Source organism: Erythrolamprus reginae, chromosome Z (genome assembly GCF_031021105.1).
Source record: "Erythrolamprus reginae isolate rEryReg1 chromosome Z, rEryReg1.hap1, whole genome shotgun sequence".
Classification (NCBI taxonomy): Eukaryota; Metazoa; Chordata; class Lepidosauria; order Squamata; family Dipsadidae; genus Erythrolamprus; species Erythrolamprus reginae.
The window spans coordinates 100,367,095-100,425,375 of NC_091963.1; the positions used below are offsets into that span (position 1 = coordinate 100,367,095).

At 40.3% G+C, this 58,281-nt stretch overlaps 2 protein-coding genes across 4 annotated transcripts; both read left to right on the forward strand.

Annotated features, from left to right (window-relative positions):
* Positions 1–294: 294 nt before the first annotated feature.
* ACBD4 (acyl-CoA binding domain containing 4) lies at positions 295–32,266 on the forward strand. Of its 2 annotated transcripts, none has more exons than XM_070729133.1 (11): positions 295–424; positions 4,829–4,916; positions 6,941–7,061; positions 9,121–9,205; positions 11,113–11,233; positions 14,718–14,810; positions 20,050–20,150; positions 24,981–25,056; positions 27,788–28,005; positions 30,184–30,237; positions 31,586–32,266. In XM_070729133.1, the coding sequence occupies exons 2-11, from the start codon at positions 4,835–4,837 to the stop codon at positions 31,694–31,696; spliced, it is 1,062 nt and encodes a 353-aa protein (XP_070585234.1). In that variant the 5' UTR covers positions 295–424; positions 4,829–4,834; the 3' UTR covers positions 31,697–32,266. The 2 variants fall into 2 exon arrangements, with proteins under 2 accessions (XP_070585234.1, XP_070585235.1); XM_070729134.1 differs by having other exon boundaries at positions 330–549.
* Positions 32,267–43,892: 11,626 nt separating this feature from the next.
* On the forward strand, positions 43,893–49,531 carry HEXIM1 (HEXIM P-TEFb complex subunit 1). 2 transcript variants are annotated; one of them, XM_070726482.1, is made up of 3 exons: positions 43,893–43,911; positions 45,831–45,909; positions 46,121–49,531. In XM_070726482.1, the coding sequence occupies exon 3, from the start codon at positions 46,271–46,273 to the stop codon at positions 47,345–47,347; it is 1,077 nt and encodes a 358-aa protein (XP_070582583.1). In that variant the 5' UTR covers positions 43,893–43,911; positions 45,831–45,909; positions 46,121–46,270; the 3' UTR covers positions 47,348–49,531. The 2 variants fall into 2 exon arrangements, with proteins under 2 accessions (XP_070582583.1, XP_070582582.1); XM_070726481.1 differs by lacking the exon at positions 43,893–43,911 and adding an exon at positions 45,159–45,253.
* Positions 49,532–58,281: the final 8,750 nt, after the last annotated feature.

Below are 58,281 nucleotides of genomic sequence, written 5' to 3' on the forward strand. Positions count from 1 at the left end.
ATTGTGATAGGATACAAATATGCAATCAGAAAACAATCAATATTAATATATTTATAACTAATTAATATATTAAACGGAGGAAAAGAAGCTCTTTTCTGGGAGGCGCCGCTGGCAGGTACATTTTACAAGTAAAGTTACGGAGGTGCGAAGCAAAACACACGGCGAGGCACAAGATAATAAAGAGAGATCTGTAGCATCAAGACGGGAGAATCTGCTTCTGTTGATTGGCCGAAGTGAGAGGCGTAACCTTTTCGGCTGTGCAGTGATTCGCTGAAGCTCGCTTCACCGTGATACGGAGGATTATGGGCGGGACTCAGAAGGTCAAAATTGAAACAGCTGCTGTTGCAATGAAAAAGAAGTTGACAAACGCGATGTGCGGTCCCAGAGGGAAGTGAGCACAGCACTTTGTGCAGCCGAGTACGAGGTAGGGCTGGTGAAGGGATAGCCGTGTCATAATTGTTGAAAGATGAAAAGGGGATCATCGTTGAGCAGCGGATTTAGGATCACCTGACGGACATTAGATGCTGGAGATATACTGTAGTCCTTGCGGTAAGCCGATGTCCATCCGGCAATAATCTTTGCGGCAGGCCAAGAAAGACGGAAGCAAAGACCCGGGCTTTCACGTTGACCACAAACAAAGAAATCGTGAAACGCAGTTACAAAAACGGGGCTGCGGACCTTCCGATGCGCAAAAATCAGGAGAGGGCGGTGGAAATTTGTGGTCAGGATTCACATAGGAATGCTTAGGTTTTAAAATGCAGAGGCATCATCTGAAATCATCCCGGAAATAGTAAACGTTGCTGAATAAATTCGCATTTAGTGAGGAAGGAGAAGGGGAAATCAGATCCTTGTTTTGGAATGCTTGGGGAGGCAACACTTTTGGTTGTTGTTGTTGTTGTTGTTGTTGTTGTTATTATTATTATTATTATTATTATTTATTAGATTTGTATGCCGCCTCTCTCCACAGACTCGGGGCAGCTCACAACAGTGATAAAACAATATACAATACCAAATCTAATATTAAAAGTCTAAAATAACAATTTAACATTAAAAGCCTAAAAACAGATATTCACCTGAGTTAGGTAAAAAGCATTTCAGTCAGCATTGTATCAGGAAGCTGGGAATGTCTTACAAGAGTAAGATGGAAGAGATGCCAAAGTTAATACCTGGAGCATGGGTTGCATCAATAAGGCAAACAAGGGGCATCAGCTCTGAAAACAGAAATCATGTTGTGACTGCAGTGCTTGGCATAGCATGTGATTGAATATAATACTCCATTGGCATTGTCTGAGTGATCTAGCTGAGGAAATGGCATCAATAGAGTAGATAATTCCTAATGTAAACATCAGGATTACCTGCAGAAAAATGTATGGCAGACAACAGCTCTTTAGCAATGTGATTATATATCACATTCAGTAAAAGACAGGCTGTGTCCCATTGCCAGTGGCTGGGGGATATGAAACAAGCTATCACACACCTGCCCCTTTTATTTGTTTTTCAGCTAGTATTTGGTGGATCAATTAGAGAAACATAATCTGGGACATGAAAGGGTTTTGATCTGATCTGGGAAGTTCTTATCTTTCTAAATGCTGGCTTCCAGTATTTGGAGCCTCCACCCTATATTCTATCCTAGATTTCTCATGTCAAAGCTTAATATTTGTCACATTGCATTGTATGTAATGGGATAAAAGGATTATGGCAGAAGCTCACAGAGAGCCATTTACATGCAATTCCTCTAAAGCAGTGTTTCCCAATCTTGGTGACTTGAAGACATCTGAACTTCAACTCCTAGACTTCCCCAGTTCAGCAAATGCTGGCTGGGAAATTCTGGGAGTAAACGTTTAGACACCTTCAAGTTGCCAAGATTGGGAAACACTGCTCTAAAGCAATGTGTTTTAAACATTGACAACAATAGGAAATGTAGATTTCAACTGGCTGGGGAATTTTGGTAGTTTACGTCCACACATCTCAATGTTGCCCAGTTTTGAGAAAAGCTAAAATATTGTGAAACCAGCGATGTTTATCTTCATTCTTTCAGTCTTTGAAAACTTAGGCCAAGTAAGAAACAGCCTATCAGTGTTTCAGCCAATAGAAGAGTGCATAAGTTTTATTCTTCAATGTTACACATGCTCAGGACCAGTACTACCGTGTTTCCCCGAAAATAAGACAGCGTCTTATATTAATTTTTGCTCCCAAAGATGTGCTATGTCTTATTTTCAGGGGATGTCTTATTTTTTTCTAATGAATTGTATCCTGTATCCTGCTGCAGAAAAAATGCATCCAAACATGCAGCTGCATGTTGGATGTGTTTTAAATCTGATTGATGCAGCGTTTTGGGATGCAATTTATGGAAAACAGTGTTATTCTTGACGAATGTATCTTTTTCTATTATGTACGCTGAGAGCATATGCACCAAGACAAATTCCTTGTGTGTCCAATCACACTTGGCCAATAAAATTCTATTCTATTCTATTCTATATGTTCTGTTTGGAATGCTGAGAAACGAAACGTCTCCTACGTCTTACTTTCGGGGGATGCCTTATATTAGGCAATTCTACGAAATCTCTCCTATGTCTTACTTTCAGGGGTGACTTATTTTCGGGGAAACAGGGTACCTAGATTAATAGAATAGATAAAAAGTAGGAAAAACTGGCTATCCTCATCCACCAACATTTTTTTTTTTGCAAAACAATCTGAACTCTGGATACTACAGATCATTCTCAACTTTTAACAGTTTATTTATTACATAGATTTCTTTGCTGCCCTTCTCCGTAGCCTCAGAGTGGCTTACAAAGTGAGAAACAATACAAAAATACATATGAGAAACCCATTAATTAATTAAAACTAATCTAAATTTTGACCGAAACCCAAGTTATTACAAACAATCATTCCCATTCATTTCACTTACACTCATATATGTATGGCCGGAGGAGAATACCAGTGCTCCACATCCCCAAGCCTGCCGCAGAGATTAGTTTTCAAAGTTACAATGATGACATTACTTTTTTCACAAATATAACTGTTACAGCATTCCCATGTCATGTGATCAAAATTCAGACAATTGGCAACTGATTCATATCAGTTATATCAGCTATAGTGTCCCAGAGTCATTTGATCACCTTTTTCGACCTTCTGATAAGCAAAGTCAAGGGGAAGCCAGATTCACTTAACAACCATGTTAACTGGAGTAATTCACTTAACAACTGTGCCAAGAAAGGTCATAAAATGGGGTAAAATTCACTTAACGATTGTCCCAATTTAGCAACAGAAATTTTGGGGTCCATTTTGATCATAAACCAAAGACTATCTGTAAAACAAAGCTACCTGGCTGCAAAAACCTAATTGTTTTTGCTTTTGAATTTCAACTGAAAGTTATTAGGATGCTGGTATGACACTAGTTTTCCATCACTGCCTGCCTAGACATGCTTCCCAAAAGCTTTATTTGTAGATTGCAATATAAAGTTATGAAACTGATTAGATAAGAGTTGACTGGGAAAATAAGCTCTAAATTCAGGTGTGGCAAAGAAAGAAAAGTGAAGCTAAGATCTCATCAGCTGATTCTCAAGCCCTGCATATCATGAAACTGGAGTTTTGCTCACCTAAGCCAGAAAAACATGAGCTTGGTTGCTTTTGAGAGTGCTCAATCAGAGAAGGTGATTGGGGAAGATTATTAAGAGGATCTCTCCCTACCTAAGATCTAGAATGTTTCACAGTAAGATATGCATTTTGGAACTTTAGAACACCATCTTCCAGCTATGGCAAAGGGGCGTTTGCACAGGTTTGCTTGATGCACCAGTTGTGCCCCTATTTGGACAGGGAGTCTCTTCTCACAATCGCTCATGCCCTCATCACCTCAAGGTTCAATTACTACAATGCACTCTATATTCCAGAGGGCCGGGGCTGCCACAGAGAAGGCTCTTCCCCTGGGTCCCGCCAGACAGGACGCGGAGAAGGTCGACTCTGTGGGACCTAATCAGCTGCTGGGATTCGTGAGGCAGAATACGGTCCCATAGGTATTCTGGTCCGATGCCATGTAGGGCTTTAAAGGTCATTACCAACACTTTGAATTGTGACCGGAAACTAATCTGCAACAAATGCAGGTCGCGGAGTGTTGATAAGATATGGGCATATCTGGGAAAGCCCATAATTGCTCTTGCGGCCGCGTTCTGCATGATCTGAAGTTTCCGAACACTCTTCAGAGGTAGCCCCATGTAGAGAGCGTTGTAGTAGTCGAACCTCGAGGTGATGAGGGGACGAGTGACTGTGAGCAAAGACTCCCTGTCCAAATAGGGTCGCAACTGATGCATCAGGCGAACCTGTGCAAACGCCCTCCTTGCCACAGCCGAAAGATGGTGTTCTAAAGTTAGCTGTGGATCGAGGAGGACGCCCAAGCTGCGGACCCTCTCCGAGGGGATCAACAATTCCCCCCCAGGGTAATCGACGGACAAATGGAATTGTCCTTGGGAGGCAGAACCCTCAGCCACTCCGTCTTGTCAGGGTTGAGTTTGAGCTGAGTTTGAGCTACGGACTGACTTCTCCAACTATCTTATAAATACTTTTTGTAAACACATTTTTCTGTATAAATAACAATTTAAATTAACAGCTAAATATAATAAACAGGATTTTTGGGCAAGCACAATTATCTAACAAGTTTTTGCTATGACTCATAAATAACTGAGCAGGAGAAAAACCCTTGGAAGAAAAATCCTTCTTTCTACCACTCTTTTCTACCACTCATCTTCTTTTTACCACTTCACTCATCTCTATACCCTTTTCTCCTGGAGTTTGCACTCTCCAAATTTCAACCTCTTTTTAAAAATTTGGCTAGGTACCAATGGGGTTGAAGACAGAAGAAGCGAATTGCCAGGCACAGTTTGAAGCAGCTGTCCAGGTCATCCAAGGCTTGCCCAGGAATGGTAAGAATCCCTTTGGGGAACCTCTCAGGTTACTTAGCTCACCTATAAGGGTTGACACCCAATACAACAGTCATCAGGCTTCTCTGAACAACCATACAGAATAAGAAACTAGATTTCTAATTTCAGGAAAAACAAAGTTAAACCTGCTTTTTAAAACTCGGTTTGAGCAGTATGTCTTGATGCAGAATTCTGCAGGGTTTTTTTTCCTATTCTTTAAATATAGCACTGAACTTGGCAGAGGCCTGGTAGAAGAATTTAAACTATAATGACTAGTGGTTAATATTCAATAGGAGAAATTGCAAAGCAATTTCTGATTTAGCTTAAATGACTAGACTGAAAACCACTGGATATATATATGACGGTCTTGGCATACTCGGGTTTCTTCCCATGTAGGATTTAGAAATTTCTGGCGACATTTCGACGAGGTCCCACTCGTCATCTTCAGGCTGGTGCTTCTGTCCTTATTCTTGAAGGACAGAAGCACCAGCCTGAAGATGACGAGTGGGACCTCGTCGAAACGTCGACAGAAATTTCTAAATCCTACACGGGAAGACACCCGAATATACCAAGACCGTCATACCTGTACCCGTGAAAATCTACAGTGTGTGTGTATATATATGTGTGTGTGTGTTTTCGTAGATTTTCACAGGTACAGGTATGACGGTCTTGGCATATTTGGGTTTCTTCCTGTGTAGGATTCAGAGATTTCTGGTGATGTTTCAACGAGGTCCCACTCGTTATCTTCAGGTTGGTGCTTCTGTCCTTGTTCTAGGGCGAACACAGCGAGACCTGAGCTGCCTTCCCTCTATAATTATTGGTGGGTGGGTGGGGTTTGATGGCTCAGCTCTCAGCCCTCAGCTCCCCTGGATGGAATTCAAAGTAGGCTGGCAAAAATGAAGGGAATCCCTTCATTTTTGCCAGTGTTGCTTTGAATCCCAGCAAGGGGAGCCTCAGGGGAATCCTCGCGCTTCAGCTGACAACGGAAGTCTGGAGGTGGGGATTCACAGCGACGCAAGGCAGAAGGGGTGACTTTTGGGATGGGGTTGCATGCATTATTTGCTTTTACATTGATTCCTATGGGGAAAATTGCTTCGTCTTACGAACTTTTCATCTTACAAACCTGGTCACGGAACAAATTAAGTTCATAAGATGAGCTATCACTGTACTAAGCAAGAGAGAAAAAGCAGCAGAGGAAGTAAACAATTGCATTAAAATGTAATTGGAAAATAAAACAATCTGTGTAAACTGGGTGATGAAATTAGATAAAGGAGGTAGCATGAGATAGAGTAATAGATATGAAATGAAGTAGTATTAATGATATTTAGTAGTTGATACATGTTTACTAAGTTATATTGATGTATGTGAGGTATGGTTTTTTTTTAGTGGGGAGAAAAAATAACCAGAAAAAATTCTTGTAATTAGAATTATCCACTTGGGGAAGGATTTAGAGGGGGTAAGAGGAAGTAGGAAGAAGGAGAGAAAGAGAGAGAGTAGAGATGTAGAGAAGGAAGGAGGAGGAGATGGCAGTAAGAAAGGGGAGATAAGGTGTAAGAAAGTAGGTACAAGAGGTGGAATAGCCACCTGAGATAGAAAGAGGGGAGTGGAGAGAGGGAAGATTGAGATGCATTGAATAATAAAATTAAAATTGGAATGTAACTTAGGTTATTGTTCTATTGTTTTAAGTGCTAATATATGTATACTGAAGGTATATGTGATGTATGTTTATGTATGTTGTTGATGTGGAGGAAAAAATAAAAAAACTTACTAGTAAAAAAAAAATTGTTCATCTATTACAAAAATCTCACCAGATTGTTACTTTTTCCTTGGGAATGGGCAGGTATAGACCTAATGAGTTTGACCTCAGATGTTTCCTCCCCCAGATAGACTCTACGTTGAAATTACTCCTTACTCCCCCTTAGAAGCACCCCTTCCCTTCAGCCACAATAGGAAACCTTAAAAATGAAATCCTGCCATCAAATACCTTTTTCTATGTAGGATCCTGAACATATTCTCAATTTCTTCAGTTTCCTATCGTCTCTCGTATGAAGAAATGCTACGTTTTTATGGTTACTACAAGCAAGCAACAGTGGGTCAATGCCAGATCCCAAGGCCAGGATTTTGGAATCCTATTGGCAGATATAAATGGTAAGAAAGCCAGTGACAAATTCTCCCAGTTCCAAATGAAACATTGCTTTTTCTGAACCCAGTCTCTGATGCTCTTTCAATGCTACAGCAGACACAACATCTGCGAAATAATAAACACACATAAGCTTACCTAAATAATATTGTTCGATTGCACTGGATAGTGGTCCAGTAAAAAACTACTACTTTTCTTCTATAAAGTCCTAATAAAAAAGTTGATTGCTGTCTGTATCAGCATATAAGCTAATTGCAGCAAAGTGCTTTTTCCTGTTTCATCCTCTGTAAAGAAATTAAAATTATGACAACAAGAAACGGGGTTTTCTTTGCAGCTGTCCAATTTGCAACAGCATTATCTACAGAACAGGACAAAATAGATGGGGATGACATTAACCCCAAAAGTCTCACCCTTTTGATATTGGCACATATATTTCCAAAGTGCAGCTTTCAGCTTGCTTATTTTGACACTGCCTCCTTCCCGAAGACCACTGATTTTGACTACAGAGTAGAAGAGCTACAAGGCCTTTTTTTAAGTTCCTCTTATAAATTTTATAATTTTGGTTGTTTTTATCATTGTGACACTATATTTTTAACTGAATTGGATCCAGGCTTAATTATTCTTTGCGTAGATCCATTATTACTCTAAATCAGTGCTTCTCAAATAGTGGGGCGCACCCAATGAAGGGCTACCAAAATTTTTACTACCACACTGTGGGTGTGGCTTATGCATTTTCTTTCAACATCTTTCAGTGCAAATTGGGTGCTCTGGGGTGGAGCTCCATTTTCGCTACCCCACTGGGTTCCCTCCCCCCCCATCCAGGCAGTAGCCCACCCCTGGGCGCACCCCCCTGGGGGGAGTATGGAACAATGCCAGGGGGATGCGTGACCCCGGGGAATGTGCTTTTTTTTGCTGCAAGGAATAGGATGCACATCCTACCTGTCACTTGTACCAGTACCTCTGTCACATCCCTTGGCGTTGTGTCCAGGACAGCCTGTTCTAAAAAAAAGAAAAGTATCATGTGTTCAATCAAACTTCTCAAACTTGCGAGTTTTCTTTTAGAATGGGCTGTCCTGGGCACAACCCTGAGGAGCTCTACGGAGGTATTGGTGCAAGTCTCAGGTAGGATGTGCGTCTCGTGGTGGGGTGCAATTTTGGGGTGGCAGGTCAGGTGCTGTGGGCCATGAGATGCATGTCGGTGGAGAGTTGGGGGGACGCAAAATGTTCACTTCTTCCTAGGGGGTGTAACAGAAAATAATTGAGAAGCACTGATTTAAATCATATCAATGTCAATGGAGTTAGGACTACTTGCAGAGCCAATCCTTTTTAAAAATGTTATATTCATTTCAAATAGTGACCTCTGCTTGAAATGTTCAAACTGGACTGTAAATACAGTGCTCCCTCGATTTTCGCAGGTTCGAACTTCGCGAATAGCCTATACCACGGTTTTAAAAAAAATATTAATTAAAAAATATTTCACTGGTTTTTTTTCTATAGCACATTTTTTCCCACCCAGTGACATCATACATGATCACCAAACTTTTGTCTGCCGTTGCTGATTTTTTTATTGCAAAAAAAATAATTATTGTTAATAAATAATTATGTTTATAAATATCAGGATCACTAAGTGTCTTATTCAATTGTGAGTGCCAGTAATAATGGTGAGTAAATGGGAATGGTAATTTAGGGGTTTAAAGTGTTAAGGGAAGGCTTGTGATACTGTTCATAGCCAAAAATGGTGTATTTACTTCCGCATCTCTACTTCGCGGCAATTCAACTTTCCCGGGCGGTCTCGGAACGCATCCCCTGCGAAAATCGAGGGAACACTGTACTCATATTTTAAAATATTACTGAAATTGAAATAAAGAGAATATGATTCATAGCATAGACAAACTAATGACCAGTCATCCTTAAGTGATTATCAGTAGAGCTCACACATTAAAAATCCTTAAGAAAGAACCATTATGAGAGATTCTGAATTTTAAAATAGTTCAAACTATGGCAGTGTTGCTGTTTTTTTTAATGAAGCTCTTCCCCAAGATAACAGATATTTTGGGATTTTGGCAGGGATGCCTGGAAAAACTTAGGAAAGATGACCAAAGAGCAAGCCATGTCTGCTTATATTATGGAAATGAAGAAGATAGCCCAGAAGGTAAATGATGCAAAATATTAATGTTGGTTAGTTCACGCTTTGGGTGAGTTGGTTGTGGGAACTCCGTATAGTGAGGCGTGTCACTAAATGGAGTGCTAAAAGATGTAAAGGAGAGAAAAGAAAGAAACAACATTAATTTATGTTTAAGGACTTAAAATTCATACAACTAAATTTATATGATTTAATTTCTTTGGTGATGCTCTAACTATATACTAACTACAAACATGCTAACAAGCATTCTGCCACACGAATCCCAGCGATCAGTTAGGTCCCACAGAGTTGGCCTTCTCCGGGTCCCGTCGACTAAACAATGCCGTTTGGCAGGACCCAGGAGAAGAGCCTTCTCTGTGGCGGCCCCGGCCCTCTGGAACCAACTCCCCCCAGAGATTAGAATAGCCCCCACCCTCCTTGCCTTTCATAAGCTCCTTAAAACCCACCTCTGTCATCAGGCATGGGGGAATTGAGATATTCCCTTCCCCTAGGCTTATAAAAAATTTATGCATGGTATGTCTGTATGTATGATTGGTCTCTTAAATTGGAGTTTCTTTTTAAAATTAACTTAAATATTAGATTTGTTTATATTGTTTTATTACTGTTGTTAGCCGCCCCGAGTCTGCGGAGAGGGGCGGCATACAATTTTGATTAATAAATAATAAATGAAATAAATAAATAATAAATAATTATTGTATCATAATAGCTATTATCCTATTTTCCCAAAGCCTATACTGCAAATAATCCCTAGCATGTTTTTTTATGTGTGCATCTAATATAAGCCCTACTCCAAATAAGCGCTACTTAAGAGTCTGTGCAGCCGCCTGCCCACCATTCCATCTGTTCGCTCGTGGAGGCAAGGGAGGGAGAGGGAGAGCTGCCCCATGCACAGCACAAGGGCCTTCACAGCCAGACTCTCCATGCACGACATCTGCCTCGTGGTGGCAGCACTGACAGCTATGTGCAGCAAGAGCATAGATGGCTGCCAGCCCACTTCTTCTACTTGCTTGTGTCCGCAGTGGAGTAGGAGGCCGAGTGGTATGTTGGTGCTGCGGCCGTAAGGCAAGGCAGATATTGAGGAATGGTTGGCCTGGCTGCGGGTGCCCTGAAGTAAGCCAGTCTATCACCCGTGGGATAGATCCACCTGGCCCCCAACTCACAGCAGCAACACTTGCCCCCAACTCACAGCAGCAACACTGATGCGCTACATGACCTCCTGCCTTGCCACGAGCAAGCAGAAGTAGTGGGCCTCCCATACATGGGGGAAAAAATACCCCCCCCCCAAAAATAAGCCCTAGTACTTATTCCTTCTCCCAAAAATAAGACCCGGTCTTATTCTCAGGGAAGCACAGGTGCATACTGATGTTTACATGCTTAATTGGAAAGTATTAGCAAAATCCAATTTTGGAGGTTTGTATTGCAGGCAGATTTATGTCATAATTGGACCATTTTCACTACTCTACCTTCCACTCTGCTTCAAGCTTCTGATCTTCATATTTATAGTAAAAGATGGGGAACAACTGCAATATATACTGTATACAGTATACACTCCTTCATGCGTGTCATTCTAACTTCGCATTCAAGACATTCTACTTAGAAAAATCCATTGCTTCTTTCCCCCCGCTTCAAAGATAAGTCGTCTTCTGGCCAATTTAGTGAAATATAAGTAATTCTAAAAAATATTTAAATGGAAAGCAAGCAGGGAGTGAACTTCTCAGGTAGGTACCTATTTATAAGCGGGAATGCCTTTACTGAGTGCAGGTAGAGATCCTGTTATTCTTCTTTTATGAAAATCAAGAAGGCATTTCAGGAGCCTCCTAGGAGGTCTTGCTTTCTTTGATTCAACAATGCCATCACTGCAACTGCTTCCAGATCTCTCATGGGGACCCAGGGATCACTTCTAGACTTTCTGGTAGGTCATCAACACTGTGCCGATGGACAAAGCTTCGGAGGATATGTTCGTATACTTTGAACCCCTCTACGAAGTGATCCATGATATGCCCAGACCGCCTGAATCCTTCTTCAAGAAAAAATCAGGTATGCTTATGGGTAGCAAAAGCAGGTTGAGAGGGAGGCATTTGGGATACTTTCAACAGCAGCTGTGATTTTACAATTCAAGATCCACAACCTAAGCTTAAAAATAATCTTGCTCTCTCCCTCTTTCTTGGCTCCTTGACTTCCATGTGTATTCATTTTGCTGTTGCTTTCATGCAATTTAGTGCACAGAGTACTTTCTTCTTGGGAATTTAAAGATCTTGATAGACAGACACGTTTGGTTATGGAACATTGGTCCTCTAGACTAGACCAGAGTTTCCCAACTTTTTTTGAGCCGCGGCACATTATTCACATTTACAAAATCCTGGGGAACATTGAGCGGGGGGGGGGGGTACTTGCTGGCGTTGCGCTGGGCATGGGCGTGGGGCTGGAGCCTCCGGCCCAGCCAGCAGGCAAGTGCCAGCCACGCAATGCCAGCATGTACGGCATACAGCAACATGTCCAGCTGCTGCCGTCGGTGCCTCTGTCCTGGAGTTCTGGGAGTTGAAGTCCAGATATCTTCAAGTTGCCAAGGTTGGGAAACACTGCTCTAGACTAGAGAGTTTCAACGAGATGGGGTTTTTTTTTCTTGTTGCCTCCCAAGCCCTAATCTTAAATACTTTGACCTATCTCCAAATCAGTTTGGAGAGGAGCAATCAAGCCTCCTTTGGCCTATTTGGGATTTTGACATAGGAAGCAGCCCTCAAAAGATCTATAGAGCAGCTTGGGATCAGTTAGAATTAAGCCTGTCCCCAACTCTTAACCTCTTCCTACAGTGATGAACAAAAGCCACTTAATCGCTGGATTTATAACACATTTTGCAGGTTAGTTAAAGACCTAGCAGATATCCAAACAAAATATACAAAATTACATTTGGTTAGGATTAACTGTGCTTAATATTTCGTAGCTGAACAATAATACAAATCAAGCTCCTTTGGCTTATGATTCAGGGTATTGTGTGAATCCAGAAAAATAGTTAATCTGGTTTTTTTTTAAAGTTGTGTGAATATAGCCAATTGTGACTTCCTTAATGTACTGTATATAGTTCAAGCTAAAATAGAATGAGAAATTCATGGCTTACTGTGTAACTCTGTAGACTCGTTATAGGATAAATTAAAGTGGTCCTTAACAAAGGATTATCTGCTGTCCACTGGGTCTGGCTGTAGTTTATATACAGCAGTTAGCAGCAGACAATTAAAAGTGAAGATGTAACATTTCCCAAAGTGGAGACATTGTGGGTAAAATAAAGTAGCAGTTTGCATACATTATGCAAACCTGTGAAATTGTGAGCTTGCCAGGGTACCAGGGCTGTGAAGGTGCTTAGGAGTGATCTTTTCCCATGCTAAATTTTTACATTTGTATTAGCAAAATTTATACATGAAAACTGCCCAATTAAATAGACTGCATGGCTTGGCACTATGCGCTTTCTGCCTTTGAGTGGTATGTCATATAGGTCATCTGAACTATTTTATTCATGGGAGTGGCTCCCTGTACACCTATATTTTAGTCTTTATATATAGGCAGCTACTACATTATATCTGTTTATATCGTTGGTAGCTCAGCATGTATCTGAGCAATTCACCTTCTCTAACTCAATCCAAATGACAGGATGGGGAAAATTGGATGTTTACAATTTTGACTTTTTTGAAGGCAGGATATAAATCAAATAATTAAAATAAAGATCCTCAAACCCAGTAAGTAGTTTATGTCAAAGTCTCCCATGAGTACAGATGCAGTTTTTTCTAAGCCTATTTTTTTTTTTTTTGGTAGAAATATATTTGTTTATTAAAAAATTCCACTGCAATTTTGCCAAACAATTGAGAAGAGAGCCATAGAAGGAATTTATTTTTTTAGTTAAACCCTTTTTGTTTCCTTAAAAGTTACTCAGGGAAGAGTGAAAGTCTTCCTTTAGCTCACTGAATGGTCTTTTCTGGAATCAATCTTTTTTGTATATTCTAAACATTTTTCTGATCAGTTAAGGCAGCAAGTGTGGCACATTGGGTAAAGCATTAGATTCAGCTATATGATTTCGGTTCTGTCACTCTTTTAGCCTAACCTACTTTTTAACTTCATTGTAAGAAGAAAATTAAGAGAAGGGAATTCTATGCATGCTAACCTCAGCTTATGAATGAAAAGTCTGATAGGAGTCTCAAACCATCTTTTAGGAACTTTCTTTTCCAAGTATTAAAGAACACATGAAAAGATCTTTACAGCTGAGATTCTGTTTCTACCCAAACTGTTCCATACAGCGAGAGTAGTTAAAGAGTTCTTTGCTTGCTCTGTTCTGTGATTACAGTGATCCCTCGATTATCGCGAGGGTTCCGTTCCAAGACCCCTCGTGATAATCGATTTTTCGCGATGTAGGGTTGCGGAAGTAAAAACACCATCTGCGCATGCGCGCCCTTTTTTTCATGGCCGCGCATGCGCAGATGGTGGAGGTGGGGAGCGACGAAAGTGCGGAAGCCGACAGATTGCAGCACCCGCTCGCCCGCCGCTCGCCGCTCGCCTGCCCTTCGCCCGGCCACCCGACGTTCGCTCGCTGCTCGCCCGGCCACCCGGGTTCGGGGGGGGTGCTGGGAAGCCCCCCAGGCCGGCTGCGACCTTTTAAAACAGCCGCGCCACTTCCCAGCTGAGTCCTGAAGCCAAATGCGGACGTTCGCCTTTGGCGTTTGGCTTCAGGACTCAGCTGGGAAGCGGCGCGGCTGTTTAAAAGGTCGCAGCCGGCCTGGGGGGCTTCCCAGCACCCCCCCCAACCCGGGTTGGGGGTTCGGGGGGGTGCTGGGAAGCCCCCCAGGCCGGCTGCGACCTTTTAAAACAGCCGCGCCGCTTCCCAGCTGAGTCCTGAAGCCAAACGCGGAAGTGTTTTTTTTTTAAATTAATATTTTTTTAACAATCGCGATATAGCATTTCGCAAAGATCGAGATCGCGAAACTCGAGGGATCACTGTACTCCCCTCTGCTAATCATCCATTTTAAATCATGAGCTTGTCTTGGAATTCCAGAGACCTGGAAACAGTCATGCCCCAGTTTGGATATTATTTGCCTTGTGGTCATTAACTTCAATAAATAATACTCTTGTGCTTGAATTAAATTAAAGCATGGTATAAAGCAAGGCTATGCAAATAATTTGGCAAGAACTAGATTGGTTTCTCGAAGCTTCCAAGGTATCATATATGATCCAAAACTTAGCACAAGTGTGTTGTGGCTGTTTTAAAGTTTCTGGGCATGTATGCACAGATTTGAAATCCTTCCTTGCCAAGGTCCGTAAAACAGCCATATCAACCTTTCAAGGAGCTAGAAAGCTTATTGGCTTTGAAGTACCAGATCCAGCAAAGGACTTCATTGAATCATTGCTACAGACTTAATAACAAAACTAGACATCATCTCAAACCTAATTCTAATACCAAAGATCTAGTGGAAAACTAATACATCCCAGACTTTTAATGATCAACATTGAAAAACATTCTATTCTTTTGCATTTAAACCAGACTCAGAGACTGTGTCTTTGCACAACAGTTCATTAGATGGACTTGCTGAAATCTGTCCAAATCCACCAGTATATGAAGAGTTGAAGCAAGTAGGCAAGTATATCTTATAAAATGCTATAATTGGGGGGTGTACTATGTACCCTGTGTATGTTACATGTATTCCCAGTAGATAATGTTTGTTCCTTTTACTTTATATTGAATAATATAAATTGAACTGGTCGAAAGACTGGCTACAAGAATGGTGGAAGGTCTTAAGCATAAAACGTATCAGGAAAGACTTAATGAACTCAATCTGTATAGTCTGGAGGACAGAAGGAAAAGGGGGGACATGATTGAAACATTTAAATATGTTAAAGGGTTAAATAAGGTTCAGGAGGGAAGTGTTTTTAATAGGAAAGTGAACACAAGAACAAGGGGACACAATATGAAGTTAGTTGGGGGAAAGATCAAAAGCAACATGAGAAAATTTTATTTTACTGAAAGAGTAGTAGATCCTTGGAACAAACTTCCAGCAGACGTAGTTGGTAAATCCACAGTAACTGAATTTAAACATGCCTGGGATAAACATATATCCATCCTAAGATAAAAATGCAGGAAATAGTATAAGGGCAGACTAGATGGATCATGAGGTCTTTTTCTGCTGTCAGTCTTCTATGCTTCTATGTTTCTAATGCAGTCATTTTTACTGTATAATCATTGTTATAGAGTGAAGCTATGCCATGTGAAAGCAGAGGGCAGATTTTGCCTTCACTGCAAGCATTCATCCCCTATGAGGAAATTATATTTGTATAATTGGAAGAGCTGGTAGCCTGCTTCCTGTTCCTTATGAATTCAGTCATTAAGAATTAAATATGTAGTGAGAGGATGAAATCACTTCCTTCTTCAGAAAATGTCTTTTAAAATAACCAATGCAGTCATCGTGATGGAACATTGGATCCCTGGATAGAACTTTGTAACCTTGCTCAAATAATTTAAACTTTCAGTTTTTTCTTCAGAGAAGCCATAAGAATGTTATCAAATCCTTTCCTGACTCCATTATCACTGCAAGTGACTACCATGTCCACCGATCTGACAATAAAATCCAAAGAAGAGGTGGTGTTGCTATTGTCTACAAAAAATCCCTAGATATGAAAAATACTGTATTCAAGTAATACAAGAGCTTGTTCTTCCTGAGACCATTATCTGTGATCTATCTCTAAATACTACAATTCACTTCCTATTATGTTACAGAACCCCCGATTATGACCTTGATCATGTGAGCAAACTAACTACATTGCTAACATAGGCAGCCTCATGCTCATATCCCATTATCTTTCTTGGGGACCTCAATTTACCTCTTAATTGGACCCTAAGTGAGTGCTCAACTGAAACAATATATTCTATCCTGTATAATGCCTTCACTACTTTAGGACTTGATCAGTTGGTAACTATCAATACTAGATTAAACAACTGCCTCGATCTAATCTTCCGCAAGCACAATTTATAACCTTCGTATCAAAGAACCTTTTTCCAACAGTGACCACAGCATGATTGACTTTTGTCTAAATTTACATATATATAAAGAATCTCATAATAGGACTCCTAAATACAACTTTAAAAAAGCAAACTTCAATGTCATAGCTGCTGACCTCTCATCTCTAGATTAGCAAATCCTATTCAATGATTGTAACTCTTCAGAAGACTATTATAACACTTTACTACTTGAAATTCAAGGAGTCACTAATCTATATCTACCTTTAGTAACACCCAAAACCCAAAAGAACAAATTACCCTTATTGATAAGGAAACTCCAATCAAAAAAAAAAAATCCCTTTGGCAGAAAAATAAAATATAAAATTCAGAATGTACCAATTCTGCAAACAGGAAGAACTGTTACACACAAAATCCAATCCTGCCTTCTATAATTTTGTAAACGCCAAACTTAAAGACTCAAAAACCATCCCACCTCTAAAAACATAAAATGGTGAAGATTGTAATAATGATGCCTTTAAGGCTAATTTCTTCAACTCCTTTTTTCAGTTCAGTCTTTGTCAACAGCAATGGCATCTCCCCATTTCCTAGTCATACATCAACCAATTACAATGATCTAATCCACATTGATTTTGTTGAAGATACCGTCAAAAGGGCACTACACAAACTATCTCTATCTATTGGTTCTGATGGCTACTTTCTAAAAAAGCTCTTCTCTGCCATAGCTGAACCTCTAAGCACCATCTTTTAGAATGAGCTCCTTGCCTGTCTTATGGTCATTAGCAAAATGACCATAAAAGGACACCCAGGCCAGAATCTCACTTTGTTACATCATCTGTAAAGTCATGGAATCCATCATAAACCAATCCATCACCTAACACTTAGTGACAAATACCCTACTCTGTAATAAGCAATTTGGTTTTAGGGGAAAAAATTGTCATGTAATCTGCAACTCATACATTGCAAAAACATTTAGATCTCTCAACTTGACCAGGTTAAAGCAATAGATGGAATCTTACCTATCTACCAATCGACTTCTGCAAAGCCTTTGATTCTGTGGTACATGATAAACTTCTGTTAAAACAAAGTTCTTAGGGCATTTCTGGATCCTTTCACAAATGGATAGCTGCATTCCTGTCAAACAGGCAACAAATAGTTAAAGTTGGAAACGCTAACACAGCACCAGTTAATAGTGGATTCCTCAAAGAAGTATTCTAGGACCAAGATTCTTTCTGCTATATATAAACAACCTTTGTGATCATATTGTAAGCAGCTGCATCTTTTTCTTCTGCCAACAATGTAAAATTATGTAATATCACAGACAATTCTACTACCCTACAAAATTATTATTATTATTATTATTATTATTATTATTATTATTATTATTAATTAGATTTGTATGCTGCCCCTCTCCGCAAACTCAGATCTAGGTTATGTATCGGAATGGTCAAACAATTGGCGACTCCAAATCTCTGCTTACAAATACTCCAATGCACATTGGCAATAAAAATCAGAATGTTAAATACAAACTGGATGGAAACAATCTAAAAGATGACCCAAACACTGTCGAGGACCTTGGTGTACTTATTTCAAAAGATCCATGCCCCAAAGCTCACTGTAACAACATTGCTAAAAAGGCTTTAAGAGTTGCAACCTTATTTTGCGAAGTTTTCTTTCTGGTAACATTATACTGTACTTCTAACTAGGACATACAAAACCTTTTCCAGACCTATTCTTGAATACAGCTTAGCTGCCTGGAACTCACACTGTATTTTGGACATTAATGCAATAGAGAGGTATTTTACAAGAAGAGTACTCAACTTCTCTACTCGCAATAAAATTCCTTATTCCAGTATACAGTGATCCCCCGAGTTTCACAATCTCGATCTTTGCGAAACGCTATATCGCGATTTTTCCACCCGATGACGTCACTCCCTTCCTTTCTCATCTTTCTTTCTCTCTCTCTTTCTCTATCTTGCTTCTTCCTCTCTCACACTCTCTTCCTCCCTCTCTCATCTCTTTCTTTCCTTCTCTCTCTCTCTCTTTCTCTATCTCTCCCCCTCTTGCTCTCGAGCGGCAAGCGAGCAGCCGGGCGGGCGGGCGAACGGGCAAGCGGCAAGCGATCTTGGGGTTTCCCCTTTGCCTGGGCGGTGGGAAGACCCAGGGAAGGTTCCTTCGGCCGCCCAACAGCTGATCTGCTCCGCAGCGCGGCAGCAGCGAGGAGCCGAAGATGGGGTTTCCCCGTTGCCTGGGCGGCGGGAAGACCCAGGGAAGGTTCCTTCGGCCGCCCAACAGCTGATCTGCTCCGCAGTGCAGCAGCAGCGAGGAGCCGAAGATGGGGTTTCCCCGTTGCCTGGGCGGCGGGAAGACCCAGGGAAGACCCAGGCAACGGGGAAACCCCATCTTCGGCTCCTCGCTGCTGCCGCGCTGCGGAGCAGATCAGCTGTTGGGCGGCCGAAGGAACCTTCCCTGGGTCTTCCCCGCCGCCCACACGCAAACTCCACCATCTGCGCATGTGCGGCCATGGAAAAAGGGGCGCGCATGCGCAGATGGTGTTTTTACTTCCGCACCACTACATCCCAAAAAATCGATTATTGCGAGGGGTCTTGGAACGGAACCCTCGCGATAATCGGGGGATCACTGTACTTGAAATTTTAGGCCTGGATAACCTTGAACTACGCCGTCTATGTTCTGATCTAAGTTTAGTACTCAAGATCATCATCTACTTTAACATCCTCTCTGTTAACTGCTAGTTTAATTTCACCCGCAATAACACTAGGGCTATCGATAGATACAAACTAAATGTAATCCGCTGTAATCTTAATTGCAGAAAATATGACTTCTGCAATAGAGTAGTAAATGTCTGGAACGTTTTACCTGATTCTGCTGTTAGTTTCTCTAATCCCCATACCTTTCTCATCTTAAACTGTCTGTTGTGGACATTACACATTCCTTAAGAGGTTCCTAAAGTGGTGTCCATAAGCACACCAATGTGCATTCCATCTCTCCCTTACTGTACCCATTTGTATGTTCTTATTTTATGTGTTTATGGCTATGTTTTGCTTCTTTATATCCATTTATTTGTGCCATTTTTTCATGTGTCCTGTTTCCTTGCATCTGTTGATAAATTAAATAAATAAATAAAATGTAGGGTTTCATTTTATGTGAAGCCAAAATTTGTTGACATTTCCAATGTGAGCAAGAGATAACTGATTTAAAGAAAGTGGCTCTTTCTTCCCCCTCTTCTTTCTAAAAACTGATGTCATAAATTAGAAATCAGCCTCTTGACTTATTGATGCCCAGCTTGATTCTTGGATCTTAACCTGCTGTATATAATCTAAGTAATTGGCTCAAATCAGACCATTTTGCATTATTTTCATTCTCTTGTAAATCAGATAAAGTACTTATGCCAGGGGTAGGCAAAGTTGGCTCTTCTATGACCTGTGGACTTCAACTCCCAGAATTACTGAGCCAATCATGCTAGCTCAGGAATTCTGGGAGTTGAAGTCCACATTTCATAGAAGAGCCACCTTTGCCTATGCTTGACCTATGCAATTCAAATATATTTTTCTTTATAAAATGTATACCCACTGCAATTACCAGGCTCTCATGGACCTGACATTTCGCAAAGCCAATTTAAATAATCATGCCCAGAAAAACGGTTTTAAATACTTAAAACTTTAGTAAGATACTAAAACCTCCCTTATTGAACCTAATTTATGGGCAAAAACTTAACACCTGACATCTGGATTTTCAGATTTTGTAAGATACATTCACTTGCAGATGTATTCACAACCATACGTATCTGCTCTACTTTATTCTACTTTATTGTTTTTATTCTGAGCCCTTTTTTCTCTTGTAGGACCTGGACTTGCCAACAAAGCTATGAAGAGCAACCAGGTGACAAATGATGCAGAGAATGAGGTGTTCTGTGACAGCCTAGAATTGGTGGAACCTCATCAGGTGATGAAATGATACAAGGAATGGAAATGAAAAGAGGAGGAGGCTTAACTTAAAAACTCTGCCTTTAAACATAGCCAAATGGTCTTTGTTAAAACATCCAGTACACAAGTTACTAGAAAAGTATGCCATCGTAAATTGTGTTGCCCTTATTGTTGATCACTATTCTGCTTCAATAATTAGGTAGTGATTGGTAGTTGGTGGTATTCTGGATGTTTGAATGTAAAAAACATTTAAAAAAAAAAAGCACTTGGTGGATTCTTCTGTTTTGTTTTCCCTCCCAATAAGCATTCTCATGAGATGGGCAACTGTATAAATTTGATAAATAAATAGGTAAACAGCTCAGACACAGAGGTGGTCCATGCTGCTTGTCAATTCGTGTGTTTCTAAACACAGGTCTAGCATTTTTCTAAAAGAGTGCTAAACAAACCCATGTCAAAAAATAACTCAGCTACCAAATTACAGGAATGGAGGGAAGCCACAGATAAAACAGGAAGGAGCCATCAATAATAAGCAAACTCCATCTCAGCTAGTGCTGCCATCTAGTGGCCATGGCCAGCAGCACCTACAAGTGGCCTGTTCAATGGGTAAAATGGGCACTACCATGCAATGTTCCGTCTAATTTTTTTTCTGTGTGGGCGGAAATGTATAGTGTCTGAGCGGCAGTCCCTTTAGGACTGGGCGGCATAGATGTAAAAATAAATAAATAAATAAATAAATAAATAAATACATACATACATACATACATACATACATAAATAAATAAATAAATAAATAAATAAATAAATAAATAACAAACAAACAAGAAAAAAATTCCCTTCTTCTTTATTAAAAGAAATTAATAATAAAACAAAACCAAAAACTATTACTATTATTACTATCTTCTCCTCTTTTTCCATCCCTGTCTCCTCCCCCCTTGTGTGTGTGTATGTGTGTGTGAACTCTTGAACCATTTCCAATAACAGGTGAGCTATTGGAAATGGTTCAAGAGTTCACACACACACACACACACACACAAACGGCTGGGGTTTTTTTTTCTCTGTTATTATTTGGGTGCTTTTTACCATATGCTTTAATCAAGAGTCATTTCTATCTCTCCCCCTCTTTCTATATCTCTCCCCCTCTTGCTCTCTCTCTCTCTTTCTCTCTTGTTTTCTTTCTCTCTCACTCTTTCTTTCTATCTCTCTTGCTTTCTTTCTCTTCTCTCTCTTGCTATCTCTCTCCCCCCCTTCTCTCTCTCTCTTTCTCACTTACTTTCTCTCTCTCTCTCCCTCCCTCTCTCTCTCTCTGTCAGCGAGGGGGCTGCGAGAGGGCTTTCTCTGAGCGCTTCGGGAACGCCTGCCCTGCCTCTACTGCAGCCCCCTTGCTGAAAGTTTGGGACAAAAGCGCTCCCAGCGAAGGGGCTGCGAGAGGGGTGGGACGGGCATTCTCAAAGCGCGCAGAGAAAACCCTCTCTCGCAGTCCCCTTGCTGACAGAAGTGGAGGAGGAGGAGAAGCTGCAGCCACCGCCGCGGGAGAAATCGCGCCCCAAGGCAGGAGGCGGCAGAGGAGGAGAGGGGGCGGATCGGGTGGGCGGGGGACAGGGCCTAGAGGCCAGGGGCGCGAGGGGGCCAGAGGCACCGTGGGGAGGCAGGGGCGGCTGCGGCTCCCTTTCCTTCTGCTGCCAGCACCTCCTCCCCCGCCCCCCGAGGGCTGGCAGGGGGATGGGGAGCACACGCCCGTGGAAAAGGGTGCGCGGGGGGGTATTTTGGGGTGCACGCGTGCGCACGTGCGCAGTTTACGGGGAACACTGCTACCATGACACCAAAGTTACCTTTTGCCAGGACTGAACGTATAATGCTTTTCTTGTTGAAGCAGAACCCAACCGCTTCTAGTTTAACCACTCTGCAGCACAGAACTATTATTCTGACAAGTCTTACCTTAAGAAACAAAGGCTGTCCCTCTTCCAGAAGTATAATAAAGTTATGTTCATAAACATGTACATACCAGGAGTCTCTGTAAGACTTCACAAGTGCTTCAGAGCACATGGGCAAAGGCCTCTGTGTGTTCAGACTCTTCTGCAGCCCATTTAAGAATGGCTTTGGAGAGTAATGCCCAGGGGCAAGAAGGAAGTGGATATACCTCCGTGAACCTAAAGAAGGCAGTAGAAACTGTGCAGATCCCATTCCTGCTGGCACCAGTAATCACATCACTGATGGGTCATATCCACAGCAAAAATTGCTTCAACAAAAGAGGAAAAAAACGTTTTAAAACTGGAACAATTAAAGGCAGCTTTAAACTGTTGGTGTGGAGGAAACAAAAATTATGAAAAAACAGCATAAAAATGATCACCAAGCCAGGGCTGTAGCACAGTTAGGAAACCATGATGAAGAGTCCTCTGGGTAGAGTATCCTGATCCTACACTGACAAATTTAATTGTTTAGGGAGGTTGCAATAAATCATCTTCTGTTGTTCCCATTGTCAGTTTTGCTATATCTAATCCATTATATTGCAGAACTAATTTTGCTGTGATCAGATTCTTTTAAAAGACATTTAATCAGCCCGTGGTCGTAAACCAGTGATGGTGAACCTTTTTTTCCTCAGGTGCCGATAGTGTATGCGTGTGCATTATTGCACAAGCATGACCCACCTACCCCCCGGAGCTTCCTCTGGAGGCCTCTGGAGGCCGGAAATGGCCCATTTCCTGACTTTCAGTGGGCCCGGTAGGCCCATTTTTCACCCTCCCCAGCAGTGTTCCCTCTAATTTTTTTTTTGGGGTGGGCGGAAAAGTATAGTGTCTGAGCGGCAGTCCCTTCGAGACTGGGCGGCACACAAATATTAAACAAACAAACAAAGAAAGAAATAAATAAAAAACCCACCCTGTTTTGCCTCAGAGAATTTCAAAATAAAATACTGTACTGTGTGTCTATAACAGTGAGCTCATAATAGGGCAACTCTATCAATATCAAAATGCCACTTAAATAGTTGAGCTAGTTTCAAACTAGATTTTGATTTTCTTTCTCTCTTCCTTACTCCCATTCTTTTTCTTTCTCTTTTGCTTCCTCCCTTTTTTCTATCTGTTTCTCTCTCTTCCTCTCTCTCTCTCCTTCCCTCTCACTCTTTCCCTATCGGCTTCTGGGCAGGTTTGAAAAACTCTGAGTTGATGATGATTTTTAAGTGAGCGATTGCTCACTGCTCAGCTTAGAGGGAACTATGCTCCCCAGGATCCAGAGGTTTCCCTAGAGTCTGGGGAAAGCAAAAATGCTCCCCCTGCCCTCCCACCCCTGAGGCCCTCCGGAAGCCAAAAACACTCTCCCAAAGCCTCCGCATGAACGGAAAATCAACTGGTCAGTGCGTACATGTGCCCTGGAGCTAAGCTAGGGCAATGGCTTCCGCGTCAGCCATTGTTCCCCATCACTGTCTTAAACCATGTTTATCTAAAGATCCATCTTTTAAGGACATGTAATGAGTGACTTGTGTAATTTAAGCTTTTCAGTCAAACTAAAGCACAGTTCCTTTCTAGTTATATGAATTTAGGCAAGATAAAATGTGCAACAGTATCAAAGGTGGGGTTGGTGGGGTTTTTTTTTTTAGTACATTAAGGCAGTGTTTCCCAACCTTGGCAACTTGAAGATATTTGGACTTCAACTCCCAGAATTCTCCAGCCAGCATTCACTGGCTGGGGAATTCTGGGAGTTGAAGTCCAGATATCTCCAAGTTGCCAAGGTTGGGAAACACTGCATTAAGGTTTGCAAGATCTGAGCAGATCGACTGAAACAAATCCATTTGGTTGTTTAATTTTCACTTATTCACACATAAATAAAGGCTGAAAAGTAAAATTTGAAAACCTATTAGAAATAACAATGGGGAGATAAAAGGCATCTCATGTTTGGCCTTTAGTGTTCCATCATTAAAAAAAAACTGGGCTACAAATTCATTCTCCTTACAGCATTGCTAAGAAGGGCCAATCATCCCACTTGAACACTTGGCCTCTCAGGCCTCCCCTACTCCAGATAAAGTAGCTCTAGGACTATATTATGACTTTCCTCTCCACAGAATAACATTTGTAATCCCTTAAGGCAGGGATAGGCAAAGTCGGCTCTTCTATGACCTGTGGACTTCAACTCCCAGAATTCCTGAGCTAGCATAATTAGCTCAGGAATTCTGGGAGTTGAAGTCCACAGATCGTAGAAGAGCCAACTTTGCCTACCCCTGCCTTAAGGCATTTTGTAAGGTTTCCAACAGAAAACTAGGTAATTTCTTAACAATAAATCTTCATTTTAATTTTAATTGGGAGTAGTATTTCTTTCTTTCTTTCTTTCTTTCTTTCTTTCTTCATTCATTCATTCATTCATTCATTCATTCATTCATTGGATTTGTATGCCGCCCCTCTTCGTAGACTCGGGGCAGCTAACAACAGTAATTAAAACAGCATATAACAATCCAATATTAAAACAGTTAAAAACCCTTATTATAAAACTAAACATACATACAGACAGACATACCATGCATAAAATTGTAAAGGCCTAGGGGGAAAGAGTATCTCAGTTCCCCCATGCCTGGCGGCAGAGGTGGGTTTTAAGAAGCTTACGAAAGACAAGGAGGGTGGGGGCAATTCTAATCTCTGGGGAGAGTTGGTTCCAGAGGGTCGGGGCCGCCACAGAGAAGGCTGTTCTCCTGGGTCCCGCCAAGCAACATTGTTTAGTTGACGGGACCCGGAAAAGACCCACTCTGTGGGACCTGGTCGCTGGGATTCGTGCAGCAGAAGGCGGTCCCTTAGTAACATTGTAGTAATTAAAGTGGCAAAAATACCTGATTCTGAAAGTCTAGTTTTTACTTTTTCTTTCTCCACAGGCCACAAGGCTATCAGCCAAGCAAACCTTTCCCTTGAGCAGCTCTCCTAGGAATCAAGCTACAGAGAAAACAGGATGTAAGTTTTAGAGTATCCTCAGCTGGAGAAGGAAGATAAATAGAAGGGATACCTAATCTTTTGCTTCAGAAAGAAAGCACAGAGATAGCTCTAGGACGTGCCTATTGATGTTGTGACTCATGCATTTGGCAACAAAACCCTATGTTTCATCCATGAGTTCAAACATGTCTCAAAAAGAATTAATTTGTTTTCATTCTAAAGTTATGGTGGCAAAAGTAAAATATATAAGTTTGACAGAAAACATGTTTTTACTACTAAAAGGACATCCACAATATATATTTTGTTGTGGTTCCACTGTATGAAGAAATGTTGTAGAATTGTACCCAGTTACCAAGTATTTAGACCGGTAGTCACTGCTCACAGTCACTCATGCCCTCATCACCTCGAGGTTCGACTACTGTAATGCTCTCTACATGGGGCTACCTTTGAAAAGTGTTCGGAAACTTCAGATCGTGCAGAATGCAGCTGCGAGAGCAATCATGGGCTTCCCTAAATATGCCCATGTCACACCAACACTCCGCAGTCTGCATTGGTTGCCAATCAATTTCTGGTCACAATTCAAAGTGTTGGTTATGACCTATAAAGCCCTTCATGGCATCGGACCAGAATATCTCCGGGACCGCCTTCTGCTGCACGAATCCCAGCGACCGATTAGGTCCCACAGAGTGGGCCTTCTCCGGGTCCCGTCAACTAAACAATGTCGGTTGGTGGGCCCCAGGGGAAGAGCCTTCTCTGTGGCGGCCCTGACTCCCTGGAACCAGCTCCCCCCAGAGATTAGAACTGCCCCTATCCTCCTTGCCTTTCGTAAACTCCTTAAAACCCACCTTTGTCGTCAGGCATGGAGGAACTGAGATATTTTCCCCCGGGCATATATAATTTATGTATGGTATGCTGGTAGGTATGTCTGCTTAAAAATGGTTTTTTTTAACTATTTTAAATTTTAAATTGTAAATTATTAGATTTCTCAGGAACTGTTTTTATTGTGTTGTGAGCCGTCCCGAGTCTACGGAGAGGGGCGGCATACAAATCTAATAAATAAATGAATAAATAAACAAACAAACAAACAAACAAACAAATTTACCAAGTATTTCAGCCAGAGCCAAACAGGGATATGACCAAATCTATTATCTACTTAATCAGTGAGAAATAGAGGGAAATTATAGCAGGACCATTTGAAATTAGAACTGAATCTCACAAGCTGTATTAAAACATGGTGAGCGCAGAGCTTGGAGGTCGAATGAACCATTATGTGAAAGTCCTTTTCTATTCAGTATCACTCCTATAGGCAGATATACACAAGTTTTCCTTCCTGATTTAAAGGAGCACTTTATTTGAAAAATGTAGTGAAAATATGTCTTCCTAGTCTGGGATCTTTTGTTTAAAGAAAGAGTGGGAAACTTGCAATAGCAATTCCATTCCAAAGCTAAATTACAAGTTTTACTCATCAGTGATTGATAATCTTATCCTACGTTCTTACTCTACTTCTTGTGTGACTCATCTGATTCTTGTAGCAATCATATCTTTGTCTTCCTTAGATATCTTGTCTTCCATAGATATGTTAGGACAATGCCTTCCACAATTTTCAATCAGCTGAACAAGGAACCTAGACAATATCCAACTAGGGAATTGGCATGTTGTATACCAGCTTCCAAAATCTGTTCTAGGCCATTTGTAACACCAGAACTGTGTAGCAATCACTAGTCATTACCCCCTGGAGGAAATCTAGCATTGTTCAAGAAGTTGGAGGTGATGGTTTTCTGGAGCACAGTGTACAAACCCTGAATATAAGAATCCTTCAGTGTGATTGGGCCGCCTTGTCTAGCATATGGTTCAACTGATAATGCAGAGATATCCTTCCTTACCTTAGTTATGTTGGAGGATTCTCCTGATCAGTTCAGGTCTTGATCTTGTGGACGGTTAATTAGTAACATAACAGCATACCGGTAGATTAAACTGGTCATGCCCCCTGCCTTGCTTTTTTTGATTGCCTTTTATTGATTGATTTGTTTGATAATCTTATATCCACCCTATATTGTAAGGGTTTTTTTATATATAACAGATTAAATATGATATATAAGCAGTGCTTTGTTAAATTAAAATTTGTATGAAATTAAATTAATCAATAAGGAGTGTACGAAAGCGGCTAAGAAAATAACAACAACAAAAAAGACATAGATAACCAACAGGAATAACTGTGAATACCGATTGTTTTTTCACCAGAAAATAATTTGTTACTAGAAGAGACTGTTTATTTTTTCCTCCTCACAAGAGAATACAAACGATATATATTTTGTTGTTTGTTTACTGTCATTGTTGTCGTTGTCAATATTGTTTATTGTATTTAATTAATTAATCAATTATTATTATTATTATTATTATTATTATTATTATTTCTATATGTTTTGGTTTGGTTTGGTTTGTATCTTTTTCTTTTTTCTTTGTAAGTTTTGTAAATATGTAGATGTATATATTTTTTAAATTAAGAAAAATTTATTTTAAAAAAAAAGTAAGTGGAAAGAGGCCCAAGTAAGAGGGAGAGAGAGAGAAAGGGGGGGGGGGCTGCATTCAAATGAAATTTCCATGTAAGTCCCTTAAATCTTATTCTCCGCCTTAACATCTAAATCTGACACGCAAAGATAGATGTGGTATCCAGGCAGATTTAAATTATGGGACACTCTGTTTAAAATAGCAAGGTCTCATTAACTATCTTTTTTTTTTTTTTTGGCTATAGCCTCAATGGATCTTTTGGGTTCATCTCATCTTATACACCTGCAGACTACCCCACCTGAGATCAGCCAAAACCCTGAAGCCATCCGAGAGAGCCAGGTAAACGTCTTGACCCAAAAGGACATGACCTTGCAGGTGATGAGTACCATTCAAGCCTTGCAGCAGGATATGAAAAAAGTGATGAAAAGACTCAACTATTTGGAATCAAAGGCAGCTTTGCAGGTACATCGGGTCGTCTAATAGCTGACTAGCCTGTTGGTTTATACAAATCACTGCTGAGCTCAGAAAGCTCTAAAAACAAAAAACCTCACCAGAACATGGGCACACCTGTGTCTCCATGCGTGATTTTGCTACCTGCACAGGTGCAGAAGCATACTTCTCATGGTACCTCCAGAGCCGCCGAGGCGAGCCCAGTTAGGTGTTCCAGCTAGCAGCCCACCCCTGGGAGTAACAAAAGGAAGTGTGGGTAAATTTCAGAATTGCAATTTTAGAACTGTAAGCACAGAATACTCTGTAATAAATTCTTTATAGACTAATTCAGCCTTACAAGAATAATAGGGTGCTACTGTGCTATTGGGCTGCCTACATTGCATTACTTTATTAGGATAAAATCCTAAACTACAGTAGAATCAAAATGCAAATAGAAGATCCTAACTTTCCTCTAGTTCTGTAGTCAGAAGTGAGTTCCTACCGGTTCTACCTGGTTATATGGAACGGGTAGTAAATCGATGGTGACATCATCGAGCCGGTTCCATCCTGATGGTCTTTGGCCACTGCCATCTTTTTTTATTGTTGTTGTTTCTGTACATAAGCAGAAATCAGGTTTTTGGCATTTTCCGGCTGCCATTTTTTTTTTTTGCTTTTTTTTTGGCACTGCGCATGCATACCCACACCCACATCACACAGCCACGTTACGCGGAATGCGTGCACAGCCACATAGCGCGAGAGGAAGTGAACCTGCAGTGAGGTAAGTTCGAACCCACCGACTCTCGTGCATTTTTTCATATGCTAGAACTCTTCATATCTTCATCAGTACAAGCACTTCACTGTTCATGTATTAAGATCTTTAGAAAAGAATCTGATATGCATCAAAGCTCTATATATTGCTCCTTTTAGCTGGCTGCATTAGAGTCCCTGAATTCACTTTCCAGGGAGCTTTTTCAAGGTGACTTGTACAGCACCGCTGTAGTTTAGCTAGAGCTGCTGAATTCTACTTTGTATTATTATTTTGTTCTCAAACTGCCCAAACTGCCCAAGGAGCTGCTGATACAGTTCTACAGAGGAATCATTGAGTCTGTCATCTGCATCTCTATAACTGTCTGGTTTGGTTCTGCAACACAACAAGACCGACACAGATTTCAGAGGATAATCAGAACTGCAGAAAAAACAATTGCTGCCAACCTGCCTTCGTGTATACTGCACGAGTCAAAAAGAGGGCAGTGAAAATATTTACTGACCCCTCGCATCCTGGACATAAACTGTTTCAACTCCTACCCTCAAAACGTTGCTACAGAGCACTGCACACCAAGACAACTACACACAAGAACAGTTTTCTCCCCCGAATGCCATCACTCTACTAAGCAAATAATTCCCTCAACACTATCAAACTTTTTACTAAGTCTGCACATCTATTTCTACTAGTTTTTTTCTCATCATTCCTATCATCCTTTTCCTCCTACTTAGGACTGTATGACTGTAACTTGTTGCTTGTATCCTAAGATTTTTATTAATAATGCTTGTTTCTTCATTGTTTATTTGACCCCTATGACAATCATTAAGTGTTGTACCACATGTTTCTTGACTTATCTATATTTTCTTTTATGTACACTGAGAGCATATGCACCAAGACAAATTCCTTGTGTGTCCAATCACACTTGGCCAATAAAGAATTCTATTCTGTTCTATTCTATTCTATTCTAAATCTTCACCTTAAATCCCAATAAAGCCACCTCATTTATCTTTATTTATTTCTGTCATACCTAGCCCCCTCCTCTTACAGGTTTTACAGATGTTTCTGTACTGTTATGATTATTGTTATTTTATAACCCTACTGACTATCTGGTTAAGTTGGTAATTGTTTGACTGGCAGTGGCAAAATCTGTTAAGAGAAGAAAGCAAGTGTTTCCATAAAAAAACCACAAAATTTAAAGCAGTATGTTTAAAGTTTAAAACGGTATATTTAAAACAAAATGGCATCTGCCTTAATTCACATTTTTATATAAATGGATATAGGCAAGAGTTGTAAAATAACATACAATTGCCAAGGATTAGAATTTTTAAAACATTGTTAATTTTTTAAATTATTCTAATATCTGAAATACATTTTCAACAAAATTGCTTAGAAAATAGAATGAGAGAGGAGTAACGTTGTTACAATCATCTCGTTTTTCTGTCTTTCAGAACCATACACCCATGTTGAAACCTTGTTTTCCATCCAAAGTACCCGATGCAAAGGTATGGAGATTCATGATGGGAAATCCTCCAAATGCATTGATAGAAGCAGGTATCTAGATGGTATCAGATAATTGGCTGCTAATTCTGAGAGGAGTGCAGCCTTAAATGAGAAGGCCTTGGTAAGACCACACTTGGAATACTGCATTCAGTTTTGGTCGCCACGATGCAAAAAGAATATTGAGAATCTAGAAAAAGTGCAGAGAAGAGCAACAAAGATGATTAGGGCCTTTTAGAGGCTAAAACATATGAAGAACAGTTACAAGAACTGGACATGGATAGTTTAATGAAAAGAAGGACCAGGGATGACATGATATCTCAGGGGATTGCCACAAAGAAGGAGTCAACCTATTCTCCAAAGCACCTGAGGGTAGAACAAGAAGCAATGGGTGGAAACTAAACAAGAAGAGAAGTAACTTAGAACTAAGGAGAAATTTCCTGACAGTCAGAATGGTTGATCAGTGGAACAGCTTGCCTCTAGAAGCTGTGAATGGCCCAACACTGGAAGTTTTAAAGCAGATGTTGGATAACCATCTGTTTGAAGTAGTGTAGAGTTTCCTGCCTAAGCAGGGTGTTGGACTAGAAGACCCCCAAGGTCCCTTCCAACTCTGTTGTTGTTGTTGTTGTTGTTAACATTTACTTGAAGAGTTAATGTTCAAGGCTATGTTGTCATTGAAGCTATAAAAGCTCATGATTCTGCCCAGTCACTTCCTTGTTACTTTACTTTTGCCTGAGATGGGAGAGTCGTGTCTAAGCTCTGTGCTTGTATATGCTTTGTGCTTTATCTGTATTGTATAAGCTTCGTGCCTTATCTATATTATATTTAGCTTGGTGCTTGTTATCTATATTCTGTTTTGCTCTGTATTTGCTACGTGCATATTTTGTATTGTTTATATTTTGTTTATATGTAAATAATACTTATTTAACTAAGTCTGTGTCTTGGCTTTATCACACATCCACGCTCTATTAAAATTCTCTGCTCGGTATTGTCAAAGGTTTCATAGCATAGCTAATCGAGACAAGCCAACATTTATTATTAAATATAGACAGTAATAGTAGTAAGGCACAAGACCTAAGATTATGTCAAAATGTTTTCTGTTAGCATTAACATATTTATTCCTCCCCTTCCACACCATCAATCCCCATTGAGCATTAAGAATATTTGATTAATTAATAAAATGTTTAATATGTTTACTTTCACTTATTAATCATATTTATCTGAATCTTAATATGAGAAATATTAAATGGATTGGAGAAAGCAGATCTCCTTTGTTTGGAATTTCGGGAGTCCAGAAAATGGACAAACACCTCCAAAATTTTCTTCAGTTTCTGCATTCTTTTTATCTCGTAGGAACTGCCAAGTTGGCCTGTACATCTGTCTCCTCATACCTGGTTTTTCTTCCTGGCTTGGCCTTTTGTTGTCCAGTGGTTACTTTGGTACTTCCAGAAACAGAAGCGATGAATTCCTTATTTCGTCTAATAATAGTAAGGGAGAAAAACTTTCTGGAAATCCCTCAAAAGTTGGATTCAAACTTCAAACATTAAACTCCTATCAACATTTACCGTGCTTTTTTAATATTTATCTATCTTGCTACAATCCTGTGATTCAGAGTGGAAGATATTTAATACACTTTGATTTTCTACAACTAAATGTAAAATGAAGATAAAGGTGAGTGCAAAGGAAAATTTAAGTACAGAGTCCTTATTCAGTCAGCATGAAGAAGGTGCAAAAGGAGGATGATGCTTTTACAATATATATCCTGATAAGCCAATGAACTTTAACTTTATGGTGACTTTTTTAAAAAAAATGAACCTTTAACTCAATGTTGATTTGGAAATTGAATGGCATTGGAATGGTAAACAAACTTTTAACTAGTCCAGGAAAGGAATATTTCTGTTACTAGCTCTCCAATATGTAAGGAGAAATGAATGTGACAATGTCTTTTTTTTGTCCCAGACAAAAATTAATTGCTTAAAACCATTATAGCTGTGAAAAATAGTTTCGTATTAAATAAAGAAACTGTGGTCTCCTTCTTTGTCTATAACATCTACTTGTTCCAAAAACAATAACAATCCTGGTTAAAAAAATAATTCCTAAGAAGAGATTTTTGTTCATTGCCTGTGCTTCCTCTTTCAACCAAGGTATCCAAAATTGGGAATACTGGTCAAGGGCCTAGGGAAGTGATAGCAAACCTATGGCACAGGTGGCACACGGCGCCATATCTGCTGGCATGCGAGCCGTTGCCATAGCTCAGTTCCAACATGCATGTGTGTGCCGGCCAGCTGATTTTTGGCTCACACAGAGGCTCTGGGAGGGCATTTTTGACTTCCAGAGAGTCTCTGTAGGGCTGGGGGAGGATGTTTTTACCCTTTCCCAGCTCCAGTGAAGACTTTGGAGCCTGGGGAGGGCAAACCTCTAGGTCTCTCCCTTGTGGGGTGCCTCAGGGGTCGGTCCTCTCCCTCCTGCTATTTAATATCTACATGAAACCACTGGGTGAGATCCTCCAAGGGCATGGGGTGAGGTATCATCAATATGCGGATGATACCCAGTTGTACATCTCCACCCCATGTCCAGTCAATGAAGCAGTGGAAGTGATGTGCCGGTGCCTGGAGGCTGTTGGGGCCTGGATGGGTGTCAACAAACTCAAACTCAACCCAGACAAGACGGAGTGGCTGTGGGTCTTGCCTCCCAAGGACAATTCCATCTGTCTGTCCATCACCCTGGGGGGGGGGAATTGAGAGGGTGCGCAACTTGGGTATCCTCGATCCACAGCTGACATTGGAACATCATCTTTCGGCTGTGGCGAAGAGGGCGTTTGCCCAGGTTCGCCTAGTGCACCAGTTGCGGCCCTATTTGGACAGAGAGTCATTGCTCACAGTCACTCATGCCTCATCACCTCGAGGTTCGATTACTGCAACGCTCTCTACATGGGGCTACCTTTGAAAAGTGTTCGGAAACTTCAGATCGTGCAGAACACGGCCGCGAGAGCCATCGTGGGGCTTCCTAGATTCGCCCATGTATCTACAACACTCCGTGGCCTCCATTGGCTGCCAATCAATTTCCGGTCACAATTCAAAGTGTTGGTTATGACCTTTAAAGCCCTACATGGCATTGGACCAGAGTACCTCCGGAACCGCCTGCTACCGCACAAATCCCAGCAACCGATAAGGTTCCACAGAGTTGGCCTTCTCCGTGTCCCGTCGACTAAACAATGTCGTTTGGCGGGCCCCAGGGGAAGAGCCTTCTCTGTGGCGGCCCCGGCCCTCTGGAGCCAACTCCCCCAGAGATTAGAACTGCTCCCACCCTCGTCTTCCGTAAACCAGTCAAGACCCACCTATACCGCCAGGCATGGGGGAGTTGAGACATCTTTCCCCCAGGCTCCTTATAATTTATGTTTGGTATGTATGTGTTGTCTGGTTTTAATATGATAGGGTTTTAGTTATTTCTTTTAATATTAGATTTGTGCCATTATAATATTGTTTTTACCATTGTGAGCCGCCCCGAGTCTTCGGAGAGGGGCGGCATACAAATCTAATAAATTTGTATTGTATTGTATAAAACGCAAGCCTACTGGGCCCACCAGAAGTTGGGAAACAGACCATTTCCAGCTTCCAGAGGGCCTTCCAGAGGGAGGCAGGAGAAGCTGTTTTCGCCCTCCCCAGGCATTGAATTATGGGTGTGGGCACTTGCACATGTGCAATAGTGTGCATGCATGCTCTTTTGGCGCCTTAAGAAAAAAAGGTTCACCCTCACTGGCCTAGTGTGAGCATTGTGCTATTGAAATGATCACATAATGGAGTCTTTCATATTTGCTACCATCAAGTTCTTATCATTGATTCCAGAAACAAGAGATTGACAACTTGACATGGTAATGACTAATCTCATACCTCAATTTAAAGCCAGAGGCCAAAGAATCCCTCAGAGAATGAACTGTCCCTCAATACTGAAATTCCTTACTATCTCTGTCTCTTCATTTTGGAAGCAATGCATATAGTTAACATAAAAATACCTGCATCCAGTTCTGAGGTTTAAAAGAAGATTGCTGAAAAAATGAAATATACTGTATTCAGAAAGGGAGAGATCCATTCAAATCCAGTAAGGCAAATCTGAAAGAGTTATTTGGTATATCTCATCTGAAGAAGAAAATATTTAAAAGCTCATATAGCTTATGCTGTTCAAGAGGATTGGACCTGTACCAACTATTTCAAATTATAAGAAAAGATTCTGAGTAAATATCAGGAGCTAAGTACAGCATTGTACAAGTAGTCCCCCCTCTTCTCTCCCTCTCCCACTCCCCCCCCCTCTCTCACACACACACAGTTCTTGCAAGCAATTCTACATGCTACTATCATCTCCAGAGAGTACCTCAGTTTTCTGAATAGTAAGTCTGAGTTGAACCATTTTGCTTGTAACTTGTAACAGCATGGAGGGCAACAAATGTTTTTGTGCTACAAGCAGTCTGTTCTCTTTTTTCAGCCCCTAGAATACATTGGTCTCTGTGATGACCAAGAATTATATTTTTAAATTCACAAAAATAGTATAAATTCTAAAATACCACAACTGGCCTTTTTTCAATTACCCCAACCTGGGGGGGAAATTGAGAAACCCCAATCTTATCACATGTTCTCCATGTTGTTAAATCAATCACCTCTGGTTTTCTGGCTTAACATGCGGTTATTATAACCCAGTTATAATTAACCATTTTTGGCTCAGAAAAAAATTAGCTGATTTTTTTTAATGGCATGGAAGCTGCACTTTTAGTTTTTAACATTTCAGGGACATCTAATCATAGTAAAGGTGTTTTTTGAATCATGCACTAACATATCAAAATGGGCAGAATTTAAAATGTTTTGCCCTTATATGCAAGTTTCAAAATAGATTTCAACTAAAATACATGATATAAAGCTTAGCAGTTCCAAAAGATACAAAGGTTGTGCTCTCAAAAAGCTATATTTTGTAGTTATATTTCAACAATATAATATTTGGGCTTTTCGCTACTAATTTCCAGACATTTGCAAACATTGTCCATTTCAAGTGTATAGTGGTACATCTACCTAAGAACACCTCTACTTACGAACTTTACTAGATAAGAACCAGGTGTTCAATATTTTTTTGCCTCTTCTCAAGAACCATTTTCCACTTACAAAATCAAGCCTCCAAAACTGTAACTGGAAAAGGCAGGGAGAAGCCTCTCTGGGGCCTCTGTAGGAATTTCCTGGGAGATAACAGGGCTGGAAAGGGCATGGAGAAGCCTCCTTGGGGCCTGTCTAGGAATATCCTGGGAGGAAACAGGGCCTCCACCCTCCCTGTCGTTTCCCCAGTCGCACACATTATTTGCTTTTACATTGATTCCTATGGGAAAAATTGCTTCTTCTTTCTACTTAAGAACCCGGTCACGGAACGAATTAAATTTGTAAGTAGAGGTACCACTGTATAATCATGCATAGCCTTTGCAATCTGATTCTCCAATAAACTTGCAGAAAACAGTTTGGAACGTTTTCATAAATTAGTAATCTACAAATTGAAGTCGTGGTGACAATGAAAAGATAATATGAGCAATGCCATTGCTCCTGCGTAAAATCAAATAGAAAATGAGCATATGTTTTTTACATTTAAGCTGCATACAAGATGGGTACTACTATTGGGTAGGCATCTAGCACTCTCCCTTTGTATCCATCAGATTTCCTAGTATTTCTGACTTTTAAAAAATATAACCATATTTTAAAATAAAACTAATTAGCATTCTGCAAAACAGAGGAGTACCACTCTCCATCATTAACTTTATTTTTGAGAATAGGCAAATAGGCATTCTTATAAATAAAATAAAAAGGGACAAAGCTGAAAAATTATGTAGAATCCTGAGAAACTAAAATACAGGTAGTCCTTGAATTATGAATGTAGTTAGTGGTGGGGTTCAACTTGATGTTACGCCCAAGCTCACTCAATCACGTGACCCCTGAAGTGAACCCAGAGGCAGGGTTGGTTAGAACGGTACTTTTATTCAGCTCAGCATAGGTAAGTGACTTTCAGCGAGTACCGTCTGCTCTGCTTGGGAGAAACCGCTTCTTTTATACATTTGCGGTTCCCGCCAAAGCAAGAGCAGGGCGCGTCTGAGCCAATCAGGAGCGACTTCCTGATTTCCAGCTCAGACAGCGCTTTAGCAAGGAACAAACTATTTACAGAGATACAAGGTAGCCATTACAGGATACAACAACCCCCAACCTAGCTATGCCAACAGGAAAAGTTAGGAAAATTTTGGGAATTTCCACCTATCTACCCCCACTCTCCCTTCCCCAGTCGCCCCCATTTCCCTTTCTTTAGCGGTCCCCCACTAGCACCACACACATCCCGTCACCTGAACATGTGTGTGCAACCCCCATTTGGGCCTCGTGTCCCAAAATAGCAGGGAAGGGCTCCCATCCCCAAAAAGAACTTGTAGTGGGGAAAAGCCTCCTTTCCCCAAAGGGAGCACAGTTTTGGGCTGTCAAATAGTGTCAAATAAAACCTACATATACCATAACCACCCGAGTCCTTGGAGAAGGGTGGCATATAAGTCCAATGAATAAATAAATAATAAATAAATAAATAACAGAGCTGCAGAGGCGTTTTGCAAAGATGGCAAAGGGTTTTGGGACAGAGGCCTTCCCTCCATTTGCAAAGCCTTTTGCTACAGATCTCGTCCAGGTCTGAGTTTGGAGAAAACAGAGGCCTAAAAGACCATTGGACCACAAGAGATCAATAGCACTAGATTTTGCACTACTGATCTCGTGTGACCTTGCAGTACCTTTAGGCCTCCATTCCCTGCATACAGGTGAAGAGAGCAAAAGATCTCTAGATCTTCGCAATATCTTATTATGAACTAGGAGGAAGTAGACAGTTCATAGAAGAAAAGCTCACAAGTTCCAGTTCGTCCTGCACAGCAAACAGTCCAGGCACCCTTGCCAGTCCAGGCACCTCAACCAGTCCAAGCGCCGCCAGTTCCAATACCCCAGGTACTGCAACCTGCAGCCGTGCTAGCTGCATCTATAAGGCAAGCAATCACCTTAGCAACGTTGAAAGGTGAGTCAAGACTAGTCCAGACAATCACCAGAAATCAATACTGACACACACTCACACATATATGCCTAATATAAGAAGTCAGCAGATAAGAAGATTCTCAGCCCAATTCCTAGAGCACTTGGTTTGGTTGGCAACTGAGTCATTCCGTGTCAAGTGGACCAATGGTCCCTGCCTTTCCATCTCAGATTTTGATGAAATTTGGCACATAGTTTCTTTATGTTATAAAACTATGTTGTGCAAAATTTTAGTCCAAAAGACTACCAATTGGGAGTTCTAGGAGACCTCAAGTAAAGGGTTGCAAAATGCTGAGTTAGCAAAAATTACGTTTTGGGCCAACTTAGTCTTTTGAACTAAAATTTTGCACAGCATAGTTTTATATCATAAAGAAACTATGTGCCAAATTTCATCAAAATCTGAGATGGTAAGTTGGGGATGATCTTTAAAATTGGTCCACTTGACACGGAATGACTCAACTGTATGTTTAATTCAAAGTGTATTTTCCTAAAGTTCATCCAAGAATTAAATCTGTTGGCTGTGGTCCAGCCTTTTAAAGTGGCAAACAAAAAATCGTTGCTCCCACTCAATTATTTCCTGATCATCCTGCAAAATTTTCTCTCTGATAAAAAGCGTAATTTGAGAAAACAACCTTCATCACTATTCTTTTATGGAATAAATTTTAAGGTGCCGTGAAAATATTTAAGATTAATCCATAAGTCAACTGTTAAACTAATCCTGATATGTACTTTTCAATGGTCAAAATATTGTTGATTAAAATATGAAGCATACTGAACCTACATATTACCTCAGTTCTTGGGGAAGACATATTGTATGTCTATGTGGGTTTTGCAATTTACCTTTGGTTGCCAAATGCATAGGACCTCTTTCAATAGAGGTTGTGCTGTTCCATAAATGTCAGGTTGGTTAACCTTACTGAGTTGCAGCCTGTGAAGCCCCATGAATCAAGAAAAAGATATAGTTAAAGATAAAGATATAGATATAGAATTATTTCTGAGCAATTTCCTTTATGTTCCTCACCTATACACCAAACTAAGGCAATTATTTGCATTACTGTAGATATACTCTGCAATTGGTTAGGGAATTACCTTCTCTTCTTCTTGATCAAACTGCCGGTACCTAAACTTTGCTGTCTCTTTGTCCTCTGAAATGCAGCACCTCTTTCATGAGAATCCAGATTATATTCCATCACATAGCCAAATGCAGTCATAGTTAAAGCATCCCCATCAATAGACGTTACCGGTAGTCATTAGATTTTTTAAAAAAGATCCAAATCAAATAATCTATCGCCTACCATATTCTGCTATAACTATTTTCAGAAATCTTTAACAAAATACATTGCCAAGGTATCTAGAAGCACCTTGCTACATAGAAATTAAAAATGTGTGCTAATTTATGTAATTTCAAATCTTTCCCTATGCTAAATTGTATTTTTTCACATGGCTTGTTGCTGTGGCTACGTACAATTAAATCCAGTTGAGTTAGGGTTGCCACCTTTTTATGTTCCTGTAGCTAACTCAGCCTTTTAATTGTAACTTGAGTAGTATTTGCTATAAAAGAAACGTAACCTGTTGATTTCTGCCCAGCAAACTCTTGTTGTGATTTAAGAAAACACTGGCCTTTTTTTTTCTGTGGCCATTTAAAAATCTTAGCTGATGTCAGTTTCATTCCAACTTTGTCAATTCTGAAAAACAAGTTTCTAAAGCTGCGGATCAGCTCTGTCTGGATCTGGACCTAAGTTAAACTTCTTCCCCGCAACCTTGTCAATCTATTTTTATTTATTTATTTATTTATTTATTTATTCAATACACAATACATATGGAAGAGAATAGACGTGAAGTAATATTTATAAAGATAATATGTAAAAATAGAGAAGATATATGAAAGAAAGAAAATATACAGTATATGATATATGAGATAAAGGAAAGACAATTGGACAGGGGATGAAAGGCACATTAGTGCACTTATGTATGCCCCTTACTGACCTCTTAGGAACCTGGAGAGATCAATCATGGATAGTCTAAGGGAGAAATGTTGGGGGTTAGGGGTTGACACTATTGAGTCCAGTAATGAGTTCCACACTTCAACAACTCGATGGTTAAAGTCATATTTTTTACAGTCAAGTTTGGAGTGGTTAATATTAAGTTTGAATCTGTTGCATGCTCTTGTGTTGTTGCGGTGAAAGCTGAAGTAGTAATTGACCGGTAGGACGTTGCAGCATATGATCTTGTGGGCAATAATTAAATCGTGTTTTAGACCCAGGATTGTTAGTCTATTTTCTACCAGCATTGTACTAAGCAACTGTTGGTAGCGCTAGGCCTTAGGATAACAAACTAAAAAACAATCCAGGAAAAGCAAGGATTAGATCTTGCATTCCCTTCAGAGTACAAAAGGACTCTGCAAGGAGAGAAAAACAAAGAAGACAATTGTAGGGAAATCTTTCTAGTGGTGTTCTATACTTTTCTGGGTATGCCTTCCGAATACAATGAAGGAACAGACTGTCTCAACAGCAGGCATCCAAATTTCAGATTGCAGCTTAGAAGGGGGGGAAATTCTGCTGTCAACCATTCAGCTCCTATGGAAAGCAAAATACAACAGCTTCTCTGGAACTAAAGAAAAAAAGCATTTCTGAAAACTCTTTATAACCAAAGAAAAAAGCATCTCTGAAAAAACAGGGCTATTTTTGGTTTGTAAAAACAAATATTAAGAACCCATTCTTATCACCTGCAAAAATTAGCTTTCACATACTTGTTAATATTCTTATTATGTATGTTATTTAGACAGATGGCACTGTTATTTCCATTTTTTACAAGATAACCAAGGGTGATTGTGCAAAAATAGTCTTATACACTGCTGTACACAAGCAGTTTGCAGAGCAGAAAAATGACTTTTCTAACCCTATCTTTCAAACCATCTCTGTTGATACAGTCCCAAAATGGCTTGGTCAAGTAGACATTACCAAAGCTAAGGAAGAGTTAGTTCGTGGCACTGTGAAACATATTTATTTACTTTATTTACACATTTATACTACTTGATAAATTCATTTTTCACAACATACCCTATGTGATATCCTGCACTGACAATAAACAAAACAACAATACAACATGAGATCACCAAGTCTGTTGGACCACAACACCAATTACTCCAACCAGTATGGTATGTGGATAGATCCAGGCAAATTAAACAGCACTAATTAGATAAATCATAATTTTTCATGAGTAAATGATTTCAAGGTTTAGATCAACTTATTTTCTTTATTCTACTGCTCATATTATCCTTTCCAGGTTTTAGAACATATATTCCTAAATGTGGATTTTTAAAAAACATTTATTATTTTTAAAATAGTGCAAGAGAAATTTAAAAATGCAAAAATAAAAATATATGTATTATCAAAGGAAAAGAACATAGAATTCTTTATTGGCCAAGTATGATTGGACCCACAAGGAATATGCTTTCAGTGTACATAAAAGAAAAGATACATTTGTCAAGAATCATAAGGTACAACACAATGATTGTCATAGGATTCAAATAAGCAATCATGAAACAATCAATAATGTAAATCATTACGATGCAAGCAACAAGTGACAGTCATAAGTGGCAGGAGATGGGTGATAGGAACAATGAGAAAAACTAATAGTAATAATAATATTACTAGTGAATAGTTTGATAGTGGTGAGGGAATTATTTGTTTAGGAGAGTGATGGCATTTGGGGAAAAACTGTTCCTGTATTTAGCTGTCTTGTGCAGTGCTCTATAGTGACGTTTGAGGGTAGGAGTTGAAATAATTTATGTCCAGGATGCGAGGGGTCTGTAAATATTTTCACAGCCCTCTTCTTGACTCATGCAGTATATACGTCCTCAATGGAAGGCAGGTTGCCAGTAATTGTTTTTTCTGCAGTTCTGATTATCCTCTGAAGTCTGTGTCTGTCTTGTTGGATTGCAGAACCAAACCAGACAATTAAAGAGGTGCAGATGACAGACTCAATGATTCCTCTGTAGAACTGTAGAGAAGTAAAATACAACAAAGGAAAAAAGTACAATCTATTTTAACAGTAAATACCGTAGTTACAAAATAATATTATAATCTGAAAATTTCAGCTTTTGTAGATAATCCTTTAATATAATTGGGCTCTATAATAAATAAATTCTAAGTATTAGTTTAAGATACACTGAAACTATAAGTATATAACTTAAAACTTTCTCCAGTAATCTAGGCAATATAGGAACCTGTAATTACTTATTTCACTCATTTCTTAACATCTGCATATCACACTAATTTATTGATAACAAATATTTATACATAACAAATTGACCTCTAATGACAAACTACAAACAATATGTCCATTTCCATCCAATTTTTCCATATACTTTTTAATATTTTCATCATATTATTAAAATTGGGTTTCCCCGATAAAGTAAATTTAGCAAAACAAGAAAAGGGTTGAATTTTTATTAGACATTCCATTCCTTAATTTTCTAACTGTTGCAATAGTTTCCAGAAATACTAGAGTTTTAATGTTTAGATCCTAATATTATCTATTCTATTAATGGTGTTATATATCATTTTGGCCTGGTTCAGGTGTACTGGTAGCAGTGATTGCCACTGGTTTGAAGAACTGGTAGCGATGGCAGCACAAGGCTCCACCCACCCACACAGACATCGCCAAGGTTGACTCCGTCATCTATCCTTCTAAGGTCGGTAAACTTAGGACCTAGATTGTTGGGGGCAATATGCTTAATCTCTGTAAACTGTTAGAGAGGGCTGTAAAGCACTGTGAAGCGGTATATAAATATAAATACTATTTTCTTTTTAAAGAACCCTCTGTGCATACGCAAAGCGTTCTGTGCATGTGCAGAGGGTGAAAAAGTGCATACTTGTGAACCAGTAGGGAAGGTAAGTAGTTTTCACTGCTGTATTACAGTGGTCCCTTGATTTTTGTGGGTCCGACTTTCGTGGAAAGTCTATACCACGAGTTTTCAAAAAATATTAATTAAAAAAACACTGCGGTTTCTTTGAACATTTGAACTTTTTTCTGTGGCTGCCCGCTTTTGCTGGGTGATTGACCAGGGCGCCTTTGTCGCTGCTGCTGCAAAGTGGGTAAACAGGGAAGCAGGAGCAATGTCGTCTCCCCAATAAGCTTCTCTATTTCCTGGAAGATTTCTTTAGCAGCAGCAGCAGCAAAGGCGCCCTGGTCAATCCTGCCTGGGAGCTACCAGAAGGAAGAAATCCTTCAGAAAGGAGAGCAGTTGTCCTTCCTGGCAAGCGGGCGAAGTGGGAGCGACGTCGTCTTCCCGACAAGCTCCTCTCTTTCCTGGAGGATTTCTTCCCACTGGTGGCTCCAGGGTGGGACTGCTTCAGGCCACAATTCTGCGCATGCGCAGGAAATTGAAGGGTGGGTGCGTGTGCACGCTTCCCCCCCACCCGAGAGTTTCAGTAGGGCTGTGAATTGTTGCCCTTTACTCCCCACAGACATTTCCACCCACTTTTTTGGGGGGGAGGTGTGTCTTATAGACAGAAAAATATGGTACTTTATAATAAAAGTGAAATAGAATGTTGACTTACAAGAAAGTTGTGTTGGAATTACATTTGATTTGGGGCTGAACAATGTTGTATTATTTGCTTCAACTTTTTGCACAGTATTCTCAAGATTATATTATAGAAAAATATTGTGTTCCAGTAAGAAATCATTCTAGTTTACAGTATGTGTGCAGCAAACTTAGCAAGGCAGCCTATGTTGAACTGAAATGAATAAGGAAACTATAGCATAGGAAAATAGAAAACTGACTGCAGAAAAAGAGCCAGTGATCCATCCAGTCTGCCCTTGGAGGGGTTTTGTTGTTGTTTAATATTTTGATTTTTTAAAACTTTTTTGCAGTTAGTCAAATGTTCATAATGGATTTGCCATTATTTTATTATTTATTTAGTACTTACATGGGATGATAGACATGTTTTATCCCCCCAGTTTATTTAAAGTTATTGATAGTAGGTACTGGTCAACTACCTGGTTCCTAGCTTCCTAGAAATTGGTTCCTAGCTTCCCCTAATATTTTTGTGAAGTAACACTTTCTAACATTACTTTTGAACTTCTCTTCTGCTAGTCTGAGATGTACCCATTTTTTTTTCCCTAAAACTCTTCAAAAACCCAGTGACTAAATCTCTTGCTTTCTGCCATTTAAAAATGTAAGTTTTTTTTTTACAGAATTCGTTTAATGCAATTAGTCCTGCCAACATGTTTTCACAGGAAAGGATAACATGCTGGCATTTTAAAATTAATCACTTCTCAGGCTTTCTATCACTGTAAATTATTTTCAAGAGGTTGGTTCAATTTTCAAAGACTAACAGTACAGTATTTGGCCCCAGCATTGTTAGGTTTTTTTAAAAACCTTTAACCTTTTCTTTATAAAATTATTATGCCACCTGGGTCATTTTTTCCATTGTAAAAGCTAACCAAACCCTGTCCTGTTACAACTCCACAATGCGAACAGCAGTGAAAGAGAAATCAGAATTCAGAGATGGAAAGAGAAATCAGAATTCAGAGGTGAAGAGGTGAGCAGTTGTGGACAGCAAAGGAAATCTCCTCCCTCTTAAGCAGTCCTTTCAGGTAAGGGTCTGCAAAATAAGAATTCCTGACCTTGTAGCTCCACAGAGGCAATCAATGCCAATCTGGGTCCCAGCTTCAACTCAATCGAAAAGTGGGTTGTAAACCCGTCCCGTCCGCCCCCCCCCCCCCCGTTGAACTTTATAGAATTAAGGTAGCTATATGGAGCTCACAGGGCTCGAAACGGGTGAAACGGAACTGAAATTAGTCTCTGAGCACACGCAGACTGCATCTGATCACTTGAGCCAGTTCCTAAGCATTAGAAGGGAAGAGCTCGCAGAGCCTTCAAGCTCTGCAGCTCCCTTTTCAGTCACGGCTTTCCGCCCTGCTTTCTTCACAGCCAGAGAGAGAAAAACCTAGCAGCAATTGGTTAATAAACTCTTTCAACTTTGTTGCAATTTGGGCATATCTTCCTTTTCGAAATCTCAGTCTTTAACCACTGTACAGTACTGCAATCCCCTTTCCAGGCCTTCCATTACATCATTTGATTTAGCGAAAGGACTGCGTTTATGCCTTTAAGACGGAACTAGTTTCCAATTTCGGTTTGTTTACAACTCCCTCCACGTAGATCAGTCACCGTCATAGGTTAACATAGCTGGGTTTTTTTACACAACTAATAGTGACCTTCCGCCAGCAAGAGCTTCCTACTCAACTCTTCTGTCAAAATCTTTTTTGTCACTGGATGACATCAATACTCTCCCTAAATTCTCGAATCCTCAACTGAAAATCCTCAATCTTAAACGAGAAGTCATTACAAAATCTTCTTAATCTTTAGAGTTACATTGGAACTACTTTTTGGGCACTACCATTTTTTCTCATGGGGCAAATTACGAAGCTATTTTCCTTCAACGCTATTATGACAGATAAAGTGTCTGAGGAGACATTTGTTTGAAGATGAATTTTAGGAGGAATCAAAAAGGCTGGTTTAATAAGCGTTAAGATTTCAAGATTCTCATAAATAGTTGGTATATTCCAATTCCTCCTATCTCCTACACCGCCTCCAACTATTCTCCTCTGATTGGTTCAGTTAATATTGAAGGACTCCCATTATAGCCATTGATGTTTTAGTTATTTAGGCAGCCTACCAGAGAGAGCTTCCTTATTGTCCCAGCCCTCCTTGAATATTGATTGGCTAAACAACAGTCCCTTGCCGCGATTCTGGGAAGGGTAGTCATTGTGTTAAAAGAGAACTGGGCAATCGATCGGAAGCAGAAACCACAAATCCCGAGATACCTTGGGACCAGGAAAATGAGAAGCGGCTGCGCACTGCGTTGAAGGGGCTGGTTCGTTTATATAAGGCGAGGAAACGCGCTAGGAGTAGCAGTTGAGAACTGGCGGCGCTTGAGTAAGGGAGGAAAGCGGTGGAAGGAGGGGTGGGGTTAACTGCAAGGGAGGGGGAGATTCGAACGTTGAATGTGCGTGGAGGAGTCAGCCTTCCCACATTGACTTAACTCTTTCCTCTCCGAGGTGGAGGAGGAAATCATTTTTAACTCGTTTGGGACTGGAGAGTTTTTCATAGCTGAAGTTAGAACGGAAATATTTTTTCAAGCGATTTTTGAGGTTCAGATTGTTGAGAAAAAAAGAACTGTTACACACTTAGACTCTAGGCATTGGAATTGCCTTTAACTTTTTCGTGCCTGAACTGTTAACCCTTAATTGTGCGGATTTGGACATTTAACATTTTTATCACTATACGCTGGAGTGACAACCCTGCTGCTTTAACTCTTCAGTTGCCTTTTGTCTCTCGTATCTTCAGTCTTCGGAGAGGGGCGGCATACAAATCTAATAAACTATAACTATTTTTTTCCCAAATATAATTGTTCCGTACAAGGTGTTTCAAGGACACAACTTGCTGCTTTTTTTTTTTTTTGCGGTGGTTCGGTTTTTTTAGCTGGAACTCTTTTTGTTTTTTATAATTGTAGATGTGCATCTCGTACAGTGTGACAAACAGGAGAAGTAGAGACTGGAGGGAAAAGCGGATGCTTCCACACTTCCCAGAAGGTAACGAACATTTAAAGACTGACCAAGACAGCTTGCCGGTCTTTTTTTTTCCCCCTGCAAAGTTTAATGTTTGTGACCCATTAGAAATTTAAGATCGAGCAAGAAAGGCTTCCATATTAATACTCCTGATAAATATTAAGCAGTAAGAGTTCTGTAAAGACTTGCAAGTTGGGCTTCCCGAAGTGTTAAAAAGAAGTATTTGTTTTCTCAGAACTTGTGAAGCTGGCAGCCCCAGCACCATCCAACAAGGCACCATCGGCTAATTAAATTTTCCCTCCTTCAAGAAAAGAGGGAGTCAACGCCTCGGACTTAGTAGCCAACCATCTCCTTCCGGCTGAGGAAATTGCTAAAAGGACCAGCTATGGCTGATGCTGCCTTCTCTGCCAATCTGAGGCAACAGCCTAATGGCAAAACACCTTTCCCCCCCTGCAGGGTGGCAGGTGAAGGAGACTCTGGTGGAGGGGGGGCTTTCCTTGGATCTCCATCCTCTAACCAGGAACTGCTCCAAGGAAGAGAGATTGCTGATAGGTGGCAACCAAGAGAGGTGGCTAAACAGCAGGATGGCAGGCGGGTCGGTGCTGGTGTTCCCTTCCCTGATACAGAACTCACAATTCCTGTGGTTGGAGGAATCCAAAGTGTGGTTGCCCCAGGGATTAATCAGATTGGGGACCAGGCATTTGTTGCAGCTGTAGACACCCAAGATGCGGAAGGTGGAGAGCAACTAGACCTACAGGAACAGGAATACTGTGGGGATTTTGACCCGAGTTGCAGATCCCAGTCTGGTGGAGAAGAAGAAAAACAGCTGGCCAAAAAGAAACATAGGAGGCGCCCTTCAAAGAAGAAGAAACATTGGAAGCCTTACTACAAACTCAGCTGGGAAGAGAAGAAGAAGTTTGATGAGAAGCAGAGTCAACGGGCTTCCAGGCTGCGGGCAGAGATGTTTGCTAAAGGACAGCCTGTTGCACCGTACAACACCACACAGTTTTTAATGGAGGATCATGATCAAGAAGAACCAGACTTGAAGACAAGCCTTTACCCCAAAAGATCCACCACCAAGTCAGATGAAACCAGTGAGGAAGACTTTGTGGAAGAGAAGGATGGGGGTAGTGATGGGATGGGAGGGGAGGGTACTGAATTCCTTCAGAAAGATTTTTCAGAGACCTATGAGAGATATCATGTAGAGAGTCTACAGAATATGAGCAAACAGGAATTGATCAAGGAATATTTGGAGTTGGAGAAGTGTCTTTCCAAGATGGAGGATGAGAACAACCGCCTACTGATGGAGAACAAAAAATTTGCAGGGGACTCAACAGAGGACCCCAGGGTAAGTCAGTTAGAAGAGGAACTAGACAAGTTGAGAGCTGAGAACCAGAAACTCTTGAAAGAAATAGAACTTGGTAAAGAACAAGAGAACAATTTCTCTAAACTGGGAGAGTGAAACAACATTTTCTGAGGACATAAATGGAATTGGACAGAAACCATCCCAGGATGCTGTATTCATATTGTGGGACTATATGCACTTGGGAGTACACACACGCACAGGACTTTATGTGATCTAATCAGAATAAATTCACAATCTTACACTGTTTATAAAGATAGTTTTAATATAGCCTGTGCTCTTTTTAAAAACATATATAATCAAGGGGTTTGGAATTTGTTTTTTTTTAAATAAGAATACAGAATATCCAATATTCCTAGGAAAATTTTTAAAAGTTCATCGGACTCATACAGAAACAGAATTTGTGATCCTTGTAAAGGAGAGAGAATTGGTGAAGAGGGAATGGGGCATGGGAAGGGACATGTAAAATGGTCAAATTCTGGGGGAGAAGAGGAAGGCTATCCTGATTCATGAAGAGAGTTTAAATAAACTGAAGGTCATGTTAGCATAATTATTCTGGTGTGATTTCTAGAAAAATAATTCAAAGTATTTTCTTTTGGCAGAGAATATTGTGAATAATTTTTTCAGGCAGCATTTGGATATTGCTTTAAAGCAGTGGTTCTCCACCTAGGGGTTGGGACCCCTTTGGGGGTCAAATGACCATTTCACAGGGGTCGCCTAAGACCCTGAGAAAAGACACATTTCCCACGAAGCTTCTATTCTGGCGCCTTGGAACATATTTTTACAATCCGACCAATCAGGCATTTACATTGGGGGCGTCCCTCTGACCTTCCTGCCAATCAGCTTAAAGCTCTGTTGGGAGAATTGGCGTTAAACTTATGGTTGGGAGGTCACCACAACATGAGGAACTGTATTAATGGGTCACGGCATTAGAAAGGTTGAGAACCACTGCTTTAAAGGGATATGAATTGGAAAGGATAGATTGTTCTAAACCATTGTGTGGTTATTCTAACAGAAAACCAAAGAGAAACATCACAATCGTCCAAAGTTACTTTATTCACTAGAACATTCTTTATTTGTTATATGTTTTATAATTATGGGGTGGGCAGGGGGTGAGCTGCCAAAGCAAGTTACTTTATTTAGCTGCCTTGTTGGGCTCCACACCAAACCTGCATGGTAAGTCTCTGTTCCCATCTTTATACTTTGGAGTCAGAGGATGGGCAGGTAAGACCTGCCCAAGGCAGTGGAGCATTCAAATCCTGTTGCCTAAACCGCTGTTTTCTATCACTGAAAATGTTGCAGGGATATTGCTTGCTGTTTATCCACAAATTCTCTTGCTGCTTTAATAAGTAATAATTAAATAATACTTGAGAAGGAAATGGCAAATCACCTTTATCTTCTTCCTTTTTTAAAGCTTAGGCTTTAGTTTGGATAGGATGAGATGTCTGCTGTGCTATCCAAATTTGCAATGTAGACCAATAGCAAAAAAAGTTTTCCAATGGCCAGCCCAGTTAGTAGTATGCAATGACTTCTTTATGTTTATTTTGTTGGCCAAATTGATATAGCCACCTATTTTAAAAAACAAGTTTTGCCAGATATTCTGCCCTTATCTTAGTTTAGTAGCCTAGCTCACTTTCTTCAACTATGTGGACAGTTTATCTATATGGGAAGCCTATCCCCACCAATCATGATAATGCAAACAAAAAGAGGATCATTTGTACATGCAGACATTATGAAAGCTACTGCTATGGTTCTATGCATCAGGAAGCCTAGTGTAATCTGGTTGTGGGAGTCATAATCTTAAAATCATTTTCTATTAGAATTGCCATCTGAGGCTGATAAGGAATAAAATCTAAGCAATCATGGGATCTGCAACAGTTATGGTAGCTTGTTTTAAGGCAACTCCCACTTGAAATTGAGAATTGCTTTCAAATGAACATGGAGACGTTCTTATTTGGGTAGCTTCTTTATCTAGCTATCAGCTGGATAGGGTTGTGGGTTTTTTTTAGTGTTGAATGTTATGGGGTCCTTTTGTGCTTCCAACAGTCTTTCATTAACTGCAAAAACAAGTTATCATTTTGATGAATTCAGTCTACAAAAATGCAGGAACGGATTTAGTGAATATGGGCTTCTGCCTTTACCATGAAACTTGTATTTCAATTTATTATATTCTGGTGCATACACAGATTTGACATAGACACAATGCTGTCCAATTTCATAGTATACTTCCATATTTTATATTTGTCTTCCCTCCTAATAAATTGTACCTCCTTATTTTTAAAAGAAGAGAAATGTATTTAATGGTATATTAAACAACTTTGTTTAGGTATTAATCTATAAATATTTATGGCTTGTCTTATAAGCCATTGGGGTTCTTTAAGAAATAGGCAAACTAAATTTAAAAATAAAGCCAATACAAAACAAAACTGGTGATCTTTAAATGGTCAGCGCTAATTTGACCATTAGGATATGTAAGGAACAATTCAAAATCTTTGTTTTATCTTTGAAGGAATTATGTCTAATTTCCCTAGGAACGTGTACCAATATTATGACAGAAAAATGCCTAGCAGTCTGATCATTCTGGAAGAGACTCTAGAATGGAGCCATAAGTGTAAATTATGAACTGATATTCAAATCCCTTAACAATTAGAAATTAAGTATTGATTAAGACAACTGACAGCATTGAGTTTAATTGTGAAAATGGCAAGGACATTCTAGATTTCTTAATGCACAGCTCTCTGCAGTGATTGGATAAATTTCATGTTTTAGAATTGTATTGGCCACATTTCTGCATCTATAGATAAAAATGAGCTGTTTGGGCTTTTCCCTCCCAGGATAGCCTAGAAACTGGGAAGGATAGTACAGGAATTGATTGATCAACTCTATTATTCAACTGGAATCCCAGAATCATACGGTGGGCATGATCATTCCTGGTCGTAGGTACATCCTGGTTTAAGAGTGCCACCTGATTATTTCTGAGGCCAATTCAACCATTGGTTCTCCCTTTCCATGGATGCTTTCCCTACCTTGCTACTTTCCACCATCCAATTCTCCCTTTCACTAGCCAAATTGCTTTAGACTGGGGATTGTCTTGATTTCACACACACACACACACACACATGACAAATTTGGGTAGTTGGTTTCCTCCACCAATGAAGCTTGACAGACATAACCAGCCTTCTGAAGGCCAAAATCTATAAATCAATCTGTAGTGGAGCCTGAGATGTCTTTTTTAGAGTGTGGGAGCAGGTTGATTAGGCAAAGACTTGGCGGTTTTTGGGAGGTGCTTTCCAGCCTCTACCAGAGGAGAGACTCATCCAAGTTTGGGGGAAATTCAAAAGTAGCTGTCTTCCTTGTTTGGGGGAAGGGGTTTTTAAGAGTGGGAGTAATGCCATCCAAACTGCAGGAAGGGTAGAATTTCAACTGATATCAGGAGAGGTCTTGAATTTTTAGTTTGTGCCTTCTAGAATGAAATACTGCTTGTATTTTTACTTCAAGGCAACAGACTGTAAAACTCTTCTAAAAGGAAGTGGTCTGGCTGATTACATACCTTATGGGAGGAAGCCAGGCAAAATAGCTTGCTATTTCATCCAGAAATACCAAACTTGGTTTTGAAATCATAATTAATTTCTATATCCTCGATTTTTAATAATTAGAAGGAATGTATTTATAAAAAGTAGCATCCCCCCCCCCTCAGCCCAACCTTTTGTGGTGTAAGATACATGAATAAATACAGTGTATTTCAAAGCTACAGAAGCTGTAGAGTTCTATGTAACTCTTAGTTCTTGCGTAGAATCAATGTGGATCTGGAAATAGTTTTGTTGTCTCTATTTTTTTTCCTTCTGAGGATTGGCCTTTCAACGTGTGGGAATTCAAATATTGAAATTTATGGTTAAAATTCACACAAGAAATCTAGACACACACACACACACATATATTTGGCTTATCAAAGCAGCAAAATATACTGATGGTGTGTGTGTGTGTGTGTGTGTGTGGTTTGTATAATCCTTTGGGATCTTTTTTTCTGACAAGTGAATTTGGTATAACATTTGAATTCATTTAGCATTTCTGTGTTTGCAAGTAAAATATAAGAAATTTTACTCATATTTTCCCAATGTTCACATCTTAAAGGGAAATAGTAGTTTTTGACTAATCAACATTTGAATCACACCACAGCCACAGTTTAACGTGTTTTACAAATTAATCCCAGCGCCAGCTCTCTGGAAGGCAAACAGGCTTAATAATAAACTCATAAGGCAGTTTGGGGTCCTGAAATAGGGTCCTCCTTACAAAAGCCAATGAGCTGGCAAACTTTATGGTATTTTTTATAAAAATAAGCAAGTTTTACAAGTATAGTAAAACATTATTTTCATATTCTTATGAGTAAAGAAACATTTTTGCTGAAATGAGTTGAAATAGATTTGAATATTTTTTATCAAAATAATGACTTATATAATTATTACCTTAATTGTAAATGTGTACAATATACTTTGAACGTGGAAAGACTGCCTTATCGTGCTCATCTTAATCCTGTTATTACGGATAAAATATCCAAGATAGAGTCATATGGGGTGCAAATGACAAAGGACATGTAAAACTGAATGAAGGAAGCCTATCTTGTGGGAGTAAATTGGCACCATGCCCTTGATGTAAACAAAGCCATTTTTCCCCCCCTTAATGTGGCAAAAGCTCATAATCTGGGTGGTTTACCTCCTAATCCTGTTTCCATAAACCGTGAAAGGAGAGAGGCAAACACCTGCAGCATGGAGATGTTCCCCTCATTACTGCTCAGGCTAATGGTTCATCCTTTCCTTCTGAACACCAGCTGGGCTCTGGAAGCCCAAGTGGCATCATGGCTGAAAGTATAGAGGTCTCCACAACCTGGGTTTGCAGAAATCTGGATAACTATAAATCAAGGAAACAATGCAGATAAAAGTAAGATGTCTGGTGCTGATTTGTTCTTATCTGATTATTTGTTATTGCAATATATCTCACACTTGGCAAGTTTAAGAGATATGGACTTCGAGTCACAGAATTCCCTATTAGCATCCCAGGGAATTCTGGGAATTGAAGTCCATATCTCTTAAAGTTGCCAGGATTGAGAAATACTGTGCTATGGTATCAGTGGTATCTGATGCCAAATGGTGTGTGGCAGTTTTATTCCCACTGTAAAAGACATTAATTCTATAACTCTTTAAATCTGTTTGATTTAAAACTTAACAGTTTCAGATATGGGATTATTTCTGAGCACTGATGGCTATGAAAGTATACAACAGCAACAACACAAATCTACTTTGCCATTGTTAACTTATCTACTTACTTCTTCAAATATGTTGCAGTGCACAGTACAGACTGCTGTTTTTTATCTTTAAAGCTTTAAAAGGCCTGAGCTCAGGTCTTAGTTGTAGTCTCCTTATTGGAAGCCTCATTCAGGGCAATTATCATCTGCACCCTGGCAGAGAATATCAGTACCTTTTGAAATTAAACAGATGGCCACCAAATACTGGATCTTTTTCAATGGCAATGCTATTGCAAAATATCCTGAAAATATTTGCAAACCAGGCTTAGAATGTTCACTACAGGTGTTCTACCGTGCTTTGGGCTAGTAATCTAATCAACATAGCTGATATTCCTGACTTTAATATATTAGTGGTGGATCAATTATATATTGCTTAGCAACTTTGAAGCTCTGTGAGAAAATGAAATGCAAAAGTATTTGAAATATTCCATTACTATTTTTTTTACTTCATTTGGTAAACAAGTTCATCAGAGAGAAAACAAATATTCCAGCTTATCAAAAGTGGTAAGAGTGGCTTTTTAAAAATGTGAGCCCTATAAGCAGTACTAAAAAAAGCAATACAGTGGAACCCCGACATAAGAGCTGCTCTACTTAAGAGCAACTCGAGATAAGAGCTGGGAGGGGAGATATATTTTTGTTCTACTTACAAGCCCAAATTCGAGATACAAGCGCCAAGGAGCTGTCTCCTGAAGCCAAACGCTAACTTCCGCGTTCGGCTTCAGGAGACAGCTGCGAAGCGGCGCGCGTGTTTTAAAAGGTTGCAGCCGGCCTGGGGGGCTTGGGGGGGGTGCTTGCAGCTTTCTTTCTTGCTCTTTTTCTTTCTCTCTTTTACCTTCCCTTCCTCTATTTCTTCTTTTCTTTCTCCTTCCCACCTTCTTCCCTCCCTCCCTCCCTTCACTCATTCCTCTCTTACTCTCCCCTTTCATAAGTTTCCTTGCTTCCTTCCTCTGTTCCTGTCCCTTCCCCCTTTCTTTCTTTCTTTCTTTCTTTCTTTCTTTCTTTCTTTCTTTCTTTCTTGCTCTTTTTCTTTCTCTCTTTTACCTTCCCTTCCTCTATTTCTTCTTTTCTTTCTCCTTCCCACCTTCTTCCCTCCCTCCCTCCCTTCACTCATTCCTCTCTTACTCTCCCCTTTCATAAGTTTCCTTGCTTCCTTCCTCTGTTCCTGTCCCTTCCCTCTTTCCTTCCTTCCTTCCCACCCTCCGTCCATTCATTCACCCATTCCTCTCTTGATCGCTTAAAGCCGGTCCCTGGTGCAAAAAGGGTTGGGGACCTCTGTCCTACAGGATTGGGTGGCAGAGAAGTTGAACATATGTAAATTTAAAAGTTTAAGAAAGTTTACAAGTTAAGTGAAAGAAACTTCACTATTCATTTATATGTACATGTACATTTCTTCATTAAAAACATGTCTTTCTGCATAATTTAGACTAACTTTGTGAGTTTTTTGAGGGCTGGAACCAATTAAAATTATTTACATTAATTCCTATGGGGAAAAGTCGTTCGAGATAAGAGCTGCTCGACTTAAGAGCCCAGGTCCGGAACGAATTAAACTCGTATCTCGAGGTACCACTGTATAAGTAACACTTGGGGTAGCTCTCACATCAAAGTGGTGTGAAGAATGTACCACTCTTGCGACTAGTATACAAACTATCTATGGGTATCTTATTAGGCAAATCCACCATTGGAATCTCTCAGCTCTCTTCGTTAACAATTTTTCAAGAAAAGCTGAGACAATGGATATCTATGGGATATACCAAAAACTAGAGTTTTAATTTTGACAAAAGAAAGTACCAGAAAGCAACTGTTCTCTCTTGTTTTATTAGTATAAGGGCCATTAAATAATAGACTTAGGACAGTGATGGTGAACCTTTTTTTCCTTGGGTGCCAAAAGAGCATGTGCCCACACCCACAATTCAATGCCTGGGTAAAGCGAAAACAGCTTCCCTTGGCCCCCAGAGGCCCTCTGGAGGCCGGAAATGACCTGTTTCCCAACTTCTGGTGGGCACAGTGGGCTCGTGTTTTGCCCTCCCAAGGCTCCAAAGGCTTCCCTGGAGCCCGGGGGAGGGTAAAAACGTCATCCTCCATCCCCATGGAGGCTCTCTGGAAGACAAAAACACCCTCCCAGAGCCTCGGTGTGAGCCAAAAATCAGCTGGCCAGTGAACACATTATTATTATTATTATTATTATTATTATTATTATTATTTATTAGACTTGTATGCCGCCCCTCTCCACAGACTCGGGGTGGCTCACAACACATGCATGCCAGAGAAGAACTAGGGCAACTGCTCGCGTGCCAGCAGATATGGCTCCATGTGCCACGTTTGCCATCACTGACTTAGGATGTGGCACAGAGGTATTCAAAACTGGCAATTTTAAGACTTGTGGACTTCAACTCTTAGAATTAGCTGGAGAATTCTGGGCGTTGAAGTCCACAAATCTTAAAGTTGCCAGGTTTGGGGGCCCCCTCAATAGCATGTCAGGAAAAGTGGGTAAAGGCAAACTAGCCTAGAGATCAAAATAAGCTTTTTTCAGGGTTGCACCCATCAGAATCTGCAGGTCACTTTAAACACAGCATTTCCCAATGGAATTCTGAAAGTCACATCTGCAGCTTGGAACTATCAACTGAAAATCAATTAACCCACGTACATTTGAATGTGAAGCTGTCTTTTCTCTTTCTGGTACGAGCTCATTCTCAGGAAGAAAAGAGCAGCAAAGAAGACATGCCAGGGAAGAAAAGGCCCCTAGGACTAGCTGTAGCTAAGGTCCATCCCTCTTTTTCCCTTCTACCTCTGAATTGCACTTCCATATGTATGATGCATGTCACTCAAAGTAACTTCTTGAGATGATGGGTGGCTATAGAATTTATTTTTTTTTAAAAAAGTGTGCATTTACATTTGACAAAGGTAGGGAATATGTCACTTCCTGTACATTGAGGAACTGCAACAGCCAGCATTCCTTACTATTTGCCATGTGAGCTGGTCTCCTGGGAAATGTAGTTAAAAACACCTGAAAGGCCACAGGTTCTTTATCATTCATATGAACTATGTATGCACAATACACTGATCCTTGATTAACTGAAATGTGGTTTGTAGAGCCCAAAGTTTTGACTTCACATGACATGTGATCATAAACCTCAAATGCCATGGTATATTTAGCCAATGTATTAGGTTAAAATGTGGTTAACTTCTTCATGGTCCACTATGCAGTGTGCCTTTAATCTGGGTAAGAGGTTGTCTTACTAAATCACCATAATGTTTTAGGTGTACTTATAGGCTATAGTTAAGCTTCTACATGGCTTTATTCAAAGCTGCTGTTTTTCATCCAGTTTTGATTGCTGCATTTATTATTATTATTATTAATTATTATTATTATTATTATTATTATTATTATTAGTAGTAGTAGTAGTAGTAGTATTTATTAGATCTGTATGCCACCCCTCTCCGTAGATTTACCCACTCTTGGGTGTCTAAAAGTTACTGGATTACAAGTAATCCTCAACATACAGCTGTAATGGAATTTCCCATCATGGCAATACGTTGTGAGAGTCGTAAAATTTTCCTGAGTTTGTGACTTTTTTGCAGCAGTCATTAAATGAATGCCAAGGTAATTAAGATTGTATGATATTTTTACAGTGGTCGTTAAGCAAATGTTGCAATTAAGTGACTGCCACAGTTATTGAGTGAACCAATGGCTTAATAAGGGTGTGGTTTTTCCAAAAACCAGAAGTGCTGGTTTTTGGCAAAACTATAATAAACCATGATCATGTTACAGTTGGGACACTGCAAAGTGTCATAAATGCAGATGTGTTTCTAAACTCCTGAAATCAATAGTCCTGTCTCTGTTGAGGAAGCCTGACTATCAGAACTTCAAACCTAGATTGTAAGCGTCCCCTTTTTTGAGTGGGGCATCAGAATTTTGGATGGTCCCTCCCTAAGAGACCAGTCATAAGTCAAGGACCGCCAGTACACATTGTTCTCTTCAACAGGACAATTGGTTAAGAAAATTGGGCACTATTTTTATTTCCCCTGTATTAGGGAAAAGGTTAGTGAACATTGCATATGTCATCTTCTATAAATTCTCCTTACGTATTTCTTTCCTCAAAGGAGCTTATTTCCTAAAGAAAACACCATGGTAAGGACATTCAGTATTGGGAAAATTTACATATATTTTAAAATAAGCAACCATGTAAGAAAACATTAGCATTGCCAATTTATGGGTACACTTTTGTTTTGTTTTTTAAAAGCAACGTTCAAATGAAGGGTGGAAGTTTTTCTTGGCACAGAGACAGTGGAAAGGTTACCTGCTTAAGTTGGCAAGAAAATTTCTGTTAGAGGCCACAGGAACAAATGACTGGGAGAATAAAACTTGGAATCAGGAAATCAATCAAAATTCTACATTGGGCGGAACCATCAGGCGTCTGGGGCGGAACCAATTAGGAGGTTCTGCCCCAGACGCCTGATGGATCCAAAAGGTGTTCAAAGGGCGCTTGGGGTTCTGCCGGATTCACTTGTCCACATTTCGCCGGAGTCGCTTGCTGCAGTCTGGAATACAGCTGCGACGGAGGCTCTAGACCGAATTGCACCTTTGCGACTTCTCTCTGGCAACAGACCCTGGAGGTCTCCTTGGTTTACCGAGGAATGAAACGCCAGAAGAAAACTCTAGAGAAGTGTTGGAGAAAGACCATATCCGAATCTGACCAAACACTTGTAAAAGCTCATATTGAGACTTACAAAGTGGCGATCAGGTCGACAAGGCGTGTATACAATGTCGGCCTGATTGCGTCTGCGGAATCTCGCCCGGCCGCCCTGTTTAGGGTGACTCGCTCCCTTCTTAATCAGGGAGGAGATGGGGAACATTTGCAGGGTACTGCTGAGGCTTTAAATAAATTTTTCGCAGACAAAATCGCTCAGATCTGGACAGACCTTGACTCCAATTGGAGTGCAGAGTCGGCTGACAACGAGTCAGTTGAGGTGATAGGGGCCTGTCTTATTCCATCTGTTTGGAGTGAGTTTGACCTGGTGACACCTGATGGACAAGGCCATTGGAGCTGTGAGTTCCGCCACCTGTTTGCTGGGAGGTGACACGGAGCTGGATCCAGGAGATTACCAATGCTTCTCTGAGGAAGGGGTCCTTCCCGGCTCCGTACAAGGAGGCACTTGTGCGCCCCCTCTTCAAGAAGCCTTCCCTGGACCCAGCCGAACTTAATAACTATTGTCCTGTCTCCAACCTTCCCTTCATGGGAAAGGTTGTTGAGAAGGTGGTGTTGCTCCAGCAGTCATTGGAAGAAGCCGATTATCTAGGCCCTCTGGAGTCAGGATTCAGACCCGGCTACAGCACGGAAACTGCTTTGGTTGCACTGATGGATGATCTCTGGCAGGCCCGGGACAGGGGTTTATCCTTTGTCCTGGTGCTTCTTGACCTCTCAGCAGCTTTCGATACCATCGATCATGGTATCCTTCTGTGCCGACTGGAGGGGTTGGGAGTGGGAGGCACTGTTTTATGGTGGTTCTCCTCTTACCTCTCTGGTCAGTCGCAGCCGCTATTAATGGGGGGGGGGCAGAGATCGACTTCTAGGTTCCTACCTTGTGGGATTCTGCAGAGGTCAGTTCTCTCCCCTCTGCTGTTCAATATCTACATGAAACCGCTGGGTGAGATCAACTAAGGGCATGGGGTGAGTTACCATCAGTACACTGACGATACTCAGCTGTACATCTCCACCCCATGTCCACTCAGTGA

Excerpts from the sequence above, each read along its gene's own strand:
- HEXIM1 (XM_070726482.1), top strand. The coding sequence starts at position 46,271 with ATGGCTGATGCTGCCTTCTCTGCCAATCTGAGGCAACAGCCTAATGGC.
- ACBD4 (XM_070729133.1), top strand. The coding sequence starts at position 4,835 with ATGGGGTTGAAGACAGAAGAAGCGAATTGCCAGGCACAGTTTGAAGCA. Across the intron at positions 11,234-14,717 it reads CTTCTTCAAGAAAAAATCAG|ACTCAGAGACTGTGTCTTTG; the intron begins GTATGCTTATGG and ends CATTTAAACCAG. Across the intron at positions 20,151-24,980 it reads AATTGGTGGAACCTCATCAG|GCCACAAGGCTATCAGCCAA; the intron begins GTGATGAAATGA and ends CTTTCTCCACAG.